The sequence below is a fragment of the Phodopus roborovskii genome, unplaced genomic scaffold (assembly GCF_943737965.1).
Source record: "Phodopus roborovskii unplaced genomic scaffold, PHOROB, whole genome shotgun sequence".
Lineage (NCBI taxonomy): Eukaryota > Metazoa > Chordata > Mammalia > Rodentia > Cricetidae > Phodopus > Phodopus roborovskii.
Window position 1 is genome coordinate 16,831,129 of NW_026126514.1, and position 72,089 is coordinate 16,903,217.

At 37.6% G+C, this 72,089-nt stretch overlaps 1 pseudogene; it reads right to left on the reverse strand.

Annotated features, from left to right (window-relative positions):
* Nucleotides 1-15,771: 15,771 nt before the first annotated feature.
* Nucleotides 15,772-58,757, reverse strand: LOC127230750 (pumilio homolog 3-like; annotated as a pseudogene).
* Nucleotides 58,758-72,089: the final 13,332 nt, after the last annotated feature.

Genomic DNA, 72,089 nt, shown 5'->3' on the forward strand with positions numbered 1-72,089 from the left:
TTTAGTATCTCCCTGTTCATATTAGTTTTGTCAACTTAATACAAACCTAGACATAGCTAGGAAGAGAAAAATCTTAGTTGAGTAACTGCCTCCCCAAGATTGGCCTGTAGGGAAGTCTTGGGGCATATTCATGATTAATGATTGATAAGAGAGGATCTATCCCACTGTGGGTGCTGTTTTCCTTGGGCAAGTTGTCCTGGGTTTTATGAGCCAGCAGCAAAACAAGCTATGGAGGACAACCCAAAAAGCATCATTCTTTGTTTCCCTCACTGATGGACTATAATCTGAATATTAATAAGGCAAATAAACACTTCATGCCTCACCTTGATTTTGAGCATGGTTTTTTATAATAGCAATAGAAATCTATCTAGGACACCTCCTCAATGCTATAGTAAGTTAATATGTTCTTCATCTTGCCTTGTTTTGTTTTTAATTAATAACATAATTAATAACATACCTTAAGGTAGAGAAGTCATTTTTTTTTAGATATAATTCTGTTGGCCTGTTAGTAGCATAGTAGCATTTCTTATCGGCTAGATCTGTCTTAAATATTAACCCATTTCTATTAATCTAAGTACTTCCACGTGGTCTTTTAAGTATTTAAATATCAGGGTTTTAAAACAGAAATTAAGTTGAGTGTGTCTCAAATACAATAAAGTTAAATTCTGAGAGAAGTGTACCTTTGACAAATAGAATTTAAATTGTATTTGGAATTTAAATGCATAACCACTGAACCCCAATGTCTTTTTCTTTACATGTTCTTGCAAGCTATAGCTCTTCCAACATGTACTTAAGTAGGCTCTATACTAAAGAGGAGGATTTCACACTTTCATCCTTATGTTTCTTACCCTTACTCTTGTCATCTCTTCTTTCAAGCCCTTAGAAACACCAAGTTCACTCTCCTGATTCCTCCAAATATGCTTTTCATTATTATTCCTAGAATGTTCTGAATCTGCTTTTTTCACTTGGCTAGCTCCATCTCAATGCTAAATTTTCCCCTTAAAATACTCCTCCTTGAAGATGTTTCCTTGACAACACTCTCTGAAGCATACTCCCTGTCTATGCCTCTCTTTCATCCAGTCCATTTATCTCCAGATGACCAACCTGCTTTTTTCCTTCTTAGCATCCTCCTAAATTTGGAATTATTTTACCTATTGATATGTGTTATTTTAAGTCTAGACTATAAATTATAGTGGACAGGGGTTAAAATTTGTTTGCACTCCCCTTGGGAGAGAAGACACCATCATAAATGTTAAGGACAAATGCTCATGGGTCATAACCTAGTTGAAAATGACATTTCACTAATTCATAGTGTGTTGCTCCTAGTGCCTTTGATCCATTGACTTCTTGGGAAATAAAAGAAACCTGTCCCTTTCTCAAAAGTTTTTAGACAAATAACAGACTAAGGTTCTTAGCATATAGTCACGGCATGATAAATGATAGTTGTTGTTTCCGTTCCTAGCACACAATAAGTGCTGAGTAAGTATTTGTTAAATGAATGGCTTCTTCAAACAGTGGGCTGTGCTAGAAATGTCAAAACAAACTGGAGACAATCTATCAGATTATGAACTGATCATTACCTGGAAGAGATTTATGTCCTTAGGTACATGGTCATTACTATTCATAATCTATTCATCTATTCTAGGTTGACTTTCTAAATGGCTTTTCTAACTATCCATCACTTTTTATATAAAACTTCAAAGGGCTACACATAGACTTTACCCTAGAGTACACCAAAACAATGGAAATAGTTTGATGCCCATGAACATCAGATTCCCTTACCTCTACCACTGAATTCAATTCTGCTTTCACATGTTTAGCAACTCATGAAGGAAAAAAGTTCTCTCATTTCCTTTAAATACCAGAGCCAATTCTTCCCAAGCATCTTAATTATGGTTTCTATAGCTATACTAAAATACCATTACTAATGTGAGGAATTTGATCACATTAGCAATGTGAGGTATTGAGGCTTGCAATTTTAATGTCCTACTCTATCATTGAGGGAAGTCAAGGAAGGATTCCAAAACAGAAACTGAAGCAGAAACCATGGAAGAATGCTGCTTATAGGCTTGCTCCTTCTGACTTGCTCAGACTTCTTTCTTATACAAATCAGAACTACATGCACAGGGATGTAACTGCACACAGTCAGTTGGACCCTCCAACAGCAATCATTAATCAAGAAAACGCCCCTCATCTTTCTTCCTACAGTTCAATCTGGATCCAGTGCTTTCTGAATTGAGGTCTCAATTTTTCAAAGGACTCTAGCTTGTGCATAGTTGACAAGAAAACTAATCAGGACAATTGGCCCTTTGTCATGTTAATACACAACACATTAATTACTATTAAACAATCTTTCCTTTTATGTTCATCCGCCCAAGATTCATTTTAATATCAATATCACAATATGAAACATCCTAACTTTTAAAAGTCCCACAGCCTTTAAAAGTTTCAACACTTTAAAAGGTCAGACTCCTTAAAACATCCAAACCCCCAAAGCCTCTACAAAATATCAAAATCTGTCTCAAATTCCAAAGTCTCTTAACAGTGGGATCCTATAAAAAATCAAAAACAAATTAAATACATTCTTACTTAAAGGGAGAATAACTAGGCCACCCTCACAATAAAATCAAAGCAAAATGAATCTTCAACTGTGTGGAAAGGGCAGCACTTGATGTCTGTGACCTGAAAATGATCCTCTGGGCTCCCAAGGGTCTGGACTAGTTCTCTGACTGTTCCCTGCAGAACACAGGGCTTGTCTTCTAGGCTCATGCTGGCTCCACTCCCATCTGCAGCTGTCCTTAGCTCTCACTCCATGGTACTGACTAGCAAATTAAAAACTCCGGGGTCTCTACTGCAACTGGGCTGCACTTTTACCAGTAGCCTTTTGAGGGCTCTCCTTGAGACTCTGACATGGCCACATGGTACCATGCCTCAGCTTATCTCCATGACTTCTTAATACTTTTAAAACAGTACTGCATAGTGATGCTTACACAACACATTATCTAGTTCAGCTGTCACCTGTGGAATATAGCTTTGTATGTTAAATCTGAGGAAATTCTTTCTAGAAGATTTCATCTTAATGATGCTGGTCTCTTCTTAATCATGCTGATTCTACAACCCTAGCTATCTAGTATTGTGGTCCCATTTAAGTTTTCACTTTAATGGTTCTAGTCTCTTGTTAATCATATTTGATTGTTCAGTCCCAGTTCTCTAGAAGCACAGATGGGAATGGAACCAGCATGAGACATTTAATATTAGACAGACATGATAGGTCATTCCTCTAAGCCCAGCATTTGGGAAGCTGAGGAATGATTTCAGGGTCTACCTGGGATACATAGAGAATTCCAGACCAGCCTGGACTACAGAGTGAGAACCTTCCAAAAAGCATTTTTAAAAACAACACAAGATATTTAGCATCATGGATGAAGTAAGCAAAACCAAGCAAGTGAACCCATGACTAGCCAAAACATTCTCTCATGAGCTGCTTGGCTTTGGAAAAAGCATAGGGTTTTTGTGTCTTCTCTCATAGGACTCCCTTTCATACTTGTGCTGTGAATCAACTGCAGCTAACTTGGGAAAGAGGAAAATAAGAATTTTGTGGCAGCAGAAAAATAAAAAGAGATTTTCACTTGCTTTCTAAAAATGTGCCGGGTTGAACATACCTGATACCATTTATAGGACCAAGGAAAACAGACAAAGCAGGTAGGAGGTTGTATGTACAAAGCCTCAGGTCAGACCTCAGGCAATCAAAACAAATTTGAATAAACTAAAAGACATAACACCATTAAGCCAAATAATTTGAGCATTAAAAAAAAAAAAACAAAAACAGCTTAACTACTAATTTTTTCCCTTTTGATTGAAATGAACTTAGCCTAATGAATAAAAGGATTCTATTACAACTTTGGCCACTATTCAGCATTGAATCAGAGATGCTTAGCTGGCAGTCCATTCTGAGGGAGGATTTGTCAGGAGGTAGACTCTGTGAGGTGACATTTACAGTATGCTCAGCTTCTTTCATGACAACAAACAGTGACCTGATGGCTGTTTCAGAACTCTAGATTAAGATTATGAAACAATTACAATAATTATGAAGTGTTACATCTCAATAAACATGTAAGTCATGACATCTAAACCAGCAGTGTATAATATATCCATACTAGTGACTTGGTTTGGATATTGAGCAAAAGTCATGTAAGATCTTAATTATCATTTATGTAGGTTGATTTATCTGCAACTCTCTGTAAACCTATAGTTTTGTAAACATTAGAAATATAAGACAATTTCCACGGGAGAATTCCCATAACTAAAATTAAAAACTAGACTTCACTCATGAAGCAAGTGGCTGATACCTTAACTGAATTGCCATATGTACACACATTTTTTCCATTCACTGTCAGTCCTTCTAGCTACCTTTCAGGGGCTGTTTAGAACAATAAACATTCTGGTTATTTTCTAAGGGCTAAGGAAAACTGTACTGTTGGCAGCTCTAAGACAGCTAACCAATCAGGCTTCCCTTTGTAAACAGAGTTCATTGCAGATTTTCCTGTACTCTTATTTCTCCACACTACTCATTTTCATCACCAGGAAAGCGATTTTGTAACTAGCACTAAATATTTTATCCAGTCATATTTTCTAAATCACTCCTATCTTTCTGGTAAAATATTACTTTTCTTTTGTTGTCACAAGAGTTAATCTAAAGTCCTCTGACAGTAGAATAGGGAAGTGTAATCTTTTTCTTTACACTATCATCAAAGTTTCAGGTATAATTTTTTTTTCATGAAATAATTACTTACTGTTCTCATTGTATGTGTTTTAAAGGTATAAAGCAGGACATATGAGGGGGTGAACATGCTTTTCACATACTACTATCCACCATCCTACAAACAGGGAGAACTTGGGACCAGGTAAAAGCCATACCTTTAATTTACCAACAAACTTTGAGAAGATGAAAGCGGCCAGATGATACAGGAAGTAATAGGGAGGATTTGGAGGCAATAGAAACTCTGTAGCTGAGACCAGGATGAGGAGACTTTTGATGTGGAAGTGTGGGGTCCAATTAAAGATTTATCTTCTAAAAGAATTTCAAGAGGGATGTGACCAGTTTTCCCCAATGGCTAATTAAAGGAAAAGTGAAGCCCATGATTTTGATATAAAATTAAATAGAGCAATATTACAACTTTATCCATGACTTCCAAGTTGAAATAAAGCTCTTTGATTAGCACTTGAGTATGATTTTTAGTTGTTGTTGTTTTATAGACTCATTTTTCAGTACATTTGAGACACAGGAGGGTAGATGGCCACCTGGCTGAATCCATCTGAATCATATAAAGGACTAACTAGAGAAGGTTTTATCCTCAGAACTTTAAATCATTTTTATTGAGAAACAGTAACTGGCAGTCAGCAGTGGTCCCAACCTTCTATGCCAATCAACAGATGAGTGGCAAGAGAAATTCTTTAAAAGAGAGATGGGGATGGGAGTGATCAGGAGATACAGAGGTGTTGCTTTTTGCCTCTTTTCTTAAGGTAAAATACAGAGCCAGCTGTTACTCCTTTCTCCTGAGATTAGAGGGGAAACTGGATGGCCATTTTGTAATTGCAATGCATTTAAATCTGTTTGCAAAGGATTTGTTTATATCCTACAGTCAATACATTTAGTAAAGTAAGCAAAGCCCTGCCTTCAATGACAAATTCTAAGCAGCTTTGTTTCCAGCTCCACTCAATAGAGGGACAGCATGAGGCTCCATGGTGATTTCTGGACTCTTTGCCTCTGCCCATTAATTGACTTGCTAAGATGTTCTGTGCACTGAATGTTACTGCTGCATATACAAACAAACGAGAAGGTGTTATAGCTGATAGAAACACCAATGGCATTTTTCTAAACCAGTCTTTACCTAGCAATGCCATCCTCAGTACAAACATGTCCCACCTTCATGAATAAGCAGAAGGAAGAACTTCTAAGTATCTCACACACACACAAAAAATTATACTTACTAAATTAACCCTCATTAAGAAAAATTAAGCATCTAATTGCAAAATGGTGATATAATGCCAGGCATCATTAGTAATCGGTCTTGATTGGTCAGTGTTCCAAATACCATCTTAGATTCCACTTTCCCACTTTATAATATAGAAAAAAATCAGAAACAATAACAGCAAAATAACTTAAAATACTTCTCAGGAAAAAATCAAACTATTAAAAGTATAAAAGAAATCTTTCCAGCAAAAAAATATGCAATATCTAATGTAATATCAAATAAGAAGTCAATATTCAGAATATGTAAAAGACACCCTCAACTCAACTAAAACCATGAAATGTAATTAAGAGATGGTTATAGGGCTAACACAGAAATTTCCCAAAAGACTACACAAATGACTAACAAGCATGTAAAAAATATCCAACTCCATAAATTCTTAAGAAATGCTTATCAAAAAATACAAATATAAATCCCATCATGACTATTAATATAGTCATTATTTTTAAAGAAAAATAAAAAATAAATAATATTACTGAAAATATATACAAATTTAAAACATTGCACATGATAATTAACAGCATTGTAAAATGGTAGTTACTGTGCAAAATAGTATGAATGATCCTCAAAAAAAAAAAAAACCAGAAAATATAACTATGTTCAATATAACAAACCTGTTTATCGCAGTTTAATTAGGCTGAACAGATGTTTATTCAGGGAGAAATAACTCACAACATAGGCAGGTGAACACCAACAAGTTCCTGCTTTCAAGAATTCCTCCTGAAGTCCTCCTGTCCCCATGCAGCTTGCAAGAGAGTGCTCTCCTGTGCCTCCTCCTACTTAGTTCCCCAGGTCACTTCTGCCCCTGGCTCCAACCCCAATGGGTGTGGTCAGTGCCACAGAAGGAAACAAAGTGAATATCCCACTACAATTCCCCTTTTAGTCTAAAGAAAAGATTTAGGCTTGATACAAAACAGTGAATACCAAGGATGCTCTAAGAAAAGGAAAATCGAGATCAAAATGACCTACATATCTAGTCCTAGGGTGAAGGCATAACGGAATTTACAATAGAGTTCATGGACACAGGTATACAAATGATTGAAAATAGGATCCCAAAGAGAAATCTCCACATATGCATACATTGTATCATATACAATATCCAAGAGGCAGAGAAAATTTGTCAATAAATGAATATATAAAGAAAATGTGATATATCCACATCTGAAATATTATTCAACTAAAAAAAAAAAAAAGAAAGAAAGAAAGAAAGAAAGAAATCTGTTCTGTCATAAGCCACGACAGGAGTGAATCTTGAGAATACCAAGCAAAGAAAAATAAGCAAAGCAATAAAAGTTAAATATTGTTAAAGGTTTAGACATAGAAACTAAATTGTTAGTCATTGAAGATTGGTGAGCAGAGAACAACTCAGTCAGTACAGTTTCAGTTATGTGGCTCAAGATGTCCTAGAGATGGGTCGTATGCCATTGTACAGAGTGAACACTAGTGTGCCACCCATGTCAATAGTAAGTGGCTATTGAGGCCCACCTGTATCTCTAGCCCTAGAAATGGGAAATTCTATGAACAAGAAGGCTAGTCATACAAGCCATACCTGTAACCTCGGTGTTCAACTGAGAGACAATGTCTGAGTGAATAACGTGGAGAGTGATCAAAGAAGACACTTGATGTCAACCTCAGGCCTCAACATAGACACATGTGTGCGTATATATCTGCATGCACATAATGTATAATAATGTATATACACCCACACACACACACACACACAAGCCACACACTACAAATACTCATGAAAGAAAAATAAAGGCTCAAACAACATTGTTAACCAGAGTCTCTCTATTGTGTAATAGCATATGAGAACTTATTGTCCTGATCTAATTATGTTAGTTTCCATTTTCTCATGCTTCCCTTCCCCTCTCTCCCTAGCCTCTAACAGAAACCATTGAACTATTAGTTTCTATGGTATCAACATTTTTATGTTCCACATATGAATGAAATGAAACAGTACTTATCTCTCTGTACCTGGGTTATGTCACTAGATATAATGATCTCTACTTCTATTCTAGTTCTCCATTCATGTTGTCACAAATGACAATTTACTGTTTTTACTGTGGAATACTGTGCATGTGTACTTCATATTTACTTATTCATATACAACTTCGTGTATACCTACATGGTGGTTTGAATGAAAATGGCCCCCATACGGAGTAGCACTCTTAGAGGGTATGGCTTTGTTGGAGTAGGTGTGGCCTTGTTGGAGCAAGTGCCATTTTGTGTGTATGTGTGTGTGTGTGGGGGGGGTGGTGAGCTTTGAGGTCTCCTGTGCTCAAGCTATACTCAGTATAGCAAACAGTTGTTTTTGCTGCCTACAGATCAAGCTGTAAAGCTCTCAGCTCCTTCTCCAGCACCATGTCTGCCTACACACCTCCATGAAAATAATGAACTAAAATTCTGAAACTGTAAGTCATCACCAATTAAATGTTTTTCCTGTCATGGCAGTGGTGTCTCTTCACAGCAACAGAAACCCTAACAAAGACAACCTATGTTGTTTCCATGTCTTGGTAATTGAGGAATAGCTCTGCAGTGAGCTTGATAGTGGAGATGCCTCCTCAACACTGCTGATTCTTGGCTAAATTTACAAGTAAACCCAAATTCCTAAACTTTACTGAGTATTATTGCACAGACAAGGGAAATAGAAACTAAATTGAGAAATTAACTATAATCCTATTTAATTCTATTTTAGACAGAAAATTCAAATTGTCCACTTAAGATCCAGCTTTAGGAGCTGATTTACCTTGCAGTTTCTGAAAAACATTAGCAATGTTTGAAGTCTCCAGAGCCCAATCATTTAACCTCCCACAAAAGTTACTATAAAAACTTCATTCTACACATCACTGCCTGCCCAGATCTATGGGATTGTGTAGACTGAGCTGGCTTCCCGAGTCACAACAGAACACAGTGTAGAAGGAAACTTTCTGGAAGCAGCATTCCTTTGTAACCTGCATCAGTGTCCCTGAACATGACTGAGTCTCTTTGGGAAAGATCAGAAAAGAAACTGCAACCAGAGGCCAGTGTTGAGCTGAATATGGAAGGTTTTGCCTGCTGTGCTAAATTACATTTCTTAGCTACATTGAAAATTTGTTCCTTTAGGACCCAGTGCCTTAGTAGCCTTGAACCTCGTTTTTCTCAATGTCCGGTCATGGTCAAAAAGGAACTGCAGTTGCTCATTATGGATCATGTGTACACATCTCAGCAAGGAAATATCCATCTTTGTCCTCCCTATCAGACATCACAAGGTTAACATGGAAAATGCTACCTGAGTGTTAATCGTGTACGGAAACTGCTGCTGAGCAGAAAGGGGTGGAGAGGAGTATGAGTAACTGAGAAAGTGGGTTCCCTTGCTAGAATAGACATGGAAAGGGAATCGATAGACTGAAATGCATATCCTTGCAATTTCAAGTGAGAGAGGGTGACAGCTTACATCCTTCCTAGGACACAATCAGTATTCACACTACTCTCATCTCACTTTCTTATGCTCCCAGCACTTTTAACCACCTATGGTCTGGGAGCACTTCTGTTGGCTAAAAACAAGAACTTTACCAGTGATGTTCTTTGGGTTTGCCATGTAAAAGGAAAGACATATTACTACAAAAAGGCATTATAGTTTTATGCACAGAGGACATGGTTTTTGCTTTTACTCCTATTACTAGGGACATGCACAAAGATCTTCTACAAGACAAGTCCTCATAACTGAAGCTTAGATTTTTTTTTATATATGCCACTATTTTTTTTCACATAAAACATTTTAAGTGGAAGACTTTTTAACTTTCGTTATATACTCAATGTACAAAAATATATAATATTCTTTACTTCTACATGACTAAGAACCTTTACCTCATAAGACAGCAGTTCTTACTTCCAGAACAAAACACGATGCCTTCTGATCAACTATACAATTCATTCAGTGTGCTCTCCCACACACATGCTCTCACTTTTGTTCTCACAGGGTAACTATTGAACTGTAGACGAAGGAATATACAGAGAAGAAATGCATGCATTGCTTGTACAGACTACCACCTTGAATATATTTATGGAGAACAAGTGATGTTTTGAAACCTGCATATTTTGGAATGATTACATTAAGTGAATGAATATATCTATCACCTCATACATTTCTCTCTTACTGCCAATTCTTAGACTTGCTTTATAGCAGGCAGGACCATATCCTTTGTGTCCTGATGTGAGAAATTATGTTGGGTGTTTAGGCTCATCTTAGGCACTTCAGGGGAGTATTTTGGACACTGAATAAGGTTATCGTCAAAGAAATCCCTCCAGTGCAACTTTACACTAAATTAGACAACTCTGAGAGGCTTATGTTCTGAAAAGTCCACTGGTATTTTATCATTCTGGAAACCTACTGGGCGCATGATTTACCTAACAGTTCTGTTTTGCTTTCTGGGGAAAATACATTGCTCTCCAATGCTGTCAATTCACCTGAGGTACCAATCACTGTGTCCCCAACAAAATTTTTCAAAATCAAAGGAGCCAGGCTTTTCCTGGAGACTTCAGTCATGTCCTCCTCCCATTATTTTACCTTCTCTAATCTTGAAAATACTGTTTATTTCATCAGGAAAGTATCTCACCATAGCCACTATGGTCCAAATATATATGTATGTATGTATGTATGTATGTATGTATGTATGTATGTATTTCAGTCTTCAAATATCTTCTATTGGAAGGCCATGCATGACCTTCATTTATTGTGTTTGAAATCACTGTACAGTTATTTTTGTGAAAACATTGCATTTTCTAGTAAAAAAAAAAAAAAACCCTAAAAATTATTTCAGGAATGTAGAGAAATATGCAACTTAAACAGCGAAAGAAGGGCACCATGATCACTTCTGCACTGCAGTCATCTCTGCATTTCCAGTGTTTCTTAAATAACTGTCTTGTCTGGGAACACACAATATAAAGAGCAATCATGAAAAACAGACATTTACATATACTTCCAAAGTTTTATTGAGAATGCCCTGTTGGCATTGGATAGCCAATCATAGGTGCAGCAGCTGTGGTAGCAGGATTACGTATGCCTGTTGGTTCATAGCATTGTGCATATTTGCAACATTACTTCCATATTGCTGAGTGTTACCATAACAGCTCTGACAAGTCCCTGTTGGATTACCAGTCCTAAAACTGGTCTGTATACCAGCAGATACAAAATTACTTCCAAAGCTCCCATTGGTGTAATTTGTAGCACTGTAAACACCATTCTGAGTTTTAGCCCCAAAATCTCTCTTAAGCAGACTAGAATAACCTCTGTCATAATTTTCCCTGTCTCTACAGGTATTAAATCCAACCCTTTTGCCCACAGAGTATCTGTTGCAATGATCATCCTTCATGACTCCTCTACCCCTGGAATGAGCTGAACCTCTGTCTTCGACTAACTGAATTATATTATTATTATAAGGTCATGAAAAAAATATATATTCGACCTTCTGAGTCTGTGTAGCATTGGTTGTATGTGCATGATTTCAGTGCTGACCATTTGGTATTGATTATCCAATTAGGGGTTCATCCCTGGAGAAGACTAATTCTTCCTCAGAATTCCTTAGTTGACTGCAGCTCTTTGTCTGAGGATGGGATTTGCCCTTCCACATTAGCATGTCTATGAGGATATCATTGTTGGGGTCTCCTTTAGGCAGCCATATTGTTTCATTATTATAGGCATAGCTTCTCTGTTATTTTAGAAGAGCTAACAGCAGACTCCCCAGTCCTCTGGCTCTTACAATCTTTCTGGCCCCTTTTCCACTATTTTCTTTAATCCTTAGATACAGTAATCATACTACTGATATATCTGTTACCATTGGGAACCTCATCATCAGTTGTTCTCTGTGTATTGACCAGTTGTGATTTTAAGTGATGGTCTGATCTGGCACAAAGGGTAGCTTTTTTGATGAGGACTGAGAGCCGCATTTATCTGTGTGATAGGATGGATATTTATAGTGCTGTTGGGAATTATACTGGTCTAATAAAGGGGAGAAAGTAGGTTCTCTACGATTCATGACCTCATTCATTAGTCCCAGGTAATTGGATAGGTTTCTAGTATCAGGTTTCCCTTCTGTTAAGTGGGCCTTAAATCCAATTAAATAGCTGTTGGTTACTAGCAAACTATGCATGCCAAGATAGTATCTTTAGGGATATCTTGTCATGCTGGTCACTGCTGTGGTTCACAGGCATCACAGTCAAGTAAGACTATTGAGTGCTTCTTCCTTCAGCAGCTTTCAGGGCAACTTCAGGGACTAAGGAAGCTAGCTCTGGAGGATAGGGCTTTAAGCTCATATACAGCTCAATTTGAATTCTGCATATGAAGTACATTGTCTTCAGCAATAGGAACTTGTCTTTCACCTCTGAGAGGCAACCTAGAGCAAAAGGCCATTGCCTTTGTTGTTTTGGGAGTCTCTTTGTTTGTTTGTTTGTTTGTATGTTTGTTTTAATTTGCAACAAGCTTATTTTACATGTCAATCCCAATTCCCTCACCCTCCCCTCCTCCACTGTCCCCCTCCCAACCTCCATTCTGTCCCCTTTCTGCTTCCCAGGGAGGGTGAGGCCTTCCATGGGGAGTCTTCAAAATCTGTCATATAATTTGGAGCAGAGCCTAGGCCCTCCCCCATGTGTCTAGGCTGAAAGAGTATCCCTCTATGTAGAATGGGCTTCCAAAGTCCATTTGTATACTAAGGATACATACTGATCCACTACCAGAGGCCCCATAGACTGCCCAGTCCTCCTAACTAACACCCATGTTCAGGGGTTCTGGGTCACTCCTATGTTGGTCTCCTAGCTATCAGTCTGGTGTCCATGAGCTCCCACTTGTTCAAGTCAGCTGCTTCTATGGGTTTCTCCAGCCTGGTCTTGACCTCTTTGCTCATCACTCCTCCCTCTCTGCAACTGGATTCCAGGAGTTTGGCTCAGTTTTTAGCTATGGGTGTCTGCTTCTGCTTCCATCAGCTACTGGATGAAGGCTCTAGCATGGCATATAAGGTAGTCATCAATCTCATTGTCGGGAAGGGAATTTAAGGTAGCCTCTCCACTATTGCCTAGATTGTTAGTTGGAGTCATCCTTGTAGATCTCTGGACATTTCCCTAGTGCCAGATTTCTCTTTATACCTATAATAGTTCCCTGTATTATGGTATCTATTTTCTTGCTCTCCTCTATTCTTTCCATGCCTCAATTTTCCTGCTCCCTCATGCCCTCCTCTCCCCTCTTCTTCTCCCCTTCTCTTTCTCCTAACTCCCTCTCCCCTCGCCCCATGCTCCCAATTTGCTCAGGAGATCGTGTTCTTTACCCCTTCTCTGGGGGACCATGTATGTCCCTCTTAGGGTCCTCCTTGTTTCCTAGCTTTGCTGGTGGTGTGGATTGTAGGATTGTAATCCTTTGCTCTATGTCTAAAGTCCATTCATGAGTGAGTAAAACCATGTTTCTCTTTTTGTGTCTGGTTACCTCACTCAGGATGGTTTCTTCTAGTTCCATCCATTTGCCTGTGAATTTCAAAATTCTATTGTTTCTTTTCCTGCTGAGTAGTACTCCATTGTGTAAACATACCACATTTTCTCCATCCATTCTTCACCTACAATTCCAAAAGAGGTTTCTCATACATGGTCCAGGTTTTTTCTTAAATTGTCTATGACTCTTGAAGGGATTATTTTCTGCCCACGTATGACTATATGTGCACACACACACTTATATATAATTTTAGGTAAATATAAAATAATTCCTTAAAGCTTTTTCAAATATCCTTTGTGTTCTTTGTGTTATTTGTTCCTCTTCATATCTTCTCCCATGTTAACCTCCCTCCATGCTTCACAATTAAAGTGGTCCTCCCCATTTTCCCTTGTCTTCATGTCACCAGCATCCTGCTATTCCCTTCTCTACATCCATCCCAATGGTATTTTTTTTTTACTTGTTTATTCAAGATTCTTATCTCTGTTATAAAGATGGAAATTTTCCTTTTTCTGTACTTTATCTTTCATGCATGGCAGAACAAAACAGACATCTTTCACTGCAGTTTCAATGATGAGGCAGAAATAACTGGGAATATACATACTTTACTATCAAAGAATTACACCAATATACATGAACTCTTCTGCAGGGACTGCTGAACGCAAATGATATGTTTTCCTGATGGTGTAAGAACCTTCTTATCCTGAGTGGCAATTCTCTGCAAATGCCTTTTGGTCTCCTTGCTTCTGCTTCCTCCATCAGACTGTCAGTCATTACTCCTATGTTTATTGGTTTATTGCCACTTCCAACATTTTCTTATCCTGTTTTTCAGTTTGTACTACTATGAGCTTAGTTTGCCTACTATGAGTTTGCCTACTATGAATAATCAAGCTTGTTAAAAATTGCCTGCTAAAGAAACTCATTAAAATCATGGTCCTCAGAGGTAGTTAAGCACATGCCTTTATAAGCATGATGTTAGCCTTGAAAGATTTTTTTTTCTTAGTTCTGACTATGGATTGCATTCCCAAGGGTGGAATTGTCAGAAAGTCCACCTCTGAATAAGAAGTTCATTGAGCTATTTCAAAGCATTACATTTATCATTCTACTTCTTTTAAAAAAAAAAAAGAATGACAAATAAAGCTTTGTAAGTTAAACCATGGACATCACATGGGAATCAAAGCCCAGTAGTTTCTTTCCATACATGTCTACAAAAGGCAAGCCCTTCACTAGGAAGAAGTAGATTATTCTTTCCCTGTGTTTTCATCAAATAAAGTGTAAATTTAGCTTTCTTTCCCATGAGAACATTGACTTCACTTACTCAGGATTTAGAGAGCTTACTCTGCTTCCACTGTGGAGGTTCCAATCACGTACTTTCAACTGTGAGAGACCTAACCATAAACTGTGCCCCAAAAACAGGAAAACATTTCCTTATAATTGCTTGAAAGGACTACAAACTAGGCCAGAATAAGAATATAAGGCAGTTAGATCCTCCAGACAATTAATACATTGAAATAACTACCTTTTACAGCAGTTACTCACACTCAGCATCCTGGTCCCTGAGAGGAACAACACTTTCTTTCACAGATGAAGTCTTTAACTCCTTGATGTTCAATCTATCAGCAGTAAACATGCTGCTGGTGACTAGCAACCAAGGACCAGCCATACAGAGCCAATTCAATAACCCTCAGAAAACCCCAGAAACATGTTAGGAAGTCTCTGGCCCTGGTTTCCACAAGCAAAGACATTTTGCATTAGTTCCCTGGAACAAGAACTCTGTTTACCTACTCTTTGTTTAATTTTGTTTCTCTCTCTCTCTCTCTCTCTCTCTCTCTCTCTCTCTCTCTCTCTCTCTCTCTCTCTTTAACCTCTCATCTATTAGTAGAAGAAATGTTTTTATTCTAGGAGATAAGGGATCAAATTTACTCCTGTTACACAAATAAAGCCCCCATTAACCTCAGTCTGTGCACCCTCCTCTGCAAGGTAGTATTCGCATCTGCTGTCTGTTCTCTACAATAGCTGCATAGCCCATCTCCTATAATAGGCCTTGTCTCTTATGTTGGACACTGAAAAAAAGTATTTCACGGAACTGATGTGAATAGTCAATTAATTCATTCATTTCTTTTTTCCCCCTTTTTAGAAAGGTCCTTTTATAAAAAAAAACACATTCTACACATGTATTTTTATACATGCATATAGTTTCAAAATTATGAGTATGGTGGATCCTGGCCTTCACTGGGAAACAGGTTCCAGCTTGTTTGAACTGTCAACACCTATGCACTCATCTTTTTAAACAAAGTTTCTTTTTTTAAAATCTGTAAGAATCAGGCTCTTCAGTACACCTTTGACTTCATTTACAACTTCCTGGTCACAACTCTGAAAAAAGCCTGAAGAAAATAATTATAACTTGACTGATACTGGCCCAGGAGTTCAGGTTTTTCATGCCGGCATGCCCTGAAAGTATTTTTGCAAAAACATTCTTCTCTTCCATTTTCTTTCATCTTTTTATCTTGCTCTATTAACCATTTGAGAACTAGATGTCATGTAGGATGCTTAGTGACACAAATCTCTCCATTCTTGCTACTGAATGTAGTTCTGCTATGGCTAAACTGGTGAGGGTGTCCATGGAGGATGGACATCTCCAGTAATAGAATCCAGGGTATCAGACACCAGCGCACATATAGACTGATTAGCACTGCCTCCTGAGAATGTCTTTGCAGGTAGCTTAGCAATGCTGGGGAGATGGATTCCAAGATCCCACATGGTGGGCCACAGTGTCATTCTTACTATGTGCATTGCCATCACCTTTCTTCAGAACCTTGATGACCCCTCATGTACAGCATGTGGGAAGGATCTCTGGAACTCAGCAAGTACAATAAGACTTTCCTTCCGTGTTTGTCATTTACAATGTTAGATGAAGACCTGATGATTTCTGATATGATTATATGATACACAAGCTTAGTACCACCAACGCAGTCAAATGCTAACAGAAGAACCAAATGAGAGTATTGGTCATTAGCTACCTGTTCAACGCACTTCATCACTGTTTCCACAGTCGCTTTCCTACCCTTGAGTATACCATGGCACAGACAGTGGATGACAACAAAGGCACAATCAGGTGTGGGGGGCGGGGTGGGGGGGAAAATATATCACTGCTTCCTGAATGACTTCAATTTGTTCTGATTGTAGTTCTGAGGGGTGTAAGGATTTAAAAAAAAAAAAAAAAAAAAAAAAAAAAAAAAAGTCCAAGAATAAATTCACAAGCCACTGACTGAGTGCTTAATTTGCGGCCGTTGAAGTCAATATCTGCTTCATTTCATCCATAACGAGCTCTAATTTTTCCCGCTGTACCTCTAGCACCTTGGCCAGAGTTGGTTGGTCTGCTGGCTTTGTAGAGTTGGAACGTGTTCCTGTAGAGCTCCCCTGTCAGCAGGCTCCTCTGGTCCAAAATGGCTTCATTGCTGTGCATTCATTCTCCACAACCGCTGCTGTCTCCGAACCCCACAGCATCTTCCTCACAGCACCCTGCTACTAGGGAGAAAAATTTAAACAATATTCCTGGGATAGTTGGCTTTACTTAATTTAACCAAATCTCCTCACAATTCGTCAAAACCCTGCATCCTCTGCTCTTTGTTACCCCGCTGAGTGAAGCGCAGGATCACAGGTATCTGACCTGTGCAAAGGCATGGTTTTTATTTCCCTTTGAATCAGCTTCTGCAAATCACTCATCAGCTTTACTGTTCTTTTCTTTCCTTTGTCACAGTCTTTTCTTCTGCTCTATTGCTTCGAACCACGATGTCACTGTTCATCTTCTCACAGAGCTCCTGCCCTGCTTCGGCTCTTCCTCTGTTGAACGTCATCCCACGTGGGTTTCTTGACTGCTGACTCATCTCATTTGTTTACTGTCTGGCTAGAATGTTCTCTTCCTGTTGAATTGACTTGTGCCCCATAATTTATTGTTCGGTCCTCTGCCCTCTTGTGGCTTGTCCTTGAAGTGCTCCACAATTTTGTTGCCAGGTTTTGTGGCACCTTTTAAGTACTAAGTAATTTAAAGCTCAGCTTCCTCAACTTTCCTTGGGATGTCTTTAAAGAGCTAGAATCAAAGTTTTTATGAAATATATTTCCTTCTTGTGAGATCTTTGGACTCTTTCCTATGATTTCTTTTCCTTTTGACTTTTATCATAGCAACTGGCGCACATGGGACAGAAGACCTAATTCACTCTTTTTTCGCTCTTTTTTTTTTTTTTTTGACAAAAACATCTATACACTTAGTACTGGATTAATAAACTAATACTGCCCTTCCCTATAGTATTTACTACTGAATAAGATATAACACAAAATTTAGTAGCTTAAAAGAATAAAAACTAATATTGCTTGGGGTTTTTTTTTTTTTTTTGGATCAGGTATTTTAATATGTCCCTTGTTGATTTATAATACAATGGAAAATATAGTTTGATAAATTCTCAGTTATGTTGTGTTGTGATAAATACTGCCCACACATAGACCCAGCCAGAGAGGAGTACGATATGCATGGACATGTGGGCTGCAAGGATCATAGAAATGGCAGGAAGCTCTTGGAGAGAAGGCATATAGCCTTGGGGGGGTATGGCAGTGATGAACGTGAGCCTCCCATTTTCTGGGATCAGGGAGTATAACTGAATGAGGCAATAGAAGCTATACTCCACAGCCTACCACCATGTTTGCACTAAGTTCACCGCTCCTAAGTAGTGGTGATCTGAGTCAGGGGTTATAAGAATACTCCCAGGAGATGTGGATCTCTCTAAAGGACAATTTTGATATGACTCTTTGGTATGCCTATCACACTTCCTTAAGACTGTTTTGAAGTCTAATATGCTTCTACCTGTCTCCTTTCTGCACCCCCCCTTCTTTTTGAGAGTTGACCAACATTGATGTCTAGAAGCTCTCTTAATCTCAGCCATCTTTCTCTCTATTTTCTCTCATAGATATTGTCTCTGACAAATTCACTACATATTTAACCTAGTTGTGGTATTGATTTACCAGTGAACCTAGACTAACACTAGAGAAAGTAGACTCTCTACAATAACCTTGTTGAAACCACTTTATTAGGAAAAAGATAGTATATAGTTCTACTAAAAATGGCCTTGATCAAGTAGATGTTTTACTAGATGTACCATCACTTAACGATATATAGTCCTTTATCTGCATCCATGTTTCTGTTGAATAATTCCAGCAGACTACCCTTTATTACCTTTACTTATAGCATAATATTACAAATATTTTTCTAGATAAGTGAGATATAAGCTATAATAACTATTTACAGGGGGTTGCAAAAATTCATTTATATAACATTGGGAACATAATTATTAAAATAAAAAGTTAAAATTTCAGAGAGTTATAACAAATTAATGCATAGTCATTCTACATATCTTTTGAAATGATACATCAATATAGTCACCCATTGCTCAATGACAAAGATGTTTTCTAAGAAAGGTGTCACTGAGTGGCTTGCCATATGTCAATGTATGCACTTAAGCCAGCCTAGGCATTCTGGACCAATCACTTGACACAGGCCCTTGATGCAAGCAAGGGGCATGGCAACTACAAATATGTTAAATGGCTTGTGTAATGGAACTCACTGCTTTAAAGTAAACATTTTGTAAGTAGAAATATAGTCTAAATAATGACTAGTAGTATAGTATCATGAACATATAAACAAGTGTCCTTGATTTCCTACATCAAAAATATTCTTAGTCTCTGTACACATAGTCAATAGATGCGCACATGTCTTCGTTTCTCCCAAATCAGTGTAGTGAGATATATACCCCAACATACATATTCAGGACCTATTGCTAGTGAGGCAACAAGAGCAAATGGCAAGAACTACAAATCAGTTCCCAGTCCTTCTTATAAGCACATTGCCAAGCTCTCTTGTCGCTGGATTTCAGTTGTCTTGTAAAGGGAGATGAAAGGAAAAAGCAAGCCCCCTACCACCCTATCCCACCCCCACCTTTGTCTCTCTGTCATAGAAGCATGTTTTGGAATGACAACCTCTCCATAATTCAACCTTCTACAGAAATAGCTCTGCCTTAGCATTGCCTGCCTTAACTTGAGTCCTCCAGACAGCCCATTGTCCATTTAATCCTCCAGAATTAGAACCTTCCTGCTCTCTCTATTCTCTGAATTATTTCATTGTCCTTTATTAGCTCCTTGTAGCAAATAGTACAAAATCCACATCTTCTCTGGTTGAAGTGTCCAAGGTAGTTTCTGCCTACCCAAGTCAATCCAAACTGCAAAAGGCAATCTCCTCCAGTTTATCAAACCCTACTAACAGACTGCCAGGGATTTCTGTCATGTCATTGCACTTATGGACCTTTATATAATCCCATGAAAGTTAACCAACCACATGGTGCAAATAATGCATAACTGCATTTCACCAGCTAATCATAAGCAGGTGCATGCTAGTTCAGCACATCTGAGGATTAGTCCTTCTTCTTTGTCCAATTAAGGAACCACTAGTCAAACAGTAGAAATAATGCAAAAGGAATATGACTTCCAGCAACAAAGAGATTAATTGTGAAATCTGTTTTAGTTCTATTTGATGAACAGAATAATCTCAAACATGTAAAGTTCCTTTGACTAACCGTATCCTTAAATAAGGAATGTTCTCCTTTCTATTCTTTGTGCGTGCGATACCTGTGCCAGAAGCTTGCTCTATTAGCCAAGGCTGTCTTAGTGTTTTTTTTACTGTGAACCAGTATTGTATAACCAACCTTTTCCTTGTGTCTCCCCATTTCCTTGTGTCTCCCCTTTTCCTCCTACACAGTCTCAAACAATTGCATATGAGTGTGCTAAGCACTTAGAAGGACAACTGATGGCAATTGGAGGACCCTGTCACTGCATATGCTCATCATCTCTGTAGAGGTAGGAAAAGGGGAACTTGAATTCTTCATAAGAAATGGTCTACTTAGGGAGACCACTGAGGTTCAAAACCTAGTTCCTCACAAACCAGCTGCCTGACAGAGCACATTATTCTACCCCTGAACCTCTACTTAAAACAATCAAGAAAATAATACTTACCTCATAAAACTGCAAGGGGAATCAAATGAGTTTATTCCTACAAATTATTTATAAAAAAGCACTTGACCCTATAAAAAAGGGCTCGGGCTCAGCAGAGAAATATATTCTAGGAAGCAACACACACACACACACACACACACACACTTCCGAGAACCATAGGAATTCCTGACAAACTGGAAAACCCTAACACAAAACAAAATAAAAAACCTACCTTTGCTTTTAATGGTATTACACAGCATATAAACAAGGACTATACAATTTATATAAATATATAATAAAATAGATTTTGAAGAGCAACATATGCTTCTGGGGGGGCAGGAGAGACCATAAAAGTGGTTTTGCATTTACATATGTAAGCCACATTCAGAAAAGTTAAAAAGTCTTTTATGTTATCAGCTTTCTTTGGAAGAAAAATTGTCCTTGAGGCAGCTGCATCTGCAGACCCCCCCCCTTGTTAAATGTCAAAACTCCATAGCAATTATGTTATTATAAGGTAAAATAGATGGTGTCAAATATGCTTGCTTCCTGAAGCACTGTTTAATCTACTTCAATAACCTTTTTAAAGATTAAGATGAAAATTGGTATTTTAGTGTAGTCTGTTTCAGAAATTTTAGATAATTTAAAGTTGCTAAATCATTCTGTTAAAGGTTAAATTTCAACAAATATTGAAAAAACAAAAAGTTGTCATCACAGCCTAGTAACTTGAATGTTCAAACTCAGGTCCACTAATTACTTAAACTACTAAATATCTCTTTTGAAATACAACATTCAGAGCTGTACTCTTCTCAGAACATATTTTTCTGATGAATGACAGCACTTAAGCACTTAGGGCTTGATGATACGTATCCTTGTGTGGAGACTTCACACAAGTCTCACTCAGAAGCTTCCAAGTTCCCCTGAGACACACATCAGCAGCTTAGCCCATCTGGAAGTTGTAAATGTATCTTGTACTTGAAAGGTGAGTCTGGGAACAGGCATTTTTGACAAGGGCTTTATAAAGCCTACAATTATTTTAAAAATAATTTTTGTTAACATTTCTCTGCTATAACCACTTGTGTTATACTTATTCTTCATAATGATCATTTATGGTTACAGGCTGTGGCTCAAGATGACCAAAGAATGAGTCACTGTAAAAAGTAAGGCATTAAAAATCTATTTACCTTTTTTTTTTTAATGGGGGTCTCATGTTGCTTTATACTGGCCTTGAACTCACTATGCAGCATGTGAAAACAAGGGATTCATTGAATATATCAACCTCCCAAGTTTGTGGTTAATTTGTATGATGCTGCAGCTGGAAACCATGCTTTGTACATGCTAAGCATGATTTTCATAAAGTGAGCCTATCCCCAGTTCCTCTTTTTGTTCTTTTTTTTTTCCTGGAAGATATTATGATTACAAACTTTGGAACCCAATAGCCCTTATTAGCTGTGTGACCCTGAACAAATTACTCAGCAACTCTGAGATTTACTTTCATGCTCTTTCATAGTGGAACAAGGCAAAATTACATGAAATATGGTTTAGAAGGTACTTGGAAGAGTACTTGACTTGTCAAATATTAATTTTTTTCTACTCTTACATTGTTTTGTGGGGCCAGGAAAGTGGCTCAGAAGCAAAGTGCCAAGCCTGACAACCTGAGTTCAATTCTCAGGCCCACATGAAAAAAGAAGAGAACCTAAACCCACAATCTCTGACCTCCACATATGTCCCCATGCACTAAAAATATACATACATACATACATACATACATACATACATACATACATTGTTAACCAATGACTGTTACCACATCATTATGTCATAGTTTTTAATCATTGATCTGTTGGTGAAATTTTTTAGGCTAAGTGCATCCTACAAAATAAATTTTATGTTGCTATGGCCTCTCTTTCTTCAGTAAATGCTGAATAGCAACAGTTAGCACCCATTATGGATGTCAAGAGACAATGCCACTGGACCTGTCAGAAGCAGTTATGTCTCATTTTTAAAAACCCCAAACCATTTTAAATGTCATATTCTGTAGGTCTTTGAAAGGTTTTATGAATACCTATCCATTTGAAATATATCTCTGTATATCTAGAAAACCTAACTAACTTAACTGTAAGTTTTGACTATTATAGGTAACTATCTATAATCTTTACTAAATTATACATTACATTTTTAAATGAGCTATATAAACACAATACCTAAACAAGAGGAGAAATATATATATCACAAAATTGACCTTAAATTAGTATCAATAAATAAAAATCCATTCCAAACAAAATATTCATATCTATACTATAATCCCCTTTTTACCTTTAAAGAGATTGCTTGTGGTCATTAAACATATATAACCAACCCCATATAAATGAAAACAAACATTTATAGACAATATTTGGGAATTTAGGCATCTTTCTTTCCAAACTGCTTCCTTCTGGTAGGGTGCACTGTCATGGGGATCCTAAGAAGACACAGAAATCCTGGCTGTAGTGGTCTACAAGGCTGCCTTGTCCAATCTCTTTTGAATGTTGGATCACCTGGGACAATGTTTCTGGGGGGTCTTGCTTGATTCAACCATGTTAGCCTGGAATGAATCCACAGCTTTTCATTTCTGTGGAAACAAAAAGTCCAAGCTGCAGGTTTTCCCACCAGCCTGGTCCCATTGCCCCGCCAGCCCCAAATAATACTCAGAGACGCTATCTTAGATATAAAGCTGTTGGTCTGTTACTAGTGTTTCTTATTGGCTAGCTCTGTCTTAAATATTAACCCATTTATATTAATCTTAGTATTTCCACATAGTCTTATCTTACTGGAAAGAAGGTTTGGAGATCTTCACTCTTGGTCCTACATTTTGGATCTCCTCCTACCTCTTCCAGAATCCTCCTTGTCTCCTAGTCATGCCTATCTTGCTTTCCTATTGGCCAACAGTGCTTTATTCATTAACCAATAAGAGAAACATATTTACAGAATGACATCTCCCATCAGACCTGCAGCTAAGAAGATTCAGGAAGGTCTTGGGTTGCAGCCTCTCAAATTTCAATATCTGTATTTTATAATGTTATTGTTTTGGGGAAGAAAATGCAACCAGAGACTGTACATATTTTCCCCAGAGAAAATGGTAAAGAAAAAATATAAAATCATTAGACCATATGAAGCACTGACAAAAGGAACAGAAACAAAAACTTAAGTGGACTAAATTATAAACAAAGCTAAGGGGTGGAGGTCAGGGAATCTCTAAATATAGGAATGAGGGACTGATTCATGTGCCACATTAACTGGAAACTGTGTATATGTATGACACATTGAGGCTGAATCATTGAGTATGTTGGGTAATGCACCAGAGGTGGAGAAAATAAATCAAGATTTGACCATTAAGGACTCCTGTTAGAAGTCTTAGAGCTTAAATTTATTCTTTAGCATGGATCAAAAAAGTATTTAGTATTTGAAACTCACGAGATTACAAGAAATGTTCTTGTGTTTTAGAAACAAAGTAGATGATAGAGCATCACACCTTTTCAAAATGAGACCGAGTGTGTTCCAGGTGGATTGGCCAAAGTCAGCTTTGTCTCTGGTTTATCACTTCCAGGGAGAATAGCAGAGCATGTAAGAATCAAGACACTCCGATGTGCACTGGCTACCCATTGGTCCACCACTCTCAATATATCTTCCCATCCAGGTCTAAGGTACATTTTCTTCAAACTAATTCCATCACTACTCTGAAAATAGGCCCGGACCCCATGAGTGGAACAAGAGACACTGAAAATGTCAGGTCCCATGTAAAGGTTACTCAGCTGGACGTATCTTACTCCAGCATGCCCCGCCTTGCTTGACAGGAGAATTGAAAAGGTTGCCAATGCCTGTTAGACAATCTTACTGGAAAAGTCCTTTTATCTCTTTTAGCAACAAGATCACAGGAAGCTGAAGGTCTGGGTTTTCAATAGAAGATGAAGGTCCACTTCATCTTAAGTTTAAAACACAGAGGATCATAGTGCCACAATAGAAACAGGCAGATCCTGGGACAGAACAAGCCACTGTATTTCCCAGAGGGAATCATGCAAGTGTAATTGTTTGTGGGAGCTTTGATAGGCTCACCTATACTATCATGTGGGACGCTCCTTTAATACTGAAACCTCTGGTTCTTTAACACTCAAGGATAAGAGTCTTAACACATTTATGTAGTCAAAATAGTGGCATTCAGAGACATCCTGTTTGTGTTACATGTAGGTAAAATTGGCTGAACTTTCTACTTTTAAACTGATCAGCCATCATCATGATGGGAGTGTCAGATTTTGTTACAGCAAATGCCCTCCAAAAGGACTCGATGCCATCCATTTTCAATATCCTTGCAGGAAGAGTGACTTCAGTGGTCCTGTGGATGTGACTGTTTTGCTGATGAGAGTGATGAGAGTGTCCATTCAGAAAAGTCAGTGGATTTATCAGGGTTATTCAACTCTAAGTCCTTAGGATCTTCTGTCATTAGATTGAGTAATAGCTGCAGTAGCTGTAAGTGAAAACAGTCTTTTCATGAATAATCACTTCATCGAAAAGGAAAGGTTAAGGGGAGATATCAGAGATTGTATTTCGGTATAGGAGTTATCCTCAGCTTCTGCCCACTTTAGACTAATACACACTAAAGAGAATTTTACAACTTCTATGTGCTGCAAAAACAAGCAAGACTAATGACTAGAAAATGGGAAAAGTCCCTAAATAATGTTTATTTTAAGAATTTCTAATTGTAACAAAGTTGTCTCTAACAACTTTGAAATTAATGATTCCACAAATTACAAGGACAAAAATAATTAGAAAATTAACTTAGAGGCCAAATCTGAAGGAAAATGGATGGCACATACATCTTTGAAGTCTTAAATAGTTCTAAAAAAACACTTCAGCATGACTAACATAAGGAAGCTGGATGTGGGACAGCATCATTTAAACAGGAGTGTGTTTTATGGCAATTAGCACTGTTGTCATATGTCTTTATAGTGAATCTGGAAACAAAAGCATCAGCCATTCTGTGGAAATTAAGCATAGCTCATAAATAACATTGGTCTCATAATAGATTGTGCTAAGCTAGATAAATACAGAATAATTTCCATGTAGATGCTGACTTGCTGCTGGCACTAAAGTATTGTAAAAATGTGTTCTATAAAGGAATAAATGTGCAAGGTCCATGTAAAAAGCCTCATTATCGATTGGTTTAATAGTTTCACTGACTTCAGAATTAGCCTGTTCTTTGGCTCACACCCAAGAAATTTACAATGATGAGAGAGGCAGGTACACCCTACAGTAAGAACATGCATGAAACACAACATTCAAAGAAGAGGAAGACATTGAGGCTTTCATCGGTGGGGTGAGAAAGTGTGACAGCTGACCCCTGAAATCCACAGCAATTCCGCTGAAAGAGTTTTCCATTCCTTGAGAGAACCGTGTCTCCAGACACTCGCCAGACTCCTTCCCTTCTCAGAGTAGACAGGCACTTCTTTTGTGAGTCTTTGATTCTACTTCAAGGAAGCTGTGCCCTTCACATGCCTTGGCTCCATCTATGAGCACACATATGTATGATTTGAATTCTTCAGGACTTGAATGCTTATACATTTCAAATAATTTATATTATAAAATTAAACTTTTTTGTCTGCCTCACATTCTTACTTTGGAGACTGAGTACTTCATGTAAAGATAAGTTAACATGGCTCCAATGTCATTTTAAATTAGATTTGGTACAATATCATTAAAGGATTTAGCTAATAAGGCTCTGTTTACAGTGAAAATAACCTCTACTGAACAAGGAAAACATTAAGCCTTCTGCAGAATATCTCAGTTAATATTATAATCTATGCCCACATAAGATGACACTATTCTTATGCCAAAATGCTTGAAATCTTATGCTGTTGTCCCAGGTATGTCACTCAACTTGAAGGACTTTTGGGAACAATCAAAAAATAAATTAAAGTCCATGTAATTTCTAGTTAAATTATGAGAGAGACCATAAAAACACAAAAATGGAAACTAAAATATATCTGCTTTTTCAGATGATTCAGGATACTTGCCCACAGTTGACCATACCTACAGTGAGCTGCACCCGTGCACATCAATCATTAACCAAGACAATGCCCACAACAGACTTGTCTACTTTCAAACTGATAGAGTCATTTTCTCAACCGAGGTTTCTCTTCCCGGATCACTCCAGCTCATTTCAAGTTGACAGAAAACTAATCAGCACGCCATGACAAACTGCACTCTCTCAGACACTGGGGACATGGCTCAGTGGCTAAGAGTGCATACTGCTCTTCCACAGGACCCAAGTCTGGGCCCCAACATCTACATGTTGTGTCTCACAACACCCAGAACTGCAGCTGCAGAGATCTCTAAAGCCTCTAACTTTTACAGGCACCAGAACTCCCACGTACATATCCACACTATACACACAGATAAAAATAAACAAATGTTTAGCTCGGTGCCCCAATTTTTAATTGAATTATTTGGTGTTTTGGTGACTAGCTTCTCGCGTTCTTTGTATATTTTGGAAATCACAAATGTGGGGTTGGTCAAGATCTTTTCCCAGTCTGTGGGCTGCCATTTTGTCTTGTTGACTCTGTCTTTTGCCTTAAAGAAGCTTCTCAGTTTCAGAAGGTCCCATTTATTAACTGCCAATCTTAGTATCCAAGCTACTGGCATTATGTCCAGGAAGCGGTCTCCTGTGCCAATTCTTTCAAGGGTACCTCCCACTTTCTCTTCTAAGAGATTCAGTGTGGCTGGATTTATGTTAAGGTCTTTGATCCATTCAGACTCAAGTTTTATGCATGGTGATATGTATGGATCTATTTGCAATCTTTTACATGTCCGCATCCAGAACTAAACAGAGAATTCTCAAAAGAGGGATATAAAATGGCTGAAAGACACTTAAGAAATTGTTCTATATCCTTAGCCATCAGGAAAATGCAAATCAAAACAAAAATGCAAAACAAAAATACCGTCTTATAACCCTCAGAATGGCTAAAATGAAAAACACCAAAGACAGTTTATACTAGAAAGGATATGGAGAAAGAGGAATGTTCTACCATTGCTGGTGAGAGTACAAACTGGTACAGCCAGTTTGGAAGTCAGTATGGTGGTTCCTCAGGAAAATGGGACTCAGTCTACCACAAGATCTGGTAATTCCACTTTTAGGCATATACCCAAAAGATGCACATTCATGCCAGAAAGACATCAGTTCAATGCTCATAGCAGCATTATTTGTAATATCAAGAACATGGAAGCAACTTAGATGCCCCTCAACTGAAGAATGGATACAGAAAATGTGGTACATTTACATAATGGAATAATACTCAGAGGGAAAAAAAAAACAATGGAATCTTGAAATTTGCAGGCAAATGGATGGAACTAGAAGAAATCATCCCGAGTAAGGGAACCCAATCACAGAAAGGCAAACATGGTATATACTCACTCATATACAGATATTAGAAATAGAGCAAAGGTTTACCAGAATACAATCCACACCCCCCAGAGTAGCTAGGAAATGAGGAGAACTTTAAGAGAGACATGCATGGTCCTCTGGTGAAAGGGAAAGGGACAAGAGCTCCTGAATAAATTGGCAGCATTGAAGGGAGAAGAAGGAGGGAGGAAGAGAGGGAGGGGAAAGAGGAGGGGAGAAGAAAAGTGTGAGGAGAACATGAGGGATCAGGAAAACTGAATGGGGAGATGAATAGAGGAGAGCAAGAAAAAAGGCACATCAATAGAGGGAGCCATTATAGGGTTAGAGAAATCTGGCACCAGGGAATTATACAGAGGTCCACAAGAATGACTCTAAACTAGGAATCGAAGCAACAGCGGAGAGGCTACTTTAAATGCCCCTATAATGAAAATGATGACAACCTTAAATGCCATCCTAGAGCCTTCATCCAGTAGCTCATAGAAGCAGAAGCAGAGATCCACAGTTAATCACTGAGCCAAATTCCTTTTATACAGATTTAGAGATGGAAGAGTGACAAACAAAAGGGTCAAGACCACACTGGGAAAGCCCACAGAAACATCTGACCTGAGAAAGTGGCAACTTATGGACCCAAGTCTGACAGCTAGAGAACCAACATATGACCAAACCAGGCCCTCTGAACATGGGTGTCAGCTAGGAGGCCTGGGCAGTCTATGGGACCTCTGGCAATGGAACCAGAATGTATCCCTAGTGCATGATCTGACTTTGAGAGCCCATTTCCACTAAGGGATACTCTCTTAGCCTAGAGACACAGAGGAGGACCTAGGCTCTACCCGAAATAACTTGACAGATTTTTATGATCTCTCATGGAAAGCCTCACACTCCCTGGGGAGTGGTTAGGGGATGGGATGGGGGTGTTGGTGGAGGGCATGGAAGGGAGAGGGAACTGGGATTGATATGTAAAATAAAAAATAAATATTAATAAAATAAATGTTAAAAATAAATAAAAATAAAACCTTCAAGTTTATCTTAAGGTATTTTATCTATTGAAATATCAACATTGTATTCTTTTTGATGATTATACTTGCCACATGTTTTAAGAAACCACATCTACACCCCAAATAAACATATATACACACACATGCCAGCACACAATGAACTCTCTGTGCCTATGGATTCCCTGTCCAATAATAAACCATATCCTCTGGGAGGATTACATAGTTCATATGCAAATCTTTTATTTGGGAAAAAACACCCAGGTTTTGTTACTCACAGTAAGTAATATAGAGGAATCCTAAAGTTGGTTACAAATATTCCTACAACTATAAAGAGAAGAGTGTGGCGTGTGTGTGTGTGCATGTGTGTTGTGTACTGACCAGTATAATACTATTACTTTAGTAAATGTTATTTATCTTCTTGCAAAAAAAGATAGTTTCCAAATAAGAAAAATATTTGCAACAATTAGCACTGAAAATTAATATATGAAAGTGCTGAATCTTCTTAGCCAGAACAAAGCATGCAGATATTGAATAAATTAGGGTACACGAGCATTTAAAAGCATTTCAAAGCTCAATGAAAAGTGTAAAAATTAGTCCCTCAGAGCCAAACATAAGTAAGCAAATGATAAAAAAAAATCATGGGCCCAGAACCTGTCTGAAGCCAGGTATACAGAAAAATTAGACATCTGGCCTGGACATCTTGTTAAACCATGTATGCACTGTGCTCAGATAGTCTCTGCCCTCCATGAATGGTTTAGACATAAACAGTTCATTTGTCCAGCAGAAAAACAACAAGCAAATCTCCCAGTTCCTGCTGCTCATCTGGAAGGAGTATTCAGAGCTGCTCTTGAGGACCAAAATCCTGTGATGTAGTTTTTACCAACTCATTCCTGAGCTGTCTCTGTACTTTGGAAAGAGCTCATCACTAATGACATAAACTTTTGTCAAACCTCCCTAAAAGAAATGACTTGTCTTCTTTATTCTGCTAGCAGATTCAATTATTAATTACCCTGCACAGGTAGAACAAATCTAGCCACGCCACTCCTGCTAAGGCTAATGTGCCAAATGTTTAAACTAAGAGTTTTGTATTTAGGTTTCTAAAAATTTCACCAATGAATTTCCTTTTTATATGAACTTCATCTACTCACAGCATTGTCATAAAAATAATCACTTTATATGTTTTTTCAAAACAGAAGATATGAACTAAACCTATTAATTTATTTACTTACCTTTGCATCCAAAAAAAGTAAAAGAACATGTGTATAGAGAATTGGTGGTCATCTTCCATGTTATCATAGTTTATACAGTTTTGAGAATGAAGGTTATGTTCTTCAAAAATCTATTCACACCTTTAATCCCAGCACTTGGGAGGCAGAGGCAAGTAGAGCTATGTGAGTTGGAGGCCATCTTGGTCTACAGAGCAAATTCCAGAACATACAGGACTGTTTCACACAGAAACTCATGTCTCCAAAAAAAAAAAAAAAAAAAAAAAAAAAAAGTAGAAGTTTCAAAGTCTTCTACAGAATTTGAGTCCAAATATACCTAAAATTAAATATGTATATAAAATGTACATAAAGCTTTTGTACAGAATAAAATTAATATGAAAAGCATATACAATATATTTTTTTAAAAAAGTATTTACATGTATTTTGTATGTTTGGGTGCTTAGCTTACATGAATGTCTATGTACCAGCATGCAGTGCCCACAAATGCCAGAAGTGGGCATCAGAGTCTCTGAAACAGGAGTTACTGATATTTGTAAGCTGCTACACGGATGCTGTTAACTGAACCCAGGTCCTCTGGAAGAACAAGAAGTGCCCCTAACCACTGAGCAATCTCTCAAGCCCCAATTATATAGAGTTAAAAAAGACAAGTTTGGTAACGGTTTCCCAATATTGCCATACTTTGTTTCTCTCTCTCTCTTTTTTTTTTTTAATTTCTTCTCCCTCCCATTCTTCCTTGTTCCCCAAAGACTTCCATCCCATCCCTCTTATGCTCCATAGAAAGGATAAGGTCTGCTATGGGGGACCATCAAAGTTTGTCACATCATTTGGGGCAGGACCTAGACTGAGAGAGTATCCATCTAATGGGAGTGGGCTCCCAATGTCCATTCGTACAGTAGGTATAAATACTGTTCCATTACCAGGGGACCTATAGACTGCCCAGGCCTCCTAACTGTCACCCATGTGCAGGAGGCCTGGTTCCATTCTATACTGGTTTCCCAGTTCTCAGACTGGAGTCCATGAGCTCCCCCTTGTTCAGGTCAGCTGATTCTGTGGGTTTCCCCAGCATGTCCTTAATCCCTTTGCTCATCACTCTTACCTCTCTGCTGCAGCTGGATTCCAGGAGTTCAGCTCAGTGCTTAGCTGTTGGTCTCAGCTTCTGCTTCCATCAGCTACTGGATGAATGCTCTAGGATGGCATATAAGCTAGTCATCAATCTCATTATAGGGGCAGGGCATTTAAAATAGTCTCTCTCCTATTGCTTAGATTCTTAGCTGGGGGTAATCCTAGTATATCTCTGGACATTTCCCTAGTGCCAGAAGTATTTTTTTTTTATGACAGAACAACTCACCAGTAAAACCGTGTATGCCTAACTTGAAATACAAGTATTGAGAGTGATGGAGAGATAAAAAAAAAAAATGACTAATGTATCTGTGGTATGGCTTATTATATTTTCTGTCTCTTGCTAAAATAAATTGGTATTTCTCAAAATTGTTTTAATCTCAGTGTTTCACTTCTCTGGCAATATATTGAAATTATAGTGTCTTGATAAAATACTGAAATACTGAACTACTCTTGAAACTCTAATACTGTTAAAATTTTCCTTTTTTCTTTTATTCTCGTTCAAGCCTGACAATAATTTGACTTTTATTGTAATTTAAAGAATGTTAATTTGCACTTTCATTGAGCTCCACAGTTTATTTGCTTTCTGTTATAATAATTATTATACATGTTTAACATAATTTTCCTCCACTTGTTTTCATTATCTCCAGAGTTAAATGCTTGGGTAGCTGACTTTCATTCTTCTTTTTTCCTATTATAACAATTTTTTATTATGTGCATTTTCACTAAAATTTGTTTAAGCAACATCACCAAAATTTGATTTCTTGTATATTTTTGTGTTTAGTGTCTAGGAATATATATATTTCCAATACCTATTGGTTTCTATTATTTATTTTTTAAAAAGATTTTTAGAATATGTATTTCTTACTCTTGCACACATAATTTTTTATCTTGTATTACTTTGATAATTTTATATACTTGTGTTATAGCCTAAAGAACACAGTACTATCTCACTTCACTGGGTCAATAATCTTTAGAGATTATGAAGATGTGTTTTTGTAGGTATGAAGCCAATCTATAAAAGACAATACTGATTACCAAAAACTTGAAACAAATATGTATTTATTCATTCACAACCCAGAGTCAAAACCAAGCATGGCCAGGACACTCTTCCTTGATGACTCACTTCCCTATTCTACTATTTTATTAATGTATAATTCATAGATAGAGAGATAGATAGATAGATAGATAGATAGATAGATGAGAGATGGGTAGATAATTGAGATATAGTTAGATGAGAGAGAGAGAGAGAGAGAATATTCTATTCCAAAACCACTCCTTCATTCAAAGCTTAGTCTCCTCTTACCGGGTCTTAAACCTCCAAGTTCTTTCTTGATGACTCACTTCCCTATTCTACTATTTTATTAATGTATAATTCATAGATAGATAGATAGATAGTAGATAGATAGATAGATAGATAGATGAGAGATGGGTAAATAATAGATAATTGAGATATAGTTAGATGAGAGAGAGAGAGAGAGAGAGAGAGAGAGAGAGAGAGAGAGAGAGGATATTGTATTCCAAAACCACTCCTTCATTCAAAGCTTAGTCTCCTCTTACCGGGTCTTAAACCTCCAAGTTCTTCATTTATGTCCAGTTCAGAATTGGGCTTCCTAGGCTGATATTTCTCTAAATTTTAACAATCTTGCTTTCATGATTTCTAGCAATACAATTAAACTAGATTTTTATATCATAGTGTTTATGAATATTTTGTAACGGGGAGTATTTTCAGGTTAGCTATTATAACATTCCTAGAAACTTAACAAAGATGGAAAACATGACATCCTATTCTAAAAGAACCTTCAACAAAGACTTTGACTTGAACATGGTAGAAGAGGTAAAGCTAAACTGTCTATTGCTTCCTGGCCCTGAAATTGTTCAGATTTGCAGGCTTCAGTTAAAAGAACCTTAAAAAACTGAAGATAACAGTCATTTACAAATCTCAGTGAGAATTATACATACACTATGTCCTTAGTCTTCGTGCAGAAGGCACAGTCTTAGAGAGGCATTTACTTATATTTCTAATTGATTATTGTCACTTATCAAGCTGCTCCACCAACCCTCCTTTAAATGAGCCTTATTTTAAGCACTCATAGGGGAATACAGTAAGAGTGGGATATGCAATTATACATCATCATAATGACACTGTCCTGAAACCCTGTCAGGTACTTAGCATACTGCATTCATTATTAATTAAAATAGAGACTAATAATACTTCTACTCACAGAATACATACATCCAACTTTACTTCTATAAATGCCTTGTGTTGTAAATTGCATCCTTTCTATACATGTGTTCATTTCTGTGGGGTGTATTTTCCTTGCAACTGTGAAAATCAAATGCAAATGCTCATTAACTGGGACACTTACTCATGTAATCTGGCATAACTTTGAACATTAATTAAGGCAGAACATGTTGCAGATATACATGTCCTTTCCAACAATTACTAAATGAGTCAGCAAGGGAGTGCACATTTGTTGGGTGCAATAAAAATTGTTCTATTCTGTTGCTCCTTAAGTGATGTGACATGACCTCACAGATGGGACACATTATGGCTAATAAAGGAACATACTTTATATGTATTGGTGTATCTATGACTCACAAAAATGAAAAATTTTCTAGGAAATAGCAGTTTTATTTTATAATTTATTGGACTACAAATAATGCCTAACTTGATAACAAAACAGAACTTAACCTGATGTGAGATGTTGTAACCCACTTAGTGTGATTGTTTACACATCTTATTAAGTGAACAGCATTTATTGATTATAGGGCACTTTCCTGGGTTCACATATGGAATTACAAAACATGCAATGCATAATGTAAAATGAACCTTAGTTTTCTACTAAAATTAAAAAGAAAACTGAACTTGGAAACATTTAGTCCAATAATCCAAGAACACATCTCAGGGATTCAGGGATGGTTCAACATAAAAAAAAATCTATCAATGTGATACAAACTGAGAAAAAAAATCCTATGATCATTTCAATAGATGACAGAAATGCAATATTGACAAAATGCAACACCCTTTCATGATAAAGGTCTTGGAGAAATCAGGGATAATAGGAACATACCTAAACATAATAAAAGCAATATACAGTAAACCAACAGCAAACATCAAACTAAATGGAGAGAAACTCAATGAGATTCCTCTAAAATCAGGAACAAGACAAGGCTATCCAATCTTTCCATATCTCCTCAATATTGTACATGAAGTTCTAGTTAGAGCAACATCACAACAAAAGGAGATCAAGGGGATACAAATTGGAAAGGAAGAAGTCAAACTTTCACTATTTGCAGATGATATTATAGTTTACATAAGCAACCCAAAAAGCTCTACCAGGGAATCCCTACAGCTGATGAACACCTTTAGCAGATTAGCAGGATACAAGGTTAACTCCAAAAAATCAGTACCCTACTATATACAGATGATAAATGGGCTGAGAAAGAAATCAGAGAAACATCACCCTTTACAATAGCCACAAACAACATATAATATCTTAGGGTAATGCTAAGCAAACATGTGAAAGACCTATATACCAAGAACTTTGAGTCTTTCAAGAAAGAAAGAACATACCAGAAAATGGAAAGATCTCCCATGCTCTTGGATAGGTAGGACCAATATAGTAAAAATGGCAATCTTGCCAAAAGCAACATACAGATTCAATTCAATCCCCATCCATATCCCAGCACAATTCTTCACTGACCTTGAAAAGACAATACTCAACTTTATATGGAAAAACAAAAAACCCAGGATAGCCAAAACAACCCTGTACAATAAAGGAACTTCCGGACCCATTTCCATCCCTGACTTTGAACTCTAGTATAGAGCTATAGTCCTGAAAACAGCTTGACATTGGCACAAAAATAGATAGGTAGACCAATGGAATTGAATTGAAAACCCTGATATTAACCCACACACCTAGGAACACCTGATTTTTGACAAAGAAGCTAAAATTATACAATGGAAAAAAGAAAGCATCTTCAAACAAATGGTGCTGGCTTAACTGGATACTGGTGTGTAAAAGACTGCAGTTGGATTCTTATCTATCATTGTGCACAAAACAAGTCCAAATGGATCAAAGACCTCAGCATAAATCTAGCCACACTATACCTGTTAGAATAGAAAGTAGGAGGTACCCTTAAACTACTTGGTACAGGAGACTGCTTCCTGAATGTAACACCAGTAGCACAGACACTGAGATTGACAATTAATAAATGGGACCTCCTGAAACTGAGAAGCTTCTGCAAGGCAAACAACATAGTCAGAGACAAAACAGCATCTCACAGAATGGTAAAAGATCTTTACCAAGCCCACATCTGACAGAGGGCTGATCTCCAAAATATACAAAGAACTCAAGAAGCAAGTCACCAAGCAACAAATAATCCAATTCTAAAGTAGGGTAAGAACTACTTTACAGAACTAAGTAGAGAATTCTCAATAGAGGATTCTGAAACAGCCAAAAGACACTTAAGAATTTGCTCATCATCCTTAGCCATCAGGGAAATGCAAATCAAAACAACTCTGAGATACCATCTTATTCCTGTCAGAATGGCTAAAATAAAAACATGAACGACAGTTTATACTGGAAAGGATGTGGAGAAAGGGAGCACTCTTCCATTGCTTGTGGGAATGTAAACTTGTACACCAAATCAGTATGGCGGCAGTTTCTCGGGAAAATGGGAATCAGGCTACCACAAGAACCAGCAATTCCACTCTTGGGCATATACCCAAAAAATGCACATTCCTGCCACAAAGACATCTGTTCAACTATGTTCACAACAGCATTATTTATAATAGCCAGAATCTGTAAGCAGCCTAGAAACCCCTCAAATGAAGAATGGATGAAGAAAATTTGGTAAATTAACACAATGGACTACAACTCAGAGGGAAAAAAAATAATGGGATCTTGAAATTCACAGGCAAATGGATGGAACTAGAAGAAACCATCCTGACTGAGGTAACCCAATCACAAAAAGACAAACATGATGTATGAATCTTAGACACAGAGCAAAGAATCCCTAACCTATATTGTATACCACCAGTGAAGCTAAGAAACAAGGAGGACCCTAAGAGAGACATATATAGTCCCCCACAAAAGGGGAAGGAGACAGATCTCCTGAGTAAATTGGGAGCAGGAGGGGAGGAGGGAATTTGTTAGGAGAAAGAGAAGGGGAAAAGAAGAGGGGAGAAGAAAACATGAGGGAGCAGGAAGATTGAGGCATGGAAAGAATAGAGGCAAACAAGAAAATAGATACCATAATAGAAGGAGCCATTATAGGTTTAAAGAGAAATCTGGCACTAGGGAAATGTCCAGAGATCTACAAGGATGACCCCAACTAACAATCTAAGCAATAGTGGAGAGGCTACCTTAAATGCCCTTCCCTGATAATGAAAGTGGTGACTACCTTACATGCCATTCTAGAGCTGTCATCTAGTAGGTTATGGAAGCAGAAGCTGACACTCACAGCTAAACACTGAGCCAAACTCCTGGAATCCAGTTGCAAAGAGGGAGAAGTGATGAGCAAAGAGGTCAAGACCAGGCTGGAGAAACCCACAGAAACAGCTGACCTGACAAGGGGGAGCTCATGGACCCCAGGCTGATAGCTGGGGAACCAGCATAGGACTGACCCAGTTAGGGGCCTGGGCACTCTGTGGGACATCTGGCAGTAAAACCAGGATGTATCCATATTGCACAAAGGGATATCGGGAGCCCATTCCCCATGGAGGGGAGAGAAATGGAGGAGGGCCTAGGACCTACCCCAAAGGGCTTGACAGATGTTAGGAATAGGTTTTTCCCTGCCGGCCTGGGCCCACTACAGCCTGCCCCAAATAACACACTGTATTAAATACAATTCTGTTGGCCTGTTACTAGTTTCTTATCAGCTAACTCTGCCTTAAATAGTAACCCATTTCTATTAATCTAAGTATTTCCACATGGTCTCATCTTATCGGAGAGTGGGCCCGGACCTCTGTTCTCCCCAGTCTCTCCATGCTGACTCCTCCCTACTACTTCCTCAAATCCTCCTTGTCTCCTAGTCCTGCTTACCTTGCTTTCTTATTGGCCATCAGTGCTTTTTTAATTAACCAGTATGAGAAACATATTTATAGACTGACCTCTCCCATCAGACAGATTTTGATGATCCCTCTTGGAAGACCTCACCCTCCCCAGGCAGTGGATGGAGGTGTCTGTGATGGGCATGAAAGGATAGGAGGGAGAAGGAACTGGGATTGATATGAAAATAAGAAAAAATATTTTTAAAAATCATGTCATTTATATTCTACTATCTCATCCAAAATAACTCTGTGAGGTATTACCAACATTTACAAAGAAGAAACTAAGGCCCCAGTAAGCTTGCCCAAATCACATAAATGGCCAGCTAGGACTAAATAGTCCATCTGAGCTCTGCCTTTAGCATCATTTCTCAGAAGACTGAGCCTTAAAATAAAGTAATGCACATCATCCCCACCCAAGTTCCTCACATACATGCATGCACATACACAAGAACTGAAGACAGTGTTTTTGTTACATACTTTAAATCAGTTCAAAACACAGTGCAGTCAGTTGTTTAGGAAAACACTTCACCACTAGTCTTAAGTCATAAAGTGATCATGAATATGCCAAATTAGGTGTTTCTCTATGTCTTGACTCTGATAGCTAAGAAAACACAACAATATGAAATGAGCTTGTGGGACAGAAATCTGTACATTCTTACTAATAATCTCCATGAAATCATTTAAAATGATTTTAAATTTATGTTTTAAAATGGAATATTACAATGAATTGTACTAAGAATGATCAGGGCAAATTAGCATTCAATCCAGGTAATTAGTTCCCAATAGCTCCAGCTGCATAAAATTCAGCTCAGAAAGCAGGTAGCATCGTCTCGCTTTAAATACATAATAGGAACGCATTTTCAATTGCAGGCTTATCTCTAAGGCTTTAAATCTTCTGGAGTCTATTTGACACCAACCCAGATAAGGAGCAATGGTTACTGAAGCGGTCACACAGCGGGCCTCAGCTCTTCTCCAAATCACTATCACGGACTCCAGTGACATCGCAGAAGTCACCACATTATTGATGCAATTTCATTTTCAAATGTCACATTTGTGTCAAATTGTTTACTCCTAGAAGCTTTGCCATTCACAGTTTAAAAGCATAATTTCCTTATTCATCAAACTAAAAAGATTAAGCAGTATTTTGTATGGTGATTGTATTATACATTGTTTTTCCAAAACATATGCATAAATACACACACCTGGCCTTCTGGAAGGGTCCTCAAAAGTAAAGAATGTTGTTGAAAAATAAAAACTCAGTTGTCTAGATTCCCTCTATGTTCGATCTGGATGTTTCACAGAGAGGTAATCTTACACCTATTTAAAATAGAATAAGTGTAACACCAACATACATACATAGTACATTGCTTTAAACATTCCGTAAGGCACCCTGTAATCTGGCATTTTCCTATATTCTGTAAATCAGAACAGAAAAACAAAGAAAGGAAGGAAGGAAGGTTGGTGTACATGTGAGGGGGGGAGAGAGGTAAAGAGAGAGGGAGGAAGGAAGGGAGGGAGGAAGGAGGGAAGGGAGAAGGAACTGGGATCAATATATAAAATAAAAATAAAATAATAAAATAAAATATATTTTACCTAAAAAAAAAAAGAACGCATTCTTAATTTTTTTTTAAAAAAAAAACAGGGGATGTAATTCTGTCCCCTGAAGCATTCTAGGTTCCTACCTCATCTGTGATATCTTCCACATGTTTCACCTTTGAGATGACACCTGCTCTGAGAACATTACAAAGCCTGGATAGAACCATCAAATCTTGGACTCCAACTGTAATCTAAACTACCGCCTTGCCTTTAAAATGTACCTAACTAACCTTAAACAATAGGCTGAAAATGTAGCAAATCAACAACTGAATTCTCATCTCCATTATTAATAAGGTAATATTTAAATTTTAAAGATTTTTTTATTCAAATTGTCGTTTGTGTGTGTGTGGTGTGTGAGAGTGCGTGGTGTGTGTTAGAGAGTGTGTGTGGTGTGTGAGAGTATGTGTGTATGTGGTGTGTGTGTGTGGTGTGTAGTGTATGTGTGGTGTGAGAGAGTGTGTAGTGTGTGAGAGAGGAGAGTAGGTGAGTGTGTGGTGAGTGTATATGTGTGTGTGTGTGTGTGTGTGTGAGTGTGTGGTTTGTGAGAGTGTGGTGTGTGTGTGTGTGAGAGAGAGAGAGGAGAGTGTGTGAGTATGTGGTCTGTGTGTGTGTGTGAGGGAAAGAGGAGAGTGTGTGAGTGTGGTGTGTGCATGTGTGTATGATGTAAGAGTGTGTGGTGTGTGTGAGAGAGAGAAAGAGTGTGTGTTTGTGTGTGTGCTGTGTGTGAGAGAGGATGTGGTATGTGTGAGAGTGTGTGGTGTGGTATGTGTGTGTGGTGTGTGTGTGTGTGTGTGTGTGTGGTGTGTGTGTATGGTGTGTGGTGTGTGTGTGTGTGTGGTGTGTGGTGTGTGTGTTCATGCACATTTGGCACAGCAGTCATGTAGGGATGAAAGCAGAACTCAGAGGAGTTGCTCTCTCCTTCCACCATGTTGAGTTGCAGAGATCAAACTCATGGTGTTAGATATGTTTGTCAGCAAACATCTTTACCTGCCAAGCCATCTCGCTGACCCTGTGTTACCATTTTATAATTGCAAATGCCACTACAAATATTCACCTGTACAAATTAGAGTTCTTTTGACACCTTTGTGGCCTCACATGTGGTGAGTTTCCTGGTCCTACTGATTCTCCTTTTAAGTCCTGCTCAGGTTCATCCTCACCTACACCATACAGAGAGGTCATGTGACTCTTCAAAAGCAGTTGACATTCCACCAATATGAAATGTTTAAATTTTAGAAAAAAGTTTGTTTGAACACAAAGCTCTGTCACAATTGGTAAAGTCATTAAACCACAGGCAGCTCTTCTCTGGACTCTGTATTGAAATGCCATTCTGGTACCGCACCTAGACACTTTAGGAACTGAGCAAATAAGACATTTGACAACTACTATCTCAACCCCCATGTGGATTATTCAAATTATTTTCTACCATAGACTTATCAGATCCTAATTTAAAAATGCCTGTAACTCCTAGCTTTAAGTAACATTTTTAATAGTCTCTTTTTTCATATAACTACAAATACATACCCCAATGCAGAAGAATTTAATAATGGAATCCATTCTGTCATTTTATACACTAAAATCAGTTTTAGTGGGATAATTTTCATGTAATTGATAAGAATTTAGAAGGGGATAGAAAAAAAATCTATGAAATTTGATGTTTCAGATAAATGTTTTCTGGAATCCAGGAATATTATTTTAAAGATGTCAGTTCTCAAATATAAAAATCTATAATTCTCTATAATAATAAGTTTATGTAAGCTTAATTTTTCTAATTTCCCATCATTGTCTGCACACTGCTTATCATCTCAGGGATCATTTTCTGTAATAAATCATATTGATGTCCTCTAATGTACTTCTCTCCTTATTGTATTCTCAAGAATTGTGCTTGCATGCATACCTGCCACCTGTCATTCATGATCAGACTGTCACCATGAACCCTGCCCATGACTTACAGGTCAGTGTGTTCTCACTCCCGGCCATTTTCTCTTAGAAGAGAGAAGGAGGGAGGTGGTAAGGGCTGGGGGCTAAGAGAACAAGCTTTCACTAAGGAGTTGAGAATGTGAAAGGGCAGGGTAACAACAGCTGTTCTTCTGTTAAGAGCAGCAGGTATACCTGGAGGGCTCCCACCAAGAGGCTGTGGTCCAAGCAGACAGAAGCCAAGGATTTAGTCTTCTTTATCTTTCTAACATCCTTAGGAAGGGCAGTTATTATCTGCATTTTATAAACAAGGAAATTGAGTAACAAGGCATTTCTTATTTGCACAGAATAACAGAGCCGATAGATGACACCTCTGGAATATAAATCCAATCAGTCTTGATTTTATTTATGATTAATTAGTATACCATTATATATATTTGAAGATGAATTGAACTGCAACTGAACAAATTAAATTCTCCTGAGTTATCTGTCCTTGTTATTTCTTTCAATAATTTAATTTATACATCTAATACATTTGATTTGTAAGCAAATTTGTAGGTCTACCTGTTGAATACTGTCTTAATCATTGCTATTATAAATTAAATACTAGATTTTCACCTAGTTGCTACATTTATATAAATATTACATTTTAAATAACAGCGATTATTCTGAATAAAACACAAAAACATTCACATCATGTGTTTTGATCCCTAAATTTCTTATTTTTGTAGGATTGTGTAGTCTCACTGTGGGAGTTTGAGGAAGCTTGAAATTATCATGTTATATAGGCTAAGATCTCCAAGTCAATATTCAGTCAAGAGGTAGAGAACTGTCAGTAGAAGGGTATATAGACACAAAACAACAATACCTCTCATTTAGAGAAACAGCCATAATTTGAAGGAACATCTCAGCATCCATTTTGACAGCTGTAGTAGCAGCCACCCGCTGCCAATACCTGCGGATGAACAGCAAACCAACAAGAATGAAGTACTGAACTAGAGAAACCTAGGAAACCAGAAGGCTTTCACCCAACATGACTGTCTCTTTGTGAGCCAACCCCCACCCCCAGCATCACTGAAAAAGAAAGCAGAAGCTAATAGGCACAGGTGAGAGGAAATGTTTCTTTCTAAATGGCAAAGGTTTTAGTTTTATCTGCTGGGGAGAATGAACTCTAGCAAAACTGACAAAATGAAAACTGGGCAATATACACTTGATGTACCATAATGCATCCTTCCTGGTCCAACATATTCCCTGGTAGTGTCTTTACTGAGAACAAGAAGAAGCTCTGTCTGTGTTGGGCCAGGAATCATTGCAGATGGCTGGGGAAGGCCCTCCAAAAATGTGATCATTAAGCTATCAGTAATGACAGCTGCTTGGAAAACTTTGGAAAAGAAGGCTTCTTCCTTCTAATAGCATTTCCTTAGCTTCTGAGTGTGGATCCCATGGATCAACCAGAAGACAGAGGCAATCCTGGGAAAGCTGGTTATAAAAACAGAGATTTCATGCACAGGGAGAACAGCCACCCAGCTTTGCACATCCTGGCTCTGCTAAATTTGAGTGTGCAATGAGTGGGAAGACACAACTTGGATGGAGAAGACCTAGGGCCATGCAGACTGCATCATCACAGAAGTTCATGAGATGGAGATATAGGATGCTCACCATGAATACCGTGTCATGCCAATGAGAGAGTATTTCATGAGGTGCCAAGAAACACTCAGAAAAATGGAAGAGCCACCACAACCATGAGTGACAAGGACAAAAGCTGAGACAGGAAGAAAGTAGGCACTGTGAGGAAGAAGAAATGTAACAGTAATGCAATTAAGAATTCAAACAAACTTTCCCTGATTTGAGAAAGGAATAAATGTGGACAGGCCTGATGCAACTTCAGAATTGGCCTCAACTGAAAGTTTTAGTTAAGTTGCTACAATGGATGGACTATGGTCCAAGCTTGGTAAAATTTCTGCACTCAACCATGTAGACTCTGGAGTTAAGTTTGCTTCAAACAAATGCTGATCAATACTAACAAAGGTTAAATGTCTAATTCCCAAATGTCTTTAAACACACACATACACACACACACTGTTTTTGGACTGACTGAAATTCTACCATGGAAAGATGTTAATGATTCCTCCCAACAGATGGGTAGATGGGTTTTTGCTGCCTACAGAAGGCAAGAGAAGAGTGGTGTTGAACAGCAAAGTCCATGTGGTATACTGATTAATCAATCAGTGTGGTACATTCCTGGAACATCATGTGATTGTTGAGGGCCTGGGGAACAATAACAAAATGGATTCAATTAGAGCTCTTTTAACATTTATCATTTTCCTTTGGGTTTGTTTGTAGCCACTATGTTTTAATTGCCTTTTCATCCTTATACCCATCAATCACAGAGATGCTGGCAAACATCCCACAATGCCCTAGCCCAGCTCCTCCATTCATTCCCAGGTAGAACCAAACCAACAACCATAGGTGAAAGCATACAACATAGCTGGGTAATAGTTCATGTTTTACACATTGGTGTTCTCTGGAAGAGATTTCCTTTTTCAGACTTCCATTTGCTATATTTTAAGAAATTCTGTCAATTTGCTTTCATCCTTTCCTCAGGAATGGGTCACCTGAGAATGATGCTTTTGTGTATGAGATAATGCTGTTCACAGCACTTCATGCTAGGTAGGGCATTCTATAGAAGAGGGCCCTTGTGTCCTGGGAGCTCATGGCAGCTCCTCTACTGCCTATCTTGTGTATTTTTGCTATTTGTTACTGCTGCACTGTGTTTGACTTGCCCCTGTTGCCATAAACTTGGAGATTTTATGAGAAGTAATGCATGAGGTTTAAACTCATTAAAATGCATTTTAAACTTAAAAAACATCCAGCACTATTATTACTGCTTAGTCATACAGAGTGAAGACTGGATAGAGCTTGTAAGAAAAAGTAGCTTCCCACATGATTTTACCTAATCCTTTCTCTCTTTTTCTGTAGTTGCTACATTAATAACATCTACATTTATTAGAGGACATTGGTTTGACTCCCTATATGCCCAGGATTAAACAGTTGTATCCACATGCAATTCTTGCTAACTGCTTTCTATTTTTATTTTCTAATTTATAAAGGCAGGATTTTCATCCCTATGCAGGCTGTTTTTGGTTACTCTTACATCTGCTGTCCTTTCAGAGTCTTGCCTTCTAAGGATTTCAGCTACAATTCTGGCCACCATCAACTATCCTTATTTGTATTTTTAATACCCAAGACTTAGAGAAATAGAACGAAAAGTATGATCTTGTCCAAAAATTTCCTTTCCAATTTAATTGCTCTCCATTCTTTGTGGATAGAACCAGCACACTTTCAATAGTGACACACTTGCCCTTGAATCCTCCTTTTGAGGAGTTTATACCTTCCTGCCCTCGGGAAAATTACCTAGACCCTAGAATTCACTTGTTTATTAAATGTCCCACGCTACCATCTCGCCAGCAAGAATGACGCGGCACACTAAGGATCCTTCTGCAGTAAAGCTTTAATGCATCTTGAGAGGGAGAGCATAAGCTTACATAGCAGAGACCCCAAACATCCAAAACCCAACCCTTATATAGGTTTACAACCTTCGCCTCGGACGTGTCACCTCCTGATTGGCTGCAGGCCATTGGCCCATATGATGCCACGGGAGAGGCAGAGGCCAAGGGAGGGAAAATCACCCTGCACCTGCGCACTGACTTGTTTATTCTCAATACCAGCCAGATGCAGGCACCATCTTGTAATGGAGAATGCAGGGACGGCTCCCTACAATTAAAATGAACTCAGTCTTATACACACATACACACACACACACACACACACACACACACACACACACACACACACACCACATTCCTCAGTGTTATTGTATTGATGAAATAGGACCCTGGATCCACAGTACATATATAATTTGCCCTAAATTAGAGATGTTTCCTTCATTTAGAGATGATAGAGACTATTTCATCTCTTCAACTTAAATACATCGTTTCCTTTCATGATTTTATAAAACCTGAAGCATGGACTCACTGAAGTCTGACTTAACCCATTTATAATACAAACAACTGCACTTGCCTGGGAATTGTCATGAAACTCTAAGTTTCCTACACCTGATGGTAACTATGTCATGATCACTTGTAAAAGTAAAACCAGCTACCTGCTAGCTAATTAGTCTAAAATAAACAACATAATGCCATCTAGACTTCAAGAGAACTGATACGAGCCATTCTTATCAGAATTCAAAGCAAAATAGCTGCTAGCCACACTATGTCTTTAATAGCTGAGTGGCTGCCACCACAAATCTCCAGTAAATGTGCTTTCATGTTGACTAACTACAGCATGCTGAACAAAATGGTTTCACAATCATTCTTCCACTGTAATGTGTAGATTTCCACATAAATAGCATTTTTCTAACATTCTTTCCTGAAGTTAGACAAATGCTGATACTCATAGGAAAATAACATTTTATATCCATAGATTGGTACTTCGAAGGTTTAAAGAACAAAATTGCATCAGCCTAAGAAGAGGCTTTTGTATAACAGAACCATTTGAAGTAAAGATTGTTTTGCTCAGATCTTTAAAATATAGACTCCCCTACCCCCGTTTTACTTCCATGTCTCACCAGAGGGATGTCTATTTACCACTGAGTAGGACAGATTTCTCACTGCTAAAAATACAATCTCTACAATCATCCACTCCAACGGCCTTGCTTCTTCAGTTTCCTTCAAAATGAACAAAACCTACAATGTTGACCTCATCTTTTAAAATGAAAGTCAAATGTTTTCAGAAAAACATCAATAAAGATATGAAGAAAGTACTCTGTTTTTATTTTGGGGGAAATCACAAGTTCCCAGCTTGTCTTCCTCACACAGAGTGAGCAACAACTTTTTAAGTACAAATTTGCATAGGTGGAGTTGCAAGTCTATACTTCTGCCTGCCTCGTTCTGTTGTCAGAAATGTTGAAAGTAAGTACAGGAAAGAAAGAATAAAGCAAGCTCACAATTAGCTATTGGAGGCTATGTTTCCATGGCGACAGGATAAGGATAAAATAATCTTTCAAGCTTTTTCAGTGCTGTATGTCAAAGGAAAGTCTGAACCCTTTCGTCCTTCCCAGGAAGGAAGAAAGACACCTGGCTTCCATTCAAATGGAGTCTCTGCTCCTTTCCCATCCTCACCAAGTGACTTGTAGCTGTTGGGGTGAAGGTATATAGCATGAAGAATGACTGACAAAGCCTGACTATCTTTAGCACAATGGGGGCGTGGGGGAAGCAAATCACACCTTAATCCCAGATCATCAGGTTGACCCTGCCTCATCCAGACATCCCTTCCAGTCTCCACAAGAAGCACACTCTTTCTGTGATACATGGTATTCACCAGCTAGAGTTTGATAAAATCCAGTGCTTCGTGCCCGTTCCTGGAGACAGAACACATAAAGCTGAAAAACAACAGAGATGAAAACCTCGTAGGCCTAATGAAAAAAATGAAAGAATGTAAATGCTGCCTTGTGGCTGAATGTGCATATAATATACTAATTAAAACCCTTGCAAACCAATGCTATTTAAAAAAAAAAAAAAAAGTAACATGCACCCTGGAAAAGTGACTGTTGAATATAAGGAAGCTATATAATAAATATAAAATGTGAAAAGCTATATAATAAAGGTTACAAATATGACTCAAATTAGAAATTGTTATAAACTTTGACCTAGAGTCAATTAATCTTTTTTTTTTTTTTTTGAGAAATAAGCATCTCAGTCCATCTTTAAGGATTATTTGAAAAAGACTGCTACCATATCTGTATACAAAAGTAACTCTTTCTACCAATGGTAGAAAAGGGTTCTTTGTGAAAAGCAATATTAAGTATACCTTTGCTGAGGTTTTGTAGCTATTGCTAAGTCCACATCAAAAATAACGTTTTCACTAAACAGTGCAAGGAGACTGCTAGGGTCCCTTCCCTTTCTCTTGTGTCCTCTAAAATCAACTCAAATGGGGACACAGGGGACTCCAGAAAGTCTTTTTCAGAATACTGACCATTCACACCAAGCTGCTTGTTTTCAGTATAGCAAAAATCTAAGCTTCCCTTTCCCCTAGAACTTATATCAACTGCAGTGAGGAGTTTGGCAAATATCTTAGATCAGAATTGATATTTCTCTGTATTGTGCTAAGCACAAAAGAGCCAGAATTTGAATAATTGCTGCATCACAGAGATCAAAGCCTACAAGTGATCTGGAGGGCCTTGTTCTCCTTGTGTCCTTCATCCCCTCTGACTTGTCCACTCTTTCCCCCTCCTCTTCTGCATGGGAGGAATTTGATGGAGCTATTCCTTTAGAGCTGAATATTCTTAAAGTCTTTCTCTGTGTGTATGTAATATCTGGCTGTGGGTCTCTGTGTTTGTTTCCATCTTTTGCAAGGGGAATGTTTTTAGATGATAGCCAAATAAGGCACCAATCTATGAGTATACAAGAATATCATTGGGAATCACTTTGTCACTCCTGTTTTTTCTTTTTTAAGAGCAGTGGTATTTTTACTGTTTTCACTCTATATCTTCAGGCTATCTAGTCTTAGGTTCTTGGTCACCCAAGCAGTTTAGGTAATGGGAATGGAGTGGGCCTTAAATCAAATCAGCCATTAGTGGTTATTCCTACAAGCTCTGTGCCATCTATGCCATAGAATATTTTGTAGCCAGGACAGAATTGTAGATCAAAGTGTTTGTGGCTGGGTTGGTGTTGATGTTTCTCTTTTGATAGCCTGCAGAGTTACCTTCCCATACCAAAGACACTAGAACACAATGGGGAAGGTTCCAAGTGGCCACCAGCTGGATCACTCTATGTTCAATGAGTTGTGTGAGTGTTGTCTTCAGTATTGGGCCTTGCTGTCAGTTTGTGGAGAGAAACCCATTGTCTTGTCAACAACCAGGGTTGTTGGGTGGTTTCCATTGGACCCCTTTGGCTAACAATTCAATTCAATGTACCCCAGTACCAGTACTGTAGGCTTTGTTTGGTGTCAAGAGATGGCCAGTTGGGACTCTATCTTCCACATTATTTAAAGACTTGTAAATCAACTGAGAGAAGCTCATATGAACTCATAGATACTGAAGCAGCAAACACAGTACCTTCATGGGTCCGTACCAAGTCCTCTGTCCTCTGAGTGTATGAACAAGTGGGTCTCTTATTCTTTTGGGTTTTGTTTTTGTTTTTGTTTTTTGAGACAGGGTTTCTCTGTGTATCTTTGGAACCTGTCTTGAAACTCTCTCTGTAGACTAAACTGGCCTTGGACTCAGATCTGCCTGCCTCTGCCTCCTGAGTGCTGGGATTAAGTGTCTACCACCTCTGCCTGGCTGGGTCTCTGATTCTTATGACTTCTCTTGGGCTTTTTTCCTCCGGTTGGTTTTCCTTATATAACTTCCATGTGAAAGCCTTTGTTTTATCTATATTTTGTTGTTATCTCTTAGAAGCCTATTCTTTTCTAATGAGAGACAAAAAGGAGTGGATCCAGTTGGGAGGGGAGATGAGAAGGCACTGGGAGGAGTACAGGGAGTGGAAACTGTAATCAGGATATACTGTATGAAAAAAAAATCTATTGTCAATAAACAGGAAGAAAAAAAAAACAAACAAACACAAAACCCAGAAGTAACTATTAAGCCAAGCTAGTGATATCTCCCTACCTGCATTTCTTCCTCTGCCTCCAGTTCACATTCCAAAGAGAAGAGGGAGGGAACTAATAAAGGGATGACTGTCCAAATATTTAAAAATGCATGTGAGCATATGCAATGCCTTGGTTCTCAGGGATTCTTCACTGTGTGCAGAAGAAGAATAGAACTGGGTGTCTCCTGCACAACAACAGGACTCTCCTTGCTAAATATGATTCAAGATTCCTGAGGTGGAGTCAGAAAACTGAATTTTTAACACCACTCCACTGCCCACTATCACAATATTCGAAACACTGTCCTAGGGGGAGAGAAACATAATCATGCTATGATAGTTCATGTTGATTGTCAACTTACTAGATCTAGAACCAAAAAAGGAACATCTTTGAGTGTATCTGGTAAGGGCATTTCCAGGAAGGAGTAAGTGGGGTGAGGGAAGAGAACTTCCACCAAGGTGAACAACTCTTTCCCACAGCGGGCCAAAAACTAGAAGATCCAGTTAAAAGTCAGTTCTGCTTGTTGTCCACCTCCATTGCTTGTTGGTGTGTGGAACTATACATTGCCACTGCTGGATCTGCCAATCTCCAGACTTCCAATGTGGAACTAAGATCCACTTCTCTCCAGCAATCTTACAGACTTTTGAAGCAAGATTGTGACTGCTAAGCCATTTGAACTATGCAGCTAATGTTCTGACTATCAGCCTCCCTGGCATACAGTCTGCCTTTGTCAGACTATTCAGACGATATTACAAAAGTGACTCTTTATACACACATACACACACACACACACACACACACACACACACACACACACACACACACTGCTCTGGTCATCTAGAGAAGTCTGACACATACATATTGGTAATAGGTTTTTATCCATTGCTTCTGAGTAATGAAAGCAACAAAATGCAGGCTGAAGACTATAACAATGATGACCCAGAAATAACATCAAATCCAGAATAGGTCAGGAGCTCAGAGCAATCTCCACGTTCAGCATTCTAACAGCAGCGGGTAAAAGCACATAATTATCAGTCTCACAAATTTGCCACCACTTTTGTAGATCACATTATGGGCAGAAAGTTACATATAGAACAGCTTTTAGCCATAAAGGTCACAGGGACTGCAGAGAAGTGAGGTCAACTTTGAGTAGAAATATCACTTATGACCAACCAACCAGTATTCTTAATTGTGATATGGAATACTTGTATTTTTATCCACATAACCCATCTTTGAATCTATTACTGGCCACATACCTAGAGATTATTAAATAGAATAAATAGAATGAGATATTTTTTCACCTTGTAAGAGATTCATGAGTGGCTTTTTAATTCTGTGAGAATCCTCACAGTACTAAAAGAAGTAAGACAAAGATTTACCTTTTATTTGTCAATTTCTACATTGTCCACACAGTAAGTTCGTCCTACCAAAGATGGCAATCCCAACTCTTAAGCAGGCTGCTTCCATGCCCCCCCCCCCATACTTCTAAAGTACTGGTGAATCCAAGATGCCTAATAAATATTGAATGTGAAATATGAAACATCTCCCACATTTTTCTTACCTTACATTTTGGAGTAAAAGAGAGCCTGGTAGAATAGAACAAAACTATCTTTCTCCTTTGGAAAGATAATGAGGAAAGTTCCAAAGTGCTATTTTGGACCAAAATTTCTAGCATTTCTTTCCGAAACATTTTTTTTTCCCTCTGAACATTATTTAATGAGCTCTGGATTAGAGTCTAAGAGGAGTTGCTAGGGGATAAAAGAAGCTTGGAGCTATCTGTGCCACCCAGGAACAAAAGCAGGTGGAGAGGGGAGCGGGAAGAGTAAAGGACACGCACGATCAAGATGGAGTGGGCTCATCCCCTGGAAGAGGTGTACAGCTGATGAAAAACACCTAGGTCAGGAAGGATTAACAAACAAGATATCTGTCTCTACTCCAGCCAGAGCAAGATGCTCAAGAATAACAAAGCCAAAGGGAAAAAAGTGACTCCTGCCCCCACCATTGTGAGAAAACATTTTATTTTTTTATTTCTGTCGGGGAGGGGGGAGAAATAGGGATCTAGTTTAATTCTTCTAGATGTAGATTTTTTTCTTCCAAGGTATGTTTTCACACCTTTCAGAAAATGCTATGTGGGTTTAATCCTGGGTCATCTGCTTTATTCGATTGATCTATGTCATTGTTCTTATGGAAATCCCATGATGATTTTATTAACTGTCTTTGTATAACATGACATCAGATGATGTGAGTCTCAGGATTTCTCTCAGGATTCCTTTGGCTATTGGTTTTTGGTTTTTAGTTTATCTTTTAGTTTTGTTTTGTTTCTCTTTTTTTGTTTTGTTTTGTTTGTGCTAATTATCTTTTTTTCTGAGCCAATGGAGTTTTGATGAAGATTGCATCATAGCTGTAGAGCTCTTTGGGTAATATAGTGATAGAGCCATCATCCTGGTTAGATTTTTGTTGTGGTTGTTAACCTGACAAAAGTTAGGGCCATTTAGAAAATGGAACATTTAGTGAGGAAATATCCCATTAGACCGAGCCTAGGAAAGCCTGTGAGGCATTTTCTTGGTAAATGACTTACATGGGAGGGCCATTGCGTGTAGTAGATCCCTAGAAAGTCATGGAAGCAAAGTAGTAAGTAGTGTTCCTCCAAGGCCTCCACTGTCATTCCTGCTTTCATGTTCCTGCTCTGAATTCCTGGCTTGGCTTTTCCTGATGATGAACTGTAAACCAAATAAACCCTTTCCTCCCCAAGTTGCTTTTGGTCATGGTGTTTATCACAGTAATAGAAACCTAACTCTCAGCCGTTTTCACAACATCGACTCTGCTGACACAGAAGCATGAGAGATCTTCTGTCTTCTAATCTCTTCTTCAGTTCCTTTCTTCATTGTAAATTCTCATTGTAAAGGACTTTCATTTCATTGGTTAGGTTTATTTCTGAGAGTTTCTTCAAGATATTCTGAATGTGATTATTTTCTTGCCATTTTTTTCTCAGCATGTTCTTTATGAGTATACACAAAAAGCTACTGATTTGTATGTTGATTTTGTATTCTGCTTGTTTTTTTTTTTTAAGTGCCTCTCAAATTTGAGAGTTTTTTAATTAAGACTGAGGTTTCAAATATAGACTCATGCTATGCAAAAATAAGGATAATTTGACTTCTTCATTGTCTATTTGTACATAGTTTATCTATTTTTTCCTCATATTGCTATAGCTAAAACTTTAAAATCTACACTGAATAAATATGAGGAAAGTGATCACCTTTGTCACATTCTGATGTGACAAAAAAAAGTTTGCTTTAACTATTTAATATAATGGTGGATATGTCTTTGGCATATATAGCCTTTATTATGATGAAATATGTTATTCTTTCTTTTTATATTTATTAATTTTCTTATTTTACATATCAATCTCAGTTCCCTCTCCCTCTTCTATTCCTAATCTTTTCAGAACTTTCATCATGAAGGAATATTTAACTTTTTCAAAGGACTTTTGTGTATCCAACAAGGTGATCATATAATTCATGTCCTTGTGTCACTTTATGAATTGTATTGATTGCTTTGCATATATTATACTAGGCTTGCATATCTGAAATAAGTTAACTTATTCGTGGCCAATATTCTATTAAACATGTCGTGGAATGTATTTTGCAGTTTTAAATATTTATTTTTATTTTATATGTACGTGTGAATATCCACATCTATTTATATGCACCATATGTGTGCCTGGTACCCACAGAGGCTGGATAAGTGTTGGATTCCCTAGAACTAGAGTTATAAATGTTTGCTAGCCACCTGAGATAGGTGTTGAGAACCAAACCTAAGCCCTATTCAGCACCAAGTGTTCTGAATGGCTGAGACATCTTTCTAGCCTATTTGAAAATTTCTATTTAAAAGTTTTCTGCAAGGATATTTATAAGGAAGATTATCCTATAATTCCCTGTCTTTGTTTAGTCCTTGTCCAGTTTTGATACTGGCTTCCTAAAATAAGCAGGATAGTACTCTTTCCTTCATGTTTGTTTTATTGGATAGTTTGAGAAGATTGGTGGTAGATCTTCTTTAAAGATCATGAAGCATTCTGCAGTAAACCCATTCAGGCTTGGATGATTTCAGTAGGAAGGCCTAAGATTCAATTCCATTACTTGTTACAGATACAGTTAAATTGTTTACATTCTCTTTGCTTAATTTTGTTAGGTAATGTGCTAGACAGTTTTATGTCAACTTGACACATGCTAGAGTTATCTGAAAGAAGGGAACCTCAGTTGAGAAAATGCCTCTATAAGACCCAGTTGTAGAGACTTTTCTTAATTAGTGATTGATGGACGGAAGGTCCAGCCCATTGTGGGTGGAGCCATCCCTGGGCTGGTAGTCCTGGGCTTTATAAGAAAGCAGTCTGAACAAGCCATAGAGAACGAGCAAGAAAGCAGCATCCTCCATGGCCTCTGTATCAGCTCCTATCACCAGCTTCCTTCTCTGTTTGAGTTTCTATCCTGGTTTCCTTCAAGGATGAACTGTGATGTGGAAACTTAAGTCAAATTAACCCTTTCCTACCCAATGTGCTTTTTGGTTATGGTGTTTCATTATAGCAATAGAAAAGCTAGCTGAGAAGGTTGTAAGTGGAAGATGGATTTTAAAACTACTTATTAATGTTTCTCTGAATTCCCTTAACATCTGTTGTAATGTTTCTCTTCTTCATCTCTAATTTCATGAGTTTAAGTACTAAATTATCAAAACATGTTTAACATATAAGGAGTCATTTAATATGTATCAGGTACATTCTATTTCATTTTCTAGGAAGATAGAATGAACAAAATGGAATTTGTTCCTAACTTAGAATTTCTGAAGGGACATTCAAGAGACAGATACATTAGTTGACAACAAGGAATCAAAAATACCAATAAAGTATAAAGTAATAGTAAATAAAAAAAGAAGGTAGAAGTCACAGACTCAGACTGAAATTCAATAATAACAAAATTTAAATAACTAATCTATATAAACAATATTTACAAACCAACTTTATCTATACTGGTCCTACTTTTCTTCAAGGACCAAGTCATGTATGATTTCTTTTTTAACTTTGGGGACAAGGCTGGCATGTGCAGGGTTATCCTGAACTCAGCTCTGTCTCCTATCACTTGAATCCAAAATAAATCCAAAGACTCAAACATGTGTTAACACATTTCCAGTGCCCCCTTGAAGGTCATGAAATGTATAATGGACACTATATCTCAATAAAGTAGTCTCAGCTACAGTAAGGATTAATTCACTATGTTCTTAGTGCAAATGCCTATTTTTTGGTGTCCTGTCAGTTTTAATTTTCTAGACACAGGAAGGCACCAAGGATGAAACCTGAGAGTGGGCTATGGAAATAGAAAGAGGGATGACCAAAGATACACAGGTAAACATGTGTGGGAAGTCTAGAGATCTAAAATTCAACATTGGGGACTGACTACTGTTATACTGTATGGTGGAAATTCACTAATACTTTAGGTATTCTTACAGAAAGCTGAAGAATGACAACAAGATGACATATGTGCATATTTTCTCCACTGTAATGACCATTTTGCCACATAAAAGTACATCAAAACATCATGATGTATGTTTTAAATAAAGCCAAATTAAAAAAAAAATAAGTGGATCTTGCATTTCTCTTTTAATAGTCAAATATATTTTCACATTTTCTTCTCACTCCAAGTTTGGTTTTGTTAATTATACACACTTAGTCATTATAATTTCAAAATCATAATTATATCTAAGTGATTTGACAGTGCATATCCCCATTATGAGAGTGCAAATTCTGAGCTTGTTTTCTGAACTATTAACCATCATTAGGTAGGAGAAATGGCAGCCAATTTGCACTATGTTATCCAATGTGTCACTCAAAGTTTTAACAAATGCTTAGAATTGTGCTTAGATCATAATCCAAACATCAATTTCTTTGTAAATTTTTATTATATCAAAGCAAGTAGAACCAACCCTGTATATGTAAAAACACTTATATTTGCAAGTATGCAACATTTTAACTCAATAATTAATATCTAATTCATTATACATTTAACACACAATATACATTCATGAAAACCTAGGTCTCCCAAGGAAGCACTGTTATATTCACTAAAGAAAATAAGTATACCACTTAGCTTGTGAAGCAAGATATTTCTTTATAATTTTGTAATATCCAGAGAAACAAAAATACTTACAATATACATTCATTCATTAAATATTAATTTATACATTCAGGTTTTGTGAAAGTTTCAAAATATACCATACATAATCATTGCTTTTGATAAAACAAAATTGCCAAAAATTTGTGGCAATACTTTAAAGAAATCCCTTGCTTTTCCAGTACTGTATTATATATTAAGCTCCAAAGATAGATTTCTCATATACTACATGACCTCAATATTCTGATAGAAAAATTTCTGTCTAATGTTTAAGTGTAGCAATATTTTGCTTACATGAACGCACTCATAGATATTCAATATCTCAAAGAAATGGAAGGCAAGTTGGTTCATCCAATAAACAGTGGCCACAGTGACTCACTTTGCCTAGTCCTTACTCATCCCACCAAATGGAACTTAAGAAAGGCTTGCCAGAGCATGTTCAGGAAACTCTCCGTGAAAAACTAAAGCTATTGATATTTTAGGCCATTCCTGCAGTGGCAGCTATTACAGTTCTCCATAGCACACTTACTTACTGAACAAAAGACCATGATCCTGGTGCTGTGCACCACACGGATTGTGGGAACTGAATGCAGGACCACCACCCGTTTGTTGTCTGAATGCTCAGGAGTGTTCTGGCTAGCACTTAGGTTTATATCATGCTGGGTGAATTCCTGAATGTCATTTGGGTTTGATCCTTTTTTATTTTTTTTCCTGCCTTTTGTCTTGTCATGGTTGTCAAATGAGCTTATGGAGAAAAAGTAGCAGTGATAGCTGTCATTCTCTGTCATTGTTACTATGATCCAATAGAAACCCTGCTGACAGGGAAACATGTGCATGGCCACCTACTTAAAAGTTCTACTCAGGCACACAAGGTGCTACTTGAATGTGAACCAAATGTTGGAACTGAAAGTTGTGTGTATACCTTTCTCTTTGTTATTGAAAATACATTTTTTTCATGCAATAGCTTGTGATTATGGTTTCCCCTCTCCCAATCCCATTCAGATCCTATTTCCTACCCAGATCCATACCCTTTCTTTCTCTCTTACAACTTTCCTGAAGACACTTGTTTTAGATATCTGTCTACTCCCAACCCTTCCTATTAAGCAGATAGTGGCAATAACTGGAGCAAAGAGATAGCAAGACATGTGTTTAACACACATACACACAAATGCATGCGCAGATATACAAATACACACACACATATGCACATACACACATACCACACATAGACATGCATACACACCATGGACACACATATACATATACACTTATGCATGCATGCACAGATACACATGCATGCATACATATACCACACACACAAGCATACAACATGCACAAATACATACACATACACACACATACATACATACCATACCACACATGTGCACATACATCACACATACACACACATACAGAGACCAGATAACACACGACATAAACACACACACATATATACATGCACATATGCACCAACACACACATATGCACATGTATAACTTACACACATACACACGTGCTATCACACTCACACATACCTTACCCCACACATACACACACACCACCACATACACAAACACATAACATATACACCACATTCCCCCCACACATATATATAACACACACATATACAGCATCGCACATACCATACACAAACACCACACATAAACATGTACAAATACAACCATCCGCACAAATACACAACACAACACACACATACACACACATAAACTCCACACTCCACACACACATAAATACACACACATATTCACACACACACACAACACACACACATCACACATACACATCATCACACACATTCAAACACATACATATCACATACCACACACACACATCATCACATACATACACATACACTGTCACATAGACACACATACCCTACACTCTACAAACACACAGACACATACACACATGTACACACACACACACACTTATACACAACACATATATACAAACAACATAATACACACACATGCATGCACAAACAAACATACACACCACATAACACACACTCAGAGACAGTGGCTGAGAGATTGCTCAGCCTTTCATACTATGTAAACCAGATTACACACAGCTAAGTCTACAATTCTGAAGGTCTGCCTGAGGAAGGTTCAGATATTATCATGTCATGCCTGATTTTGCAGCTTTTATAATACATGAGAAATCTGAGCTCAAGCAAGAATTTTTCAGTAGGCAAACATATCAGCTGGAGAGGGGAATGAACTAGGAGTTTTTTTTTACCTGTCATCTATAATCAAAGCTAAATAAGAAATTAGAAATGTTGGAGTTTGTAGCATTGGGGGAAATGAATGCTTTTGTACTTCTCAGCAAATACTTAGAAATCAGGCTGTCAGCAGAATGAGCCAAGCTACAAAAATAAGATTTAGTTTATCCCTTCAGATGACTTCAGAATAGCTAACGTTAAATCTTAAAAAAAGAAAGAAGAAAGTCAGACTGAACACAGAGAGCAGGAAACAAATAGGAAAATTGACAGGTTTAAGAACCACAACCAAAATAGATCTTAGCCTGTGATTATTTCACATAGAATTGCTAGACACAAACAGGCCTGAAGTGTACTGTGTTTTCAAAGGAATTCTATTGCCAAACACATGTTTTTTGTGGACACTATAGCCAATCATAGTTATCCTTCAGTTTTTGAGAGTGATTGGTGCCAAGAACCTTTTCAACAGCAAAGTTCAAGGTTATCAAATATGCTTAAGTTCCTTTGGCAAAAATATAACATTTGTATGTAGCACACACACCTTCCTCTGCATATTTTAGATCAGCTCTGTGTTAGTTACAATAGTTAGCACAGTGAAAACATCTAAACAACTGTCAAACTACATTGTTTACAGGACTGTGACAAGAAAATGAGCTGTGTATGTTCCCTCTAAGTATGGCTTATTCTAATAAGCCATTTGATTAGTTAAACTGAACCTGTGGATGTAAAACCCACAGGCAAAGAAAGCTGACTATATCACAAACTTCATAGCTTCAATCAGTATTTTTTTTCTCTTACAGATCTGCAGCACAAAACCCCCAAGTCAAGCAGAGTTAGCTTCATCTGGAACCTTAGAGAGCAGCCATTTCATGCCTATCTCCCATCTTCTGCTGGTTCACAGCTATCCTTGGTACTCCTCAGCTTTGGGATGCATAACTCAACTACAGTTTTCATTTCTACATTACCTACTCATATTCTGTGGGTCATTTTCATTCTGTATTTCTCTCATAAGGAAACTTCAGACTAGACTTTGAGCTCTTCCAGATAATCTAGAATAATAGCCAAATGTCAAAAGCCTTCAATCATATTTGCAATGAACCCTTTGTCTTGTAAGCATTCATTGGTTCTAGGGCCAAGGAGCCTTACTTAACCTCCCCTTGGCCAATTTTATTGGGCTTCTTGCTTTACCACAAGAGTAACCACCACACAAGCTGACTGAAAGAGCTGAGCAGAGTCCACAAGAGCACATTATCCAACACTTTCTTCCAATATTGCCAATAAAGATTACAGGGAATTCCAGAGTGCAGAGCCAATGACTAAGCGAGCAATTCCAGGGCCAGAGGTAGAAGAACCAGTCGACCAAAGAACCATCTTCTTACGAAGTTCAGTGAAGCCTTGAAAGGTTTACTGAGAAGGATCCCATAGCTACCTTTTAGTGCTCTCTGCTGGATATTCTCATAGATTCTGCTTGGACATCGAAGTTTCATGTTACCATTGGTGAAAGTAGGGGAGGCAGCCTGTCTTTCAGATCACTCTGAAGAACTACAATATGACCTTCTGTAGAGGCCCAGAGCTTATGTCTTGAGTGAGGTGAAATAACTGGATTATGTTTGTGGGGGTTTCCAATGGAAGATAGCTACATTTTATCCAAAACAGAGTTATCGTACCTGGACACAGAGGTAGATCACAGGAAAACTTCTTGTCACTCTTTGCTTCTTAGACTGAAAAAGCCCATAAAATTTGAGCTGGGCCTTGGCCATCTGTCTACAGATTACATTTGCCCGTCCTTTTTTCCAGCGAACTGAAGAGTTATCACAAACATGACTCAAGAGATTGTGAGAGGAAGGAACAAACTCCATGCTTGGGTCTTCCTGCCCATACTTCTTTTTCGTTCCTTCCTACTGATGCAAACAGCAACAAAAAAGACTGCCACTAGGGTATATGAGAGGGTTTGGAGGGACAGAAAGGAAGGGGAAAGTGTTATAGTTATTTCATAATTTCCAAAATTTTTTTCAGAAACAATAAAAAGAAAGACTGCCAATGTACCTTTGGGTGTGATGACACAGTCATGGGTCCTTTCAACCAAGAATGTTAAACCCAATGTTTCACTGTTTCCCAGTCTCTCTGTTATAATACCTAACAGAGATGTTACATGTAACTTAGAGACTCTTATCATGAAACAATAATATTTACTGTTTCAAGAAAAGTATGGAAAAGGTCACAAATAGTGGAAAGAAACAAACATTCTAAATGTTCACTGTAAGGAGTAAGGTTTTTCCTCCCGCCGCTGGTCTTGCCCCGCCACCGTGCCAGCCCCAATTAACACACTGAGACTCTGTATTTGATATAATGCTGTTAGCCAGGTACTAGTTTCTTATCTGCTAGGTCTGTCTTAAGTATTAACCCATTTCTGTTAATCTCCACATGGTCTTATCGGGGAGTGGACCCCTTCTGTTCTCTCCAGTCTCTCCATCTTGATTCATCCTTACTCTTTCCTCTTTCCTCCTCATCTCCTAGTCCTTCCTATCTTCCTCTCCTATTGGTCAACAGTGCTTTATTCATTAACCAGTATGAGAAACATATATACAGAATGACATCTCCCATCAGTTCAGAGCTAGAAATTCTACTCTTCCCCCTAAAAACACACTGACTTACAAATGTCTCATTCACAAAACAACAGAAAATCTGTCCATTCACAAAAAAATGGAAAATCTGTCTCATCAAGATGAAATCTTACATTAGAAACAAAACAAGTGGCTATTGTATGTAGCATGAGTTCTAATGGGTCTTAGTAAGGAAAGTCCTGAGTAAGACATAGGGTTAAATATGGAAAGATGAGAGAGATAATGGAGCAAACCACTACCACTTTTCCTCCTTAACCTCACAGCTGAAAAGAGACTGAGCTCCTGTCTCCTTCTTCCTATATACCTCTCTCTACCCAGCCATTTTACTTCCTGTCTGTCTTATCAGACTTCCAGACCTCTATGGTTAGCTAGTGGCTAGTTCCACCTCTTATCTTCAGGCAAGCTTTATTTGTTAGATAATCATGGTATCACCACAATTGTATTGCCTGTGAATGTGTGTGTCTGTATGTGTGTTAATTATAAATGAATATAAAATAATTCTGTTTTCTTTTTAAAGAAAACATCTTTAGGGTTATTTATTCGTCCTTCCTTCCTCATTCCAATTTTCATATGTCCCCATCCATAGTACCTGCTTTTCCTCTCTAGAGCTCCCCAGACACACACACACACACACACACACACACACACCAGCTTCTAGACTGACAGTGAAATTGGCTGAGCAAGTATAATTGTGGTAGAATGCCAAGTCCTTTGGCCATATGCCAAGGAGTGGAATAGTCAAGTCATTTCAAGTCATATGGTAAATGTAGTTTTACTTTTTTCAGGGCATTCATCGCAATGATTTCTATAGTCTTCTGAAATTTTCAAACTGACAAATACCATTTCCCCACATTCTCCCCAGCATTTTTCATCATTTAGCTTATCTTAACCATTCTGGCTGGGACAAGATGAAATCTCAAAGTAGTTTTAATTTTTATTTTCCTAACTTCTAAGGATGTTCAATGCTTCTAGAGATATCTCTTTGCCATTTTTTAAATTTTATGTTCACATCCATAGACCGTTTTTTAATTGGGTCACTTATTCTCTTGAGTCTGCTTTTTGAGTTCTTATGTATTCTAGATATTAATCTTCTATCAGATGTATAATTGCCAAGAATTCTCTCCCACTACCCAAGCTTCCTCCTCACTTGGTCATTTCTTTTGCTTTACATAAGACAATATTTTTATGAGGTCCCACTGCTGGCCTAAATTCTAGGAAGTAGTGGAATTTATATCTTGAGAGTAACAAACAATCATTAACTGGGCTTACAGACAACTCAATAGGAGGGAATTCATGCCTGACATGGTAAACTTAGCCCACTACTCATGACTGGTGATGCCAAGGACCATAGAGGAGAACTTACCACCACCACTTTCTTAAACTAATTTTTAATCACATTCTCAACACTTGTCCTCTCAACCTTCTTCAAGAATACCATCTTTTGCAGTAGAGAGAAACCATAGCAGAAAAATGCAAATGGTGAAAATTCATAAGACAACTGACCATAGGGTACCAAACCCCAACTGATATACCTACAATGCAACCCCTACAACTAAGGCTCAGGAAACATTGTGGCAGGAAAACAGTGTGGGAAGAAAGAAAGCCAGAAGACCAGGACATCTTCTACAAGATAGTGTCTTCTATTTATGAGAGGAAAACTGCAGCCATTAAATCTCAACAATAAGATAGCCTAACAAGACCTGAAAATGACAACATACCAAAATGGACAGGGAAAACATCATAAGCCTTACACTAAATAAAGAGCCCCAGGGAATTGATGCCTGCAAAGAAAAGGAGACTTAATCTGTTCTAGGGACAAGACTCCAGGTAGGTGATCCAATCCCAAGTGGTCAGCCTGAAAGACATATGCATATGAACAACACTAACCATTTAGAACTCACCATATTCTCATGAATGAAATTATCAATAAATAAATAAGACAAAAGCAAAATAATACATATTTCTAAAGACAATTAGAACAATTCAGAATAAAAGAACTGCACTACGTGCAACATTGTGAAATGATTCAGTCACTATTCTTCCATGTATGATGAAAGTATATGTGGATTTATTACCCTGGGTTTATTACCCTGGATGTGGCAGACAATTATAAGTTGGTTTTATTCTCACCCTGTTCAAAACTGCTATTGTGGTAATGACAAATATGGAAAACACAAGGATATCTGCAGGAAAAACATTAATAAATTTATTTATTGTTTTTTCAAAATGGTAAATAGATTTCTAATTTTAAAATCATAATGAGTATACTAGACTTTCTAAAAAACCTAAATGCATAAAACAAAGAGACCCAGGGGTAGTATACTCTATATGAAGCTATATAAATATGTGAGTGTGTTTGTGTATATGTGTGTGTGTCATAAGACAAAGGAGTTTGGAGGAAATATATGGGAACGTTCCTACAGGAAGATGACAAGGTTATTTTTTACAAAAATGTCAACAATAGATTAAATCCAGACTCACTCCACCCTTAATATAATAGTTGTCATAAACAAGGAGGCACATGAGTTATCAGCTGTTCACATAAGCCGCTTTAGAGATTCATGAAAAAAGATTAAATGGATATAATTTATAATCTGGACTCTCCACAACCTTACAGCTTTCAGTGGGGACTTCTGATAGTGAGAGAGAGATAATGGCTGACCTTCACCACTGCACTGCATGACACTGAGCTGTCTCCATTAACAAACGCTCACTCTTCAAGAGAGTAATATGCAATAATGTAAATGCAAGCCCTTGGATTTTTGAATCCCTCTTCTAAGATTTACATTGTAATAATCAATAGCAAAAGAATAATGACTCTTTTTCCACTTTGCAAGTACACAGAAGATAGACCTATCAAACCTGCACATTGCATTCCCCTTTTTAATACACAGTAGAAAATTTCTCTATTGAATGTGTACATGCATTGTGTGTGACTATACATAAAGAAATACAAAAACAGATCTGTTGATTTGCTTCTTTTTCCTGCTTGCCATGTGATATAATAAACCAAGATTTATAAATAATTCAATGGAAATGTTAACACCCTGTTACTATGTTTAGAAAAGACATTTCCTTCTCTAGATAATTTCTAAACTGAAAATCATAAGTGGTGACTTCTTGTAATCATCTCCCTTCCAATAGATAGCACATTACTTTTTTTTTACTTTATTTTACGTGTATAGGTATTTTGCGTGTATGTGTAGGCACTGCATCTATGCCTGGTGCCTAAGAAAGCCAAAGAGCATTTGATCTCCTAGAACTGGAGTGACAGTGTGAGCAACTGTAACTGTGGGCACAGGGAAACAAACCTGGGTCCTCCAGAAGAGCAGCCAGAGTCTTTAATCAATAAGCTATCTCTCTAGCCCCTAGCACTTACATTATAAAATATATGTGAATGATACAATAGTAGAAGAAACTACATTAGACCCAATATAAATGCTTATTCTTTGAGGTGACTATTTTTAAGAGTATAATAACTAGCTAATACTGCCAGGTCTAGAATCAGGATTCTTGGATTTGAATCCAAGTTTCCCCAGCTACTAACTATGCAATTCTGAACTATCTAACGAATCTCTCTAAGGTTCATTCTCCCCACATGAAGAAAGGGCATATTTTAAAGGTGTAAATATATTATTTGGGAAAACAAATGAAGTTATCATCATGGTTACCCTGTTATTGCTGCATTCACAAAGAAAAAAAATCTACTGGAGTCAAACAGAAAGATCTTAGTGCCATACTGCAGAATGTCACAAAGTATAAAAGTGTTTGTCACTGCTAAATGGGACCAAAAAGAGCAATTACTATGCATACACATAATATCTACATTGACATAAAATGTTCAACTTAATTTTAAGGTGATATCTACTTGGAAATGTGGCTTTCCTTCAGGAATATCAAACTGTTGCTGTGCTTTGGTATTTTATCCTTCTGCAGAAGATGGTGGTAAACTTCCTTTCCATGGCTATTGCATATTTAGTTCATTGTCTCCAAGGACCTTGTCATCTTCTCTATCTCTGTCACGTAAGGTTTTTACTTGATAGTACATCTTAAAACCACACTTGAAGATACTTTTCTCCAATAATTGTGTCATTCATCATTGGACAAACAATCTAATCTTCCACTAAAGAATCTTCTAGTGTGCTGGAAAATATTTGTAAACATGGACCACATTGATCCCTTTCCCACTCCCCAGAAAAACTACTGCTAAGAACATTTTTAAATTCTAATTTATTGTTTTTCCTTGAAATGTGATATTTTTCTATTTCTGTTGTCTTTCGTGTGTGTGTGTGTGTGTGTGTGTCATTTTTTTTTACATTTTCCATAGTGTTAACATGTTTGGTATGAAATATAGAGAGAGGCCTAATTGTAATAATTGGATTTAAGTATTAATAACTTACTTTCCTTTGCATTAAGAACCTGAATGAAATTCTATATTTAATAACAACCCCTAATGAATAAACTCTTTTACAATTCTAAGCTATTATGTGTCAACTCTCAATTGTACATTAGTAGAGATTCAGCCTGTCTCAAAGCCTATTATCATATGCCCCTTTTTAAATAACTTTATAGTGATAACAAATGCAAAAGTGCATAATAACCAACTTTGCATTTAGATTTCAATTTTAGAAACAGAAAGGATTTCCAAAATATCCACTGCTTTAGAATATGCAGCTGTAATATATGAAAGTATGCATTTATAGACACTAAGACATATGCTGCTCATACAATATAAGTTTAAATATTATAAAAGTACCAAATTGTAAAAAATACTGCGTGCTATGCAAAGCCAAGGTCTATGGTCTCAGTATAGATGCTGTGTTTATCTTTGGTGAAACTTTGACTTTCAAGCAGTGCTTAATTACCAAACAGTTGCAGGAAGTCAAAGAGTTCAGTGTGTTGCACATGATGTCAGAGGTTGTGTAGTAGTTCATAGCTCTTGAACACAGTTCTTCTATCATGTGAGCAGCATTTACAGTGTTTGAATTCAACCAACTTCTCAAACCCCAGAAGGGATTCATCACATAACTTTTGCAAAGTTAATGTCTTTATGTTTGCATAAAAATACAATTCCATCACAGCTTCCAGTCAGAGAATTGGAGATCATTGTGGTCCTCATGACTGAAGATTTCCATATCTGAATACATTGTAAAGCTGGAGTTTATTTCTGGCCTTTTTACTTTTATCACTGAATTATATAACGATACAAAAGGGTATAAACGCTTAGAAAATACAACCCTCACAAAGATGCAGAAACTTATCTGGAGGATAGATCTTGTGATGTGTTTTCTAACAAAGATCACCAATCTTTTCTTCAAAGCCAATGAGGAGCTTCCACAAAGGGTCTGATGAGGGAAAAGTTTTCAGAATGACATTTTATATTTCTGTTCCATTATTATTAGAATATCCTTGTTGTGTATTTGTGTATACTTGTCAGCCACAATGTTTTGAATTTGCCTTTGTTGCCCTCTTGTAAGAAATGTACAGGAGGATAAGCCAATAGAATCATCTATGCACAAACCCCCATTGAAGGACCCTCAGTTAATGATCATAGAGGGTGGAGTATTAATTTTGTTCATTCATTAAAGAGTCCTTTAATGACTAGCTTACCATATATCCCATCTTGCATAAGACAGTCCCTCTTAAAACCTGTTTACCCTGGTATAATTATTAACAATGTCCCCTCAAGGAAATTATTTGGGAAAATAAATCATATGAGAACCCATTGAACAGAGGCTGCAAGGCATTCCAGGCAATAGACAAGAGTTTCCTAATCAAGGAAATAAAGATATGAAGCTCTTTCTCTACCCTACATCACAGTCAATGTTCAATCTAAGAGGCATATATTCTTGGGCATAATTAAACAACACCTAGGGTGTTCATCTCATAAGTAAAATCTCGTGCACAGCAACACAGAAAAATATCAGGCTGATGCTGATGGAGATGCCAGAAGAGATGAGAGAAAAACTCAGATATCAGGATGGAGAAAGGGTCCATAGGAAATTACTCAATACTCAGAGACTTGAGGTTTGTTTCCTCAGTGCCATGATCATGGTGTATTAAAAGAAGATTCACACTATAACCACTCCTATATGTTAGTAGGATTCCAGATGGTGAATAAATGTCTCAGATAAAGAGAGCCACTCTGTAGCATTCCTACCTCATCTATGGTGTCTACTTTGCCCCCCCTAGTCCTAATTGTTGACTGTTTCCCTGGCAAGGTTATTCAGAGCTAAGATGATAGCCAGGCAGTAGTGGTGTATGCCTTTAATCACAGCACTTCTGAGGAAGATGCAGGTGGAATCTCTGAGTTCAAGGCCAGCCTTGGTCTATAGAGCAAGTTCCAGGACAGCCAGTACTACACAAAGAAACACTATCTTGAAAAAAACAAAAGGAAGAAAAAAAAATAGTGGAGATACTTAAATGTATATCCATGTTTAAGATCATGTCAATAAAATAATGACACAGAACAAAAATGAGAGTGAAATATGGAGACATGGATCATGGGGAGCAGGACTATTTTTTAGGGGGCTCTTAGAGGATCGTAAAAGCTATGAAATAGAAAATACACAGAATTTGCAATCAGAAATTTGGGTCAGAGTCCTGTGTACTAACCAAATGAATTTAATTCATTTTCTTAGCCTGGAACATCATATTCTCGGACAGGAAATGCAGATATAATCATTCTGATTTCATGGAGGTTATTTTTAGGACTAAATGAGTTAAAGTGTAATCATGGGATAAGAGATGCTAGCAATAACCCTAAATCTGCTAGCACATCCTCATTCTCTTCACTACATTTGTAAAATGCCTTTCCAACTGCTCAGACTTCAGCTGTGTCTGAGGCATTACTTTCTCCCTTTGCTCATGTTTTTAAATCACTCCTGGCAAACAGACAAAAAGAGAAGTGGGCTTGTCAGCACACACCATTTTTTTCTTCTTGCCACATTCAGTTCCTTTGTGATGCTGAACCCTGTGTCCTTGGGATTTATTAAAAATGTAATTAATGGCAATTGTCTAAATACTTTTGCTTCTCATCTATTTGCTTTATTACAATGAGAAAAGAATCGTACTTTATCTTCTTCCTACAAACAAATATTTATTTCAAATACTGAAAAAAAGCTTATATAATTCTAGAGTTAAGAAGAACACATATTTTTCCCTGAGGACTGGTGATTAGTGACTGCTCCTATAGTGAGGGAGGATTGCATTGATTCAGTCTTCATGATTATCTGGCTCAAATGTTGTGGAGTGGGCAGGGGATGAGTTGGGAGGGTGGTTCAGGAGTTATGGGAGGGAGAGGGAACTGGGATCAATATGTCAAATAAGAAAAATAAAAAAGGGAATTGAGAAAAAATAAATAAAATAAAATGTCATCTGTACCTGTCAATAGACAGTCCTGTGTTCCCTTTGTGAACTGTGCTAGGAACCTCTTTATATTTCAGCACAAGAAAGTGTTCATAGTTAAGAATATAATTTTAACTGAAAAACTAAAATTAAGGTGGGAATTTTAAGAAATCAGAAGTTAGTTCAATACTCTAGTCAAAGAAATAATTTCAAGGCACTGCTCATTAAGGGTAAACACAGACACTATTTCACAAACTTCCACTCTGTATTGTTACTTAGCCCACAGGTGGTCATCAGTGCCTGGATTCCTACAGTGATAGATAGTCGGTGTTCTACTATTCTAATGCCAATCTTTCAGAATTAATCTCTACTTTTGTTTTAAGCCATAAGATGTAGACACTCACTACCTTTTCATTCCTATGGAATCTGGAAATAGGTGTCAATATTAATACTTTACAACTGTATAAGACCTTTAGTGACACAATTAAGCCCTAGTGAATATATCCCAAATAGCCCATGGAAAATTCCCTGTGTTGCCTCATGCCTTAGCTACCGTGAACAGATTTAGATAGTATCTTGGGTCTAAGGTTCACTTTCAGCAGTTAAAATTGTTCAGATATATCCAGGAAATGATGCTAAAACCAGCAAACACATCTTTGAACACAAAGGGGAGTTTAAAAAAAAATCTTGAGTGCCCCCCACAAACATCATATGTAATAATTTTATCTTTATATTTAATCACTCATTTAGTAACAAATATTCTTCTGCCAGCTATCATTTTAAGTTAACACGATTAATAAGTTAGTATGGCTTCTGCCCTGAAGGACCTTCTGTGATATTAAGTGGAAACAGACAGCAAAAAGCGCACATAGTAAACAAATACATAGAATATTAAGAATTCAGAAGTTTATAAATAAATCCAGTGAAACAAAATATGAAAGTTGGGCTTGTGCAAAACAGGTAGAAAGATGATCTTTCTCTTTTTTTTATTATATTTTCAAAAGAAAAGAGTTCATGCTTAAAAGACACTAGAATAAATCAGTTGCTTCTTTTTTAAAAATTAATTTACTTTTCACATTCCAATCCCAGTTCCCCCTCCCTCTTCTTATCCTGGCCCCCCCTAACTCCTCCCCACACCACCTCCTATCTACTCCTTGGAGAGGGTAAGGCCTCCCCTAGGAAGTGAAGTCATTTGCTTCTTTTTAAAATCCGTAAGTTTTCATAATCAAATTTTCCTTTTCTTTTCCTCCTTTCTTTCTTTCTTTTTCTTTTCTTCTTTTTTCTTTTTCTTTTTCTTTTTCTGCATTCTTTAAGCATACTCACAGTTAAATCAGGTGTAGACAACGAAACACATGTCATCTCAAATCTGATGGTTTCTGCTTTGTTCCAAACTTATATCATGTCCATAGTATCAAGAAGATAATGTTCTGACACTCTATACTTAAAACAATATCTGAAACTACTCTAGAAAAAGCAGTTGCGGCCTCAGAATAGCTGTCAACCTAGTGTGGAAACTATTCTTTTCCGCTGATGTAGCAACTATGATAGGCTCACTAGTGTTCAATGTAGCTAGGTACACAGTCATGTCTGCAGGTCACTGTTGCTTTTACCATAGATGTTCATTATGTAATGCATGTCTCTAATGATGACATTATTACCCAAAATAATATTTTAAATGTGTAACATCCAGAACATTTTAGCTAATAATTCAGAATTCAAAACATAAACACATATCTTCAATATCTTTGAAAACTGCATTTGTTTCTTCTTTATAATTTAACTGAAGAAACATTAATTGAATGCCTCCTGAATGTCAAGATTGTTACATTGTAGCATTAACAAAATTATGGTCCCCCTTCTCAAGGAGCCTAAAAGGGTTTGTAAATAGCTTGAAAGATGGCTGTAACTGAATATGCATCATAGGTATTTGAACTGCATTATAATTTGACAATTGTCACATAGCATCTTCTAGACCTCAGAGATTATGTCACTCTGAGTCTTGGGGCCACATGTTTATTGCTCCTTTGTCCTATTTTAAGTCACACTTGCAAGTTTGAAGTTTGTGAGAGTAATTGGAATTGGAGAAAGGGCAGCCAGGTGCAGTGCTGGCAGGCAGACAACACCCACCTTTGTAAGGAGCATTCTGGATAGTGCTAAAGAGTGATGGGAAAAAGGAAACAAGTAGAGGCGGCTAATCTGTGCCGTGGATTTCCTCTCTAAACAATATGTTTCAAGACTTGAAATAACTGGTACAAAGGGAAGCAATGAAGCACAGTATCAAAGTCATGATCATCTTGAAGTAATAAATGATCATTTTTGAATACCTTACATCATAAAGGTAGCAGACATGGCTATCAGCACCTGTAATTTTAAAGCAGTATACAGAATAAGTCATATTAGAAACTATCAGCAATAATTGTTTCATGACAGAAGAACATGTGTGATTTCTATTAGGACAAAGTTACAGTTGCTGTCCACACTGTGGCTTGTTGCCTTCATTCATGACTGAAGGATATGCTAGGTTTCATATACATAACAAGAATTATGCTTTGCTGATGATAAAGCACACTGTTCAGGTACTAGGCCGTGGAATAGACCTAATTCCTGCCAGTGTTCTTGTTGTTCAGCAATTTCATTTCCCAGGGCCTCACAGAGCAGCATCTTATCAAGCTCACACATTTTGCACGGAAGCATACACCTCATTATGCCCTTCCAACTTCCCTGTCACTGCTCCTCCTGGGCTCCTGATAATGTACTCTTGGACTAATGGTTCTAGTGCTCAGTGTTGGGACTGATAAATGTACCACCATTAACTGTCATTTTAAAAAAGCCATATGCTAATTACTGTAGCCTGGCAGAAACAAAAACACACATACCACAAATACCACATACCACACATATACTCACACTACACACATATACCACACCACATATCACATGCACACACACATACAAGCACACATACCACACACACAAACGTGCACACATACCACATACCACACACACACAACTTACCACCACACCACACACACTCATACACACACACCACATACCACACACATACACACAGTACATACACACACACACACTATACCACACAAACTACATACACACACACACTTACACATGACACCAGACAACACACACACATACTACATATACACACATTCACACACACACACACACACACACACACACTACAGAGGAAATATTAACAAGATGAATCTATTAAAACATAATATCTAGAAATATTATAAGATATAATATGAGAAGGTTTATGTCTAATAAGACATTGGCCTTTGCTGGCTTACAGAGTCTAGCTATTGAGGGATCGGTTGGTTAACAACTAAGAACAACAACAACAAAAATACTTAAGCAACGAGAAGCTCCCTGAATTTTATTACTTCAGGAGTAGGCTGTGGAAAGACAGAATCAAGAAAATTATGTCAACTCAGGCTGACCTTCTGTTGGAAGCCTGACAGGCAGGCTTGATCACCAGACCTCACAGGAAAACAACACACGGTTTCGTTTATGTGTTGGTGTGAAATCACACTATATTCAATTCCTAGAATAGTTTCATCTAAGACACCACAAGAAATATTTATGAAATGGCAGTACTCCCATTGAAAAAGAGAAAGGACACACAGAAAATGTACATTTGAGATGCCCTAGATGCTCTCAGCATATCAGCAAGATATAGGCTGTACAAACACCACCACTTCAATGCCAACAACCTACATTCCTTTCCAACAACTAGAGAGAGACCAGTTTCCAGGAGACAAAGACAGGAAAGGCGGGACATGGTGTGGGACATATGCATGGAAGGGAGCCAGATCCATAGTGCTCATAGAAACATAGGAAGCAGAGAGGAAAACTTGCCACCTGGTGAATCAAGGACATGAACCTGTGGCTTGAAATCCCAGGCAAACAGCTTCCTGGACCTTAGCAATACTCACAAGGAAAAAGCTACAGTACTTCAACTCTGACCATGATCTTCCAAGATTTTACACTAAATATAAGACTCCCAGACTCTGCTGGGACCTTGAAAGAGATATAACTGAGACTTAATTCTTTAAATAAAAATAAAACAATGGGAACTAGAGAGGTAGCTCAGCAGTTAAGAGCACTGACTGCTCTTGGAGCTGGTTTGGTTCCCAGCATCCACACTGTGGCTCAATCATCTGTAACTCCAGTTCCAGGAGATATGACATTCTCTTCTGCTCTCTACAGAAATCAGGCATATATACAGTGCACATGAGTATATGCAGGAAAAATGCTCAGATACATAAATTAAATGAAATAAATATAATAATCATCATTATCCTATAAACGTATCATTGCTTTTCACCTAATTCTTTAAAAGCATTCTCCAGCTACTCAATCCAACACTTAGGTAGTAATATCAATTGGAAGACAATGTTTTAAGCCATATAAAATATGAGTGACAAATCTGAATATTAAAAGATAAATAGTAGGAGACTTTGTAGAAACTCCAAATAATACTCTTAAGCTCACTATGTGATAATCTCTGATCCATGGCAGACAGGCTTCTTGACCTTAAATCAGACTATTAGCTCATGTCTTATTTCAAGCATATTTTTATTCTGCTCTTTATATCTATTTTCTGTCTCTCAAACAGCTATTCCCCTCTGAGACAAACTGCTTCCCAGACATGTGCACAGTTATTTTGTATCTCAGTATTTCCAAGCTGAAATTAATTTTTAATGTATGTGCAATTATGTGAATCATTAAGATTTCAAAGTTAATACAAACAAAGTAAAACAAAAAGAATGAAAAAGTTAGGAGCTCATTAACCTCGACAAGGACCAATGAACGCCGTCTTATTTCCTAAGACTGAATCTCACAGAGCCCATGTTCATGCTGCTTACTTAATAAGCTGTGAGTGCAGACAGACGTGCAGCAGAGCCCCCAGCTACTGCACTCTTTGAATCAGCACCAGAACCCTGGGCTAGTCAGCAGCAGGGTCATTGACTTCTTCCAGGAAATGAGAGCAAGCAAGAATGTCCTAGAGAGAGAAACAAGCACACACCAGAAATACCAAATTCAGTGTGCTTGCCAGTAGTAAAATAAACCAAATAATAAAATATAATTCTAACTCATAAATGTGGGTATCACGAATTAGAAAACATAGGAAGGGAAAATGAAGATAGCAGTTCAATTCAGAATATTTATGGTCTGCATTGAATGCATTTAGAATAA